Here is a 72089-nt window from a genome sequence, read left to right on the forward strand (position 1 = left end):
CACTCTGAACCTTTTCTCTCTCCTCTCCTCTCCTCCTCTCTCCTCCCCTCTCCTCCTCTCTCCTCCCCTCCTCTCTCCTCCAGGACCTGTTGAACTTCGATGACCCTTTGAATATCGATGCGGCGGAACATCATCTGAGAGACAAGGTGAGGCTTCACTGGCACAATCGGGGTGATCGTATCTATAATTCTGTTTCATTGCCGGACACAAATTCGGTGCCAAACGGTGACTGCAGTCATTGACAGGCAGACGGTTCACTTGCGAAGCCTCCCCATCGCGTCTCAGATATGGTTATAGTCTCCATAATCATATTCATACTAGGGTTGTCACGATACCAAAATTATGACTTCGATACGATACCTGCCATAAATATCACGATACCCGATACTTACGATACGATACCATAATTCGATACAATACCACAAATACGATACTGGTATATTTATCTATAATAGTAATAAATAAAACATCTGTACGGTTCCCTTTTTTACCAGCTTGTTCCTGCCCAGCTTTTTGAACACTTAACAAATGGCATTAATATTAATGTTTAACCTCTTCGCATCTTTCCGCTGGCTTTCAAACACAGCTGGAAGGTAACTCTGGCTCTGTGTTGCTGCTGACTCTGCTGGCATCTGTCTGTGGGAGTGGGTGGATAAACAATGCTTCATTTACTTGCATAGTGAGTTTGATATTTTCACTTCATATTTTATCTTAATTCATGGAATAATTATTTTTCCTTAACTAAAAATAAAAATAATTGGCTCAAGATCCACCAGCATGTAGCCATTGTGCATCAATTGTGTTTCATTTAGTACACTTTTGTGTGCATTGTGACCTCATGATCATATAGGCTTGTCGTCAAACTAGGCTAAGGCTACTCGTGTTAGCTGTCTATGGGTGAGTTTGGGGGTGTTCATGTTTATAATCACATTTGCTTACCTGTCGTTCTTTGAACTCTTTGAAAAGTTCGGGGTGTCTGTCTGAAAGGTGCTTTGCCATGTTAGACGTGTTGCCTCCCTTGGTCTGTGGCTTTGAAACAAGTTTTGCAGACGGGTCTCTGTATGTCAGTGGGGACCATACACGGACCTCCATTTCCGTTTTTGGTTTAGTTTTTCCGTTTTTGGTTTGAAACGAAAAACGAGAATACAATGGTATTTCCGTATAGTCGTTTTTTCGACTGAACGGTAAAACAGACTATCAAAACGTACACGGACCTTGATGCATGTCTCCCCTGCAGCACTCGCTGTGTGTGAGCGCTGCCTGTTGCTGTGTGAGTGCTGGGCAGCCCCGCCCCCTTGCAGTCAATGCCTGCAGGCAGCATGACAGGGAGCAGAACAGTGAGTGCGCTCTGATCGCGCTATTTTAATGAAGTATCGATACTAAAAATATGCAAAATCGTATCGTTTTTAACGTACGGGTGCCGTGGTACCTTTTTAGTATCGATACACCGTGCAACATTAATTCATACCTTCAGCCCGCATAGAAAATATATCGGGACAGGACGCACAGCTGCTGCTGAAGCTACACTACTTTCTTTTTTAGGTGGGATTATGTGATATTCACTTGAGAGTGCTTTAATCCGGTATAGTGGGCTGAAGAGCACACAGCAGCCTCTCAGCAGAGGATGGCTCTGACTGTGGTAGATATATATTTTTTAACATAAGTACTTTAATTCTGGGCCTCGACAGTAGACGGCAGACTCTACAATCTGTGAGTCGAATCAGCACACTCAAGCTGTTAGTTTGTGTGTGTGGTTTTTATGAACTGTAACTTTAGTTATACTTTCTCTTGCACTTATATAGCGCCTTTCTAGTCTTCCGACCACTCGAAGTGCTGTACACTACATGCAGGGCTGGACAATGTTTCAATATTATATTGATATTATCATATGAGGCTATACTGTATATGCGGTTCGATTTTGGATATGGTAATATATGGCATAACTGTTGTCTTTTCCTGCTTTTAAAGGCTGCATTACAGTAAAAAGATGTGATCATCTGTTCTATTATTTGCCTTTACCCACTTAGTCATTGTATCCACATGTCATTGTGTAAATATTGTGTAACAGCACCGATGGTCAACCCTATAAGATAGTAGCAATATTAATATCGAGGTATTTGATCTCCCCCCCCCCCCCCCCCCAAGCAAAGCAAACACACAAGATGTTTCAAAAAGATAAGCACCCCGGCTAATTGATACTGAACCTATTCCCTCTATGTCTCCCCATTTGCACTTCTCCGCTCTTCATCGGTGTCAGAAAGTGGGGAAACCGATGTTTTCAGTCTTTCTCTCAGTAATTGCTTTCCTGGATTGCCGACCGAACTAACGCGACTCTGCAGGGAGCCTGCTGACCGGAGTAATAGTTGTTAGTTAAGCCTGAGTTGAGGCGAGCTGAAAGCCTTTTTAAAAATGTACAGCGTTTGACCTTTGGCACTTTGCGCGTACCCTTTCCCGTGATGCATTGGGATGCACCCAGCAGTGCGTGATAATGGTCGCCATGTGACATTAGACGTGAAAGAGTTTTTGTGTTGTGAGAGGGAGCGAGTGCACAAGAAATCATTTCTGGTTTGAGGCCATGATTGTTTAGATGAGTCAATGGACCCAGATGAAGGAGGAGATTGTCAACTGGGAGCCTTTCATGGCGATTTTAGAAACCTATATTCATTTGTTAGTGAGCCAAAGCTTTTTACAAATTTCTCTGCGCTACAATAGTTTCCCTTTTTTTTTTCAATGCCTACAGAACTTTGCACCTACTTAGGATGCATCCATTCTTTCCTTTTCTCAGTTTGCCACCACCCCGATGAAAAGTGTGAGTTCCAGTTACCAAGAGCTACCGCCTTCTTTAAGCGCGCCTTAAGCTGTTCTGACCACGGCCGTGTGCAAAATCAGTCCTTATTTACTACACAGTGTACTATGTTCACAGCCCGCCGTTTTATTTGAGTGTGAAATGCATCCGCTGTGCAGTTTTTGTGAGTCTTTCAGCACGATGTCGTCACCGAAGTGAAGTAGCATTTTTCCTGAAAGTTAAAGTACCCATTTAATTCCTTACAGCATTCAAAGGCAACAGGGCAGGTATCTAGCTGCTAATTTAAACAGAAAAAAAGCTGCCTCGGTGTGCTGTTGTGGTTCTCCAGAGTCACAACAACTGAAAACACAAAGTCGGCTATCCGTGACCCACTCCCACTGAGTCGCCGCCTGCCGTAATCAACTTCAGCAGCGAGTGGGTGAAGCCGTGGGAGTGTGTGCGTGTCAGTGCGCACGAACTAATGCGGATGCTGGCGCTCGTGTGTGTTGAAGCTTTTGAAGTGGAACTCTGTGGCTCCTCTCTGAATACATCGGCTGGTTAAAGTGGCTGAAAGGAAGCAACTTCAAGGGCAATTTAGTGCGTGCGAGCGTGTGTGCGAGCGTGTGTGCGAGCGTGCGTGCGTGCGAGCGTGTGCGCAGACAGCTGTATTACAAACACAGTTGGTACAGCTGGCACTAGAATGGAACAGGCCAGTCGGCTTGAAAGAGTCTGCAGCTCCAGTATTAGCTGTGTTTAGGTGTTTCATAGAGAATCCTGAAATATCAATTGACATTGCAGACTGTCAGTTTGAGGTGAGAGCATGTCCTCTGTGTGGTGTCGAGGGATTCTTATTTGTCTGCTGACGAGTACTGAACTGTGAAACGTGCACACCCTGTGCCACTTTGAAATCCTTTAAAAAAAATAAAAAATCTATAAATGCTAATTAAGCTTCTCCGTAGCATAAGAAGAATGTGTGGAAGATATTGTTTGAAATTGACATGTTTTAACAAAATGAGCAGACCAGGAGGGATAAGTCTTTTTCATGTCTGTACATTCCATGCTACACACGCTCATTCTAAGCAGGTTTTGAGTGTGTGGTTTCACAATAAACCTTGTACAAACAGCTGCAAAACATTAAAAAAATGAATAGCGAATGGTGTTAATTCAACTTCAGAAAGACTTTGGAAAACAAAAAAAGTAAATATTAAACCGGCATTTTGCTTTCAAACAGCAGCAGTATGTATTAAGAAATACATATGTGAGGGGAGCAGGGTATTAGAAACACCACTCAATGGCAACAATGGCCCCAAAAAATACCATAGTATAATCATCGCACACCAACAGAAGTGTTAACGTTCACCAAGACAGGATAGAATATAGGACTTTATATTGGATTGCATGAGATCCTACAGGTGTACCAAATAAACTGTAACATATTGCATCAGTCATCTAGAGTGCATCACAATACCACATGTGTTACGTGGAAGAAAAAGAGGGAAACATGCCCTTAAAATGGTCAAAATATCCAAAAAATATGTAATATAAGATAAGACGATCCTGTATTGGTCCCACAGTTGGGAAATTTTGCACGTACAATATCGTAACCCTTGTGTTGTCTTAACTTTCTGTAAACACCACTTGTCCTAAGGGTCAAAAATCACCCGCCTTCACTAAACCCCTAAAATAAAACAGCTTGATTGCATTTTAAACCCCAAATCTATGGGGTCATTCATCACAAACTTTCCTCTTCACAGTGCAGAAAGACTGTGTTTAATCTGGAATCCACTTCTCCCAGACCCCTCTTATGGCCGCAAGTTTGTCTGTTACACGCCTTGCAGGTCTTGACTCATGATTATCAAATCGTATCGTTTTTGAGAAAATATGAAAGACTTTCAGTGACATCATTGCACGGAAAATCGCCCTTCCACTCTATCCATCCCAAAGACTAGATGCAGCCTCGCCTTGGGACCTATACATGCCTGCTAAGATTAGCAGTCCGATGTAGGCATGCAAGTCAATCTCATCCATCCATTTCCAGTTGTCTGGAAGTACTGTCATCTGCAGCACCCTTATAGCCTCTGACTGCATTCCCCATTAGTAAACAATGCTTTCAAGAAATGTTTATTCTCTCTGATCTTGTTTGTATTTTGTCTGTGAACTTCAGTCAGGTGTGGGGTCGTGGAGGGGAGATGCTGCATATTTGCGAGAAAGTTTTCGTTTTCCCTGAGTTCAATCAGTAGCACATGTAATCTCAATTTCTTGTGTGTGTGTTGTTGTGGTGTGTTTTTTATGGTTTCTGTAGTATGAAAATGATTTTATAACTGCCGGGTCAAAAATGACCCCTAAGACAAGATTTGTACCCTGTTGGTGTACAGCTTTTATGGAAATATGAACAAAGGCAATGTTTAACTTTTTCTCATGTTGGGGTCATTTTAGGAAAAGTCATTGAATTTAAAGTTGAAAAAAGACCATTAAGGGGGCTTCCTATGCTGCTAAACATGGTTGCAGGTCATTTTTGACCCCTAAGACAACACCAGGGTTAAATACATCCTGTGCACTGCAGAGACGGATACGGTGTGAAGTGCACTGAGCTCTTACCCTTCAATACAGCCACCCAGCGGCAAGAATACGCATCATTATTTAAATGTCGAAAGTCTATAAAATGGCACCAGGCTCATCTGCCAGAAAGCAGAAGAGTTCTGAAGTCGGCAGTATAGCGACATCATTTTGTTGGCAATGTATCCAAGATATATTGCATGAGATTTTTCTAATGTGATATTATACCTCCGTGATAACGGAGCACGGAGGCTGGGACTCCGAAGTTCAAACGATCCTCATCGCCGTCCTCCGCATGCTAAATTCTCTACATCTACATTGATTGTTGCTCATCAGTGTGAGTCTATCTTACATGCTCACGCTCTGGCTTCCTCGGGTACCTCCAGTGGCTTAGCCTCTTCGGTCAATAATCCATCATGTCAAGCGCAAGCACGCACAAATACAAAAACATGCACGCCATTTACTGGATCCTGATCTGATTTCTATCCCCGTTATTAGCTTTTCTGCTCTAAGCAATGATCCCTGTGGTGCTGTGGGGTCTCATTAGAGTACCAAAGGAGGAAGAGACATCAGGGCGGTTCCTCAGTCACATGAAAACAGGAACAACATTGTTCACTGATTATCAATATTGTTTTTCTTCTTGTTTTTTATTTTTATTTTACAGTTTGTAGCCTGATACCTGGGGCTAGCTGTTTTCGTCCTTGTTCGGTTTGAGTGTTTTTGTAAGAGGTGATGAAACATGTCTTCAAATGTATCTGTGTGTCTACCTTTTACATCCAGCTCTGTACCTAGTTGGTTATAAGCAGCAAAACTATGATAAAGTACGTGCTGAGGCAGCAGTTTGCAACGACCGCCAACTAGTTCGGTTACTGCCAAAGGACTCGATAGATTAAATCAAAACATTTTTGGGGGGGAAATTTACAAAGCTATTTATTGATGATATAAATATGGCCAAGAATTCTCATAAATACAAAAAAAAAGGTAATCTTTAAATGCATAAATTCAACGACCAGTTGCGTTTGAATATCACCACGTCAATCACATCGTGTTTTCACCGTTAACGTTCCCTCGGATGTCAGTTTTACATACCTCATCTCAATAATGTAACAAAACAAAGACAAACTACTTCATCATTATTTGTCTTATATGACGAAGTCAACATACAAGGTACAGTCATATGCAGCACCTCATTATGGAGCGTACCTGTTCTGTCAATTCAGTGTCGAAGTGGCAGCGAAGCAGTGAAAGACGGTGGTCTTCAGAGGACACGCTGACAAGGAAAGACGAGGAAAGACATTGCAGAGCAGTACGTACAACGTTCAAGTTGTGAAAGTAAAATCCTATGATAATCTATTTGGGTCGCTGCTTGTCATTAAGGAATGATGGTGGATCCCACAGCCAGACCAGCTGAGAACATTATATTTTCCTGAATTTAGGTTTTGCATTTTCTAAATGCTCTAGCATTATTCAAACGACTCGTACCGAACGGTTTAATACGAAGACGTACATAGTTACAGCCTTAAAAATGAATAATAGCTGTGGCGCCACAATGTGGTTATAAGGTGGTATTTCAGCTGCAGGACAGCAGTGAAGGCCCAGGTATAAAATGCACGGCCCGCCACTGCATGGTTGTACAGTACATCGGTGCGGTTCAGTTCCAGTAAGAGGTCCTTCTCGATTCATGGACGCCAGTGAAGACAGTATTGTATTTCCTGAATACGTTTTAATGCGTTTGAGGGCTGAAAATGTTTTGTTGACAATCAACAATATCGTCCCCATTTACTTAAACTGCAAAGGGATTCACTTGTAAGTCTGAGGGCATCGGGCCTCTCTTCTTACCTAGAGACACAGAGGTGAAATCTGATTGGATAAAAGCTCTACTTAAAACAAGCTGCGCTGGAAACAGAGCAACTGAGGAAGACGGTAGCTTTACAATGAGATAATAAGCTAATGGGAAAAATATTTAGAATACATGTAGTGTATGAAAAATTATAAAATAGCTATAATTTTGTGATTGTCTAGGCCAGCTGAGAAGGCTTTGCTGGCCCTGACGGCCCACCACTGGAGTTTACAGAAGAAGAAGAAAAACAGGAAGCTGGCATAAATATCAATTTACGGTGAGGAAACATTAGAGGTAGGATTTTAAATAAATGAAGCTCAGAAATACAGACTAAAGAGGTGTAATACAATAATTAAAAAGATTTAAAAATGAAAACTCAATTCAAAAGCCAAACTAATAAGTTAAAACAAAATAAGTAGCAAGAAATATACAGAAATAACACCCAATTCAAACCCAGACTGAAATGGTAAAAAACAATAAATAATAAAAAATATACATAAACAAAGCCCAATTAAAAGCCAGACTACAAAGATAACATACAATAAATAATAAGAATGATACATATTTAAAGCTCAATTAAAAACCAGACTAAAGAGGTAGGTCTTGAGTTTGCTTTTTAAAAATACCAACAACTTTAAAGAACACACTCGGTGCCAAAACGTACTTCCAACGAGTCATGTGGATTCATTCTTCAGAATAACTTCAAACTCACTTTTCATAAACGATAAGTTTTATGTACGCTTACACCTGCAAACCATATCCCTTTCCCAGCTCTCTCTCTCTCTTCAGTTTAGTTTATAAATACATTGAATAAACCAAACTTCCTACTACTTGTTATATATACAGGCAATCTAAAAAGAAATACTGAAACCTTCACAGGGATAATTCACCCACAATGGTTCATTTGTGAATCAATTACTCAACCTGTGTCGCCTTGAATTCTGAAAGAAAACATTTCTCCACAGTGAACCAAGAGTAGAAAAATAACGGCGAAAAGTCTCGAACTGAAACGAATAGGGGCCGAGTTCAACAACAGCAAAACTATATCAAAACATTTGTTTACAAACTGCAGTATAATCCAAGTCATATTTATCCAGTCCTATGCTGTCTACTTCCCAAACGCATGCATCTTTGCAAAAAAATGTACTATTAAAAACCCTTCAGACTCAAATTTGTACGAAAAGTGTGTTAAATAGTAAGGTTTTAGCGATGATGCGTGCATTTAGGAAGTAGTGTGCATAGGGCCGGATAAATGAGACAAAAGCACTTTTTATCCGCTTATTCGCAACAAGGTTTCTCTTCAAGAATTCAAGGTAACACGGGCGAGCGATTTATATACACATGGTCATTTTGTGGCTGAAGTATTCCTTTTAAAGAACACGTGGTGGGTCATTAAAGAAATGTTACTTGAGGAATTGTTCAGTATTAAACTGTGCCAGAGAGCTGATAACATTAGAGCTAAGGTTAGCACCACCGATCGATTCTTGTCCTCTTGATGAAGGCTTGTAAAGCAGCAAATACATGAAAACAATTTAAATACTTTCAATAAAAGAGGTCAACAGTCAAGACACCATCTAGCCTTTTTTTCCCTCAATGCCATCTGTGTTTTCATGAAATCTTAGTCCGTCATCAAACACAAGTATTCGGTGTGGATAATCTCAACACTTACACCTCTCTTTATACTTCATCCTCAGTGCTGCATAAAATTAAAAGAAAGTCGTGATGTGACACGCTCAGTCGACGCCATCATTCAACATTTGAGTGTGGAGCGCAAGGCTTTGACATCCCAGTAGACCACACTGGGAGTTCACTTACATGAAACCCACACCAGATGTGACGAGGGGGCTTTGACATTTTGACTAAAATCCTCAGCCAGCCGAAGTGTGAAAACACCCAGGACTGTTGAGTGTTCTCACACACCTCTGCATCCCTGGTCATCTCTCTCTATTCTCTATTCCCCGTTCACACCTCACCTTCATCTTTCCTCTTTTGCAGTCTGCTTACCTGATCCATGCGGGGGCTTTCCGTTGCTTATTTACCCACTTTTAGCAGATTTTAAAGTAACTGTTTGCACCCGCAGGGTTTAATTTGCATCCCCTCCCTTCAGATGACGGTACATATTTTGAGTACCTGCACAGATCGCTGGAGAGGAGAATTAATTGCCTTCTGCAGTGTGAAATAGAACCAAGAAAAAAAAAAGTAAGCTGTGCAAAGTTTGTAATCGACTGCAGGGTGTGCTTGGAGTCTTCAAACTAATGAACGCCAGAGTCATTTGCAGTCTCAGCCAGATTTCTGTTGTAAGATAGAAGGATGGGTGAGTAAGAAAGTAGTACAATCTGTAAATTTATCTTGTAAATTTGTGTGCGATGGCGTTAATAGGGTTGTGCACCCTGCAAACCTACTCCCTCATTTTATGTTTAAGTCTTCATTTATCGTGGATTTTCCCGCAAATGTTTGCAAAAGCTTGTTAGAAGACAGCTGGGTCGACAGAAGATGCCAGAGAGACAGACGGGTAGATGAGCGGTGACAAACATCCCATATTTACTCGTACTGTCCATTTTACACAGACAGATGGACAAAATGTGTCATTCCTTTGAAGCAGACCGTGTTTCTACTTATTATTACATCTGTATCGTATATATGTGGATAAAAACTGGTCTATATCCTCTCATCTTTGGACACTGATCTGTCCATTGAACATTGAATTGATCATCATGATGCCACACAGGTCAGTCTTGAGATATAGGATTATTTTCTGAGTTGCAAATACCTTATAGCTTATAGCTCATTCTGCTGATGTAAGTCAGAATGGATATCACATTTCTAAAATGGAAATATTACACCGTTCCTTTAACTGCATATTGCATATGGATGCAAGCTAGCTTGAATGAGTTATTCATATTGCAGAAAGTGCCATCAGGACTAACAACATGTGAAAGCATTAGAAGTGCAACAACTGTCAGATGGATTGCTGTGAAAGATTCATGGTGCCCAGAAGATGAATACTAGTGCCTTTGGTGATCCTTCTTGAGATCCTTACTACGAGAAAATGTAATTTTGTGTTGATTTCCGAGGTAGTGTTTTCTGAGCACCAGGCTCCCTTTTAGAAAACCTGACAGATTGTTCCGTTCTAGTCCTAGTCCTGGTTCTGGTTCTTGCGTACATCCCTTCCCTCCAGTGGGCCCATCAATACGGCCTGGGCCTCCAGCAACGTGGTGTCAGTGTTGGCTCCCAGCGGGGACCGACGCTGCAGCGAGGTGACACTCTGCTCCTGGCTGGAGGAGCTCCCGACTTCAGGTCGAAAGCGGTGGGCTTGTTGCTGCTGGAGGCCCCGGTAGAGTCTTAGCTGAAGGTATTTCTGGTGAACCTGTAGGATTTTGTTTGATTTAGACGGAATTGGACCGTGTAGCATTAATGACAAGCAATAACAATAAGTATGGACAAATAGCCAATCTTCTCACTAATGATCTTATTTAATTATGTAGGTCCCATAGAGGCCTCAGTATAAAATTTAGACTGTTTCAAAACTAATTAAAAGTTCCTCGTTGTAACTTCAACTCTCCGTATACTGCCATAATTGGTTCAACAATCACTGACCTCAAACTGCAACAAATCTGATTATTAGAAGCCTCAACATGAAGGGAGCATCTCTGAGCTCCCAGTTGCATAATAATAGCCAATTTCTGAATTTCCCTCATCATTTGTTAAGCCTAGTCGTCCCTCACATTGTTTTACCTGAATAAACCAACATAGCACGAGCACGTGGAGATCCCCACGCAGTCCGTGCACCCGTAAACCCCAACCGCTTTGCTCTGTTCGCTGCACTTGTGGCATTAATTAAAATAGGGCCTCGAGGGAGAGCTCCCTCAGCGTCAAAGGGGCCAATCCATCATCCTGCTGTGGACGGATACTCAAACTGCTGTCATCGCTGCTGGAGTTTTTGGCGCTGGCAGCTTTTCAGCATTCCTGTCTGTCATCTGTCATGCGTCTTTTCCCCCGTCTCTCTCTCTCTCCGACTCTCGGTTTTTCTCACGTCCTCTGAATCTCGCCTCAAGCCCCAGCAGTGTGTGCGTGACCACCCCGCCGGAGCTGTGGCATAAATCAGTGCACTGAAGTCGGTGTGGGACACTCGCATGTGAAATTTGACGCTGGACAGCGGGGACATGACGCGTCACGTTATGACCCAGACCGCTGCGCTGATGAAGGAGCGATGGGGCTAACAAGTTGAGAGAGAGAGAGAGAGAGAGAGAGAGAGAGAGAGAGAGAGAGAGAGAGAGAGAGAGAGAGAGGAGAGAGAGAGAGAGAGAGAGAGAGAGAGAGAGAGAGAGAGAGAGAGAGAGAGAGAGAGAGAGAGAGAGAGAGAGAGAGAGAGAGAGAGAGAGAGAGAGAGAGAGAGAGAGAGAGAGAGAGAGAGAGAGAGAGAGCGAGCGAGCGCTCAAAGGGAGGGATGGAAAGAAGCCAAGCACGACCAGCAGGGGCATGATTAATAGGAGAGGAAAACCTAGAAAGGGGGGTTGGAGAGGGCAGACACGACCAGAAGGAGAAAGTCAACTCGAATGACAGACACCATGAATAAGATGTAATGTGCTACTCTTTCACACCAGACACCTACACTAGATGAGCTGTTCTCTGAATGATCAAAATGCAATTACATTAAAAAGAACGTAGTCAAATATGCAAAAGTATTAGTGCTGGGCGAAATAAAGAGAGAAGCTGCACCAGCTGTTGCTCTCCCTGGAGACTACTGGATATCGCTGCGGTAAAGTCAGCAGACACTCAGATCTCCGTGGTCAACTCAGCAGACACTTACATGTTAGTGCACCTACAGGTATATGCTGAAATTCACGGTAAACTCATTTAAACGGCACAGATCGGGAGCGAGCGAAGGACTTTGAAAGTTAGCGGAAAGATTAACGTGAGACAACATCCGGTTTCTTCAGACAAACATCCGGTTTTCAGAATAAGATGCCAACAAAGTATGAATTATATTCACATTAAGTATAAAACATGCTACCTGCATCTCGTGAACCAAATGTTATTGCCCTTTTGTTCATATAGCAGTACTTTTAAAATAAAAGTGCGCAATACACTACTTTTGAATTCATTTTTGAACTTTGCCATAACAATGCGATTAATGCGATTAATCGCAAAAAATCCATGCGATCCACGCGATATTTTAATCGGGTGGATCGCATGGATCGCTTTTAATTAATTTAAAAGCATATATACTTTTTAGTGCTGGGCACGAAATCGTGCCCAGCACTAAAAAGTATATATGCTTTTAAAATTCTAAATTAAAGCAACAAAAAGCGTCATACACACTAATTGGGGAGTTGGCCAAAGATGAATCGCGCTGTGTGCCTATGTCGATGAATTATTGTCTTTTTTTTGTTTTTAACATGGTGGATTATATTAGTTTTTCCACTCTTGACTCTCATCCGCCTTCTATAAATATGTGGTATCTAGCTTCTCCATCTAACTCTCGTACTCTCTCTTTACCTTTCTCCAATCCAGGAGGACTTTCGGAGTAAGGTTCAAGATTACATCAAGCGCTACGCCAGATGATAGAAGCATGGGCTTCCTGAGTCAGCCTGCACCAACCAACCAAACTGCTCTACCTTGCCTCTGCTAATCTTGGCCAACTACCCCCCCCCCCCCCCCCCCCCCCACACACACACACACACACACACGCACACACACGTGTCAATCAACAGCTGACTCTTTGACCCTCCCCTTGCTGCCCTGCTGTTCACAAGATTGCAATAAACTCCACATTGCAAGAACATAATAAGAAACAGAAAAATAAGAAAATACAAAAACGATGCGTTTGAGTAAAGACTTGCATACATAAGAAAATGACGCTTTAATCATCCTAATAGATTGAGTGTCCCGCTCAATGTCCGGTCATTGTGGCGAAATCACTGAATGAAGCCGCTTCCCCTGAGCCGGAGACGAGCCACGGTAACGACTGGCAAGGGATGTGGGGATGAACCGTCGCTCAAAAAAAAATAAAGTTGCGTTCAGCTATTTGAAGAAAAGAAAATTGACCAATTTAAGAGAAAGAATATCTGTTGCTATCAGTTCACTGTTTCAGTGCCTGCTATGTTTGTGTCACTAAAGAGAAAAATGCATGAGTCCACATAAACACACAGCATCACATCCTGTAGTAAAAGGTAAACATACGTGTACACAGGCCTCCAGCTCCACTACACAGCATGTGAATGACCGCGTTGTCCGGTCTGTCATTCTCCTTGCATGTGCATACCCACGCACACCACTCGCATACACACTCTGTTTTGTGTTCAGCTCCAGTGGGATAAAGTACGACTACTAAAACCACAGCCAAATGTATTGTACTGTGTTCAGCTTCACCTCTCCTCACTGCCCTTTTGTTGTTTTTCCTCCCTCAGTCCCTCTTGTGTCACACACACACACACACACACACACACACACACACACACACACACAACCACATGTACCTCTCTCCGTTGAGGATGGAGAGGTTCATTCATACTACAGTGCAATCAGAAAGTACTATGACAATGGCACTATTTTTGGTGTGTGGTCGCTCTGTACTTCAATGGGTTTAATGTGAAACAATGACTGAGTTTAAAGTACTGATTCAGGTTTTTAAAATCCATAACAGATAACGGTGTAGGAATTGTACCTTTTTTTTGTACACAGTCCCAAAACTTTACTGTTTTGGTTTATTCTCACCTTTCACAGCAAACAGACACAGTTAGCAACTAGCTGGGGAGCATTTAGCAGCTAAAGAACAAGATATCATTGATCTGTATAATTACGATCATGGTCCTAAAATTAGGACTTGAATTCTTGAAGAAAACATTTTATTTCTCCTGATATACAAATGGTCATTTTGTGGGTGAAGTATTCCTTTAAAGCTGAAAGCCGGCACTTTTACCTCAGTTATTGTTTCATGTCATTGTCATCGTGCTGCAATATGGAATAAAAGACAACTTACTATCCCAAGACTGTTAGGACTGCATTGTACGCACCTTTTCACTCTGGTTGCTGTGGGAATTTCCCAAGCTAACGTGTAGAGTGTGTTCATCTGGAGGGACAGAACTGCGTTCTCCCTTTTTCTTTGTGTGTGTGTATCAACTATGTTTTAACTGTCATTGAATGTGAACCTCTAGATAATTGCAGAGGTTCATACAGTAAAAGCAGTAGGATAGCAAGCAGGCCAGTGAGGTAACACGCCAGCGAGTGAGCTTACTAGCTCACTCGCTCAGAGTCTTTCACTCGGCGCGAAGGACTCTGACTTTTCCTCAGTTATGCGTCGTTCTTGACGTCCATACAAAGTGTACGTACATTGGAGGTGTCACTCCGGACAGGTTCGGATGACTGAAGGTAAACAAGTCGCTCACTCGGTAGCCAGTTGGCATGCTTGCTTGCTACAATGCTTGCTAGCTCACTCGTTAGCTTGCTGGTGAACTTGAGTAGGTGCTGCTATTCTACTGCCATTGTGGCCACAAACTGCGTGTTCATTTTGTATGTGTGGTAGATAGAGAAAGCAAGAGAGGCTGTCACTGAGTTAGCCAGTGAGGGTGTGTTCTACGTATGCTAGGGTGTGTTCTATGTATACTAGGGTGTGTGTGTGTTTTACTTGGTCCTAGCTAGCATTGTGCCTCCAGTTTGAGTCGTATATCTGAACATCTACACTGTTCTCACTCTATTCAGCTTCGTGTTCACACGTCTGCATGAGGCAAAGTCTATGTGATCTGACCAGTGGTGCATTTACTAAGGATGTCAGAAATCTAGTTGTTGAAGATTTTATGTCAACGGTGTGTGTGTGCGCGTGTGTGCGTGTGTGTGTGTGTGTGTGTGTGTGTGTGTGTGTGTGTGCAATGACTGATATCATGTGCTTGTTGTGTGTGTGTGTGTGTTTGTGTTTGTGAGCGCTTGGTGTGTGGACAGTTAAAGTATGATGTGACTTGTTAGCATGCTCTGGTTCCCTCTTGCTCCTCCTTCTGTTATTCTGGCCCAGGGTTCAGCAGCTCAAATTGTTAGTTTTCTAGGTGAAAGTAAACCGAATAACAGGGAACACTGACTCTCTGCTGAAATAAAGGACCTCACAATATGACAAAATAACCTGGTCCGTTGAATGTGAATGTGGGGGTTGTGTGGTATTTTCCAGCATGGTGTTGGACCACTCAAACCTGGAAGGCTAATGTAACTGCCTATCGCCATGGCAGTTCATTGTCGTGGTAGCAGTTGCCTCCAGGATACGGCAGCCCTGTACTCTGTACTTAATGTTAGCCTTACTAATACTCTGACTTGTCATATGTCCTTTACTTTGGCAGTTAGCAGTGTTCATTTCTCCCAGGATGCTATTGCGACCATATCTCTGCTTGGGCTAATGCCATGTTTGGGCCAGAGGAGAAGATTAACAATTTGTTCTTCTTCATATCCTCAACCGTTTCTTTCTCAGATTGTATATCCATTTTTTTAAGATATATTAAAAGAGAATATAAATACAACAAATGCGTCTTGTGTGTTTCATTCACTTAAGTATTTTTGCGACCGATCTTTTGCAAGACAGAAGTTTCAGTTAACTTATAATTATTATTGCAAATAACGATTATTACCAACTAATGTGCCAATTATTTTCACCATCAATCATTAAGCGGATAAAACGTTTGTTACGCAACATTGTTACAAAGTGCTGTCGTTATTTACGATAGTTACATTGTTACAGTATTATTTTGACACAAACCATTCATTTTTTCCAACCAATGTTAACCACGTGTCAGTGTGTGTTACTGCAAACGTGATGCGAGGCTGATATGAAACTTAACTATGGAACATGCTTTTCCCATGGCTAAAAGCACCAGAAGAAATCTAGTAAGTGGACCTTGAGTTCTACATTTTTTTTGTCATTTATTTTATTATTTCGGTGGTCAGCTGATTGTTTTCAGTTAACTTTTGGGAAATTATAGATATACTTGTGTTGCCTACACTTATGCTGTACAGTAACAGTCCATCCCTCTGCTCTTCACTGACCTAGCAGTGAGGTATAATTAGCCAGGAGTGGGCTACATCCACATGCATGCACACAATGTTAAAGTCCATCCAATAATTTACAGCCATTCACCTATTTGACTTGGCTGAGGAAGACTCACACAGACACACACACACACACACACACACACACACACACACACACACACACACACACACACACACACTGCCAACATCTGCCAGTCACCCACACAGTCTGTTATACCTGGTTTTGGAGGAAACACAATCGAACTGCACAATCCCCCTGTAGCTATACTAATTTAGGAAGTGTGTGTGTGTGTGTGTGTGTGTGTGTGCGTGTGCGTGTGTGCGCACTGACAGCTGACAGCCAGGTAATGAGATGGTTGAATGCTATAAATCACATTTTCTGCAGCTCTTCGGCTGTCCTGGTCACAACACCTACCTGCTGATCCAAAACACATTCTGGACAGGTCCTCTTTAACTTGCCCCGATTAAACTAAAAGTACATATTTCCATTAACCATGCCTTGGGGAGGAGGTGAGAAAATAATGAGCAACACAAATCGTGTCCCCACAGAGCGCCTGTTGACAGCACACCTGCCAGCCACATTAAGGAAGAGATTAATGGGTGTAAATGATGGGTCATTTGTCACATAAATTGGCCGCAGTCGACACTTCTGCATAGGAGCTGTGTGCTTGGTTTAAATATGTGTCCTGTCTGTTTCTGTTACCTAGAAGATTTAACCTACAGCTGCTGTGGGACTGAAAATAGATTTCCCTTGGGACTGGAGTTTAAGGACAGATATCTTTTAAAAAAAATAAAATGCAATCCACAAGTTACATGCAGAACAAGAGTGTAACTTTTGAAAGCACATATAAAGAAAACTTCTTTATTCTAAGGTAATTTGGGGAGATTTCTGAGGTACAAAAGCTGATTTAATCAAATAAAATTGAATAAGACTCTTCTGCTGAAGATTGGAGTAATTGCCACCCATCTCACTGTGATTGACAGTACTTAAGCTCATCTATCTGGCCTACTCCCTTTTTTATCTCATAACTCATCTCCTGAGTCGTTTCCTCATGGGGCAATCAAAGGGAAATATATTCCTGGTATCTTTGTTGTAGTTCATTAAGGCAGGAAGTTTACAGGACTTAAACTTCATAATGCAAAGCAAAAATCATACTTGAGTGGATCCATATAACTTCAAAATGTGCACATATTTCATTAAAAAGTAGGTGTCAACTATTTTCTTAAATGTTACATACACTGTACTTTATTTTTAAATGAAGGAAGTCCACACCCCTACTTTCCACTCAGTGTACATGTAGTGAATCAAACCGCCACTGTCGTTTTATTATACAGCACAAGAAAACAAGTCAAACAACCGTGGTTTAGCTAATCCAGGATAACATGATGACAAACCTACTTGGCTAGGTTTAGGAAAATATTGTGGTTTGGGTTAAATTAATAACTGGTGAAGAAAGCCCAGCAGAGGCTCTTCTTTCTGAGGAAGCTAAAACAAGCTGGCCTGGCCCCTGCACTTCTGGTTAACTTCTACAGAAGTGTGATTGAAAGCATCCTCTGTCAGTGCTTTACTGTGTGGTATGCCAGCTGCACAGCAGAGAACAGGAGGGACCTGGCCCGGGTGGTTAAAACAGCACAGAGGATTGTGGGAGTTACCCTGCCTGACCTGGACACTGTGTATGCTGGCCGCCTCCAGAAGAAGGCCAGCAACATCTGTACAGACATCACACACCCGGGTCACTCTCTGTTTGTTCCACTACCATCAGGAAGGAGATACAGGACTATCAAAACCCGGACTAACAGGCTGAGGAACAGCTTCTTCCCCAGAGCGGTTTCCTCCATCACCCCCCCCCCCCCCCCCCCCCCCCCAACCCCACCCAGCTCACACCGGACAGTGCTGCGGTGAAACAAATATAGTCAATAACACGACACTTTAACTAAGCACATTTTTCACTTTGTAGCCATTGATGCCTGTGCTTTATCTTGTTTGATCTTGTATATATTTATTTAATGTCTTGTTTTAAATCGTCTTGTCTTAATGTTTTTATACACTTTTTAACTGTTGCTGCTGTACTGACTGATGAGTCGCCAACTTAATTTCGTTGTATGTTTTTACAATGACAATACTTATCCTTATCCTTATAAGGGAGCGACTCCTGCGTGCATGTTCCATCCTTCCATGATTTATTCTTTAAATCTGTTTTCGTTGCACTTTGTCGTTTTTGCTTTTATCAATAAACCAACTTTTCCACCTCACCTCGTTGACTAACATAGGTATTGTTTCCGAATTAAGATCTCACTGCGGTCCACCAGCAGGGGCGGGACTTCGCCTGCCGGGATGACAGTAAGTCAGTCATCCCTAAAGCCAGACATGGATCAGATGTCAAAGGTTCATCTTTGTTCCTTAATTCACTGCACATGTGCACACAGTAAGTGTGTGTGTGTGTGTGTGTGTGTGTGTGTGTGTGTGTGTGTGTGTGTGTGTGTGTGTGTGTGTATGTTTCCTCCGTCTGTCTGTGCGTTTGTTTTGCTGACCTGGTGGGCGTTCGGTGCCAGCTGCTTCTTCCTCTCCTGCCTCTCCTCTCCCATCGTTCGAGCTCATCTCATCCGCCACGCTGGCTGACCCTGGCTGTTTCCAAGCTGCACCTTATTTCTGCAGCTCTGAACATACCCTCTCTAAAACCTCTTTCTCTGTCATGAAGCCCTTTTCAGACATTAACTGCCTATAAATGTTCTCTACGGCTTCATTCAGACCCGACAGGATCTTCAGGGAAGGAGTGGTGGCACCGCTGGATCGCAGTAAGTTGGAGATATATATACACACTACTGTGAGCACTGCACAGCTTTATGCATATATAAACCATTATGCACACCCCCGACAACATTATGCACACAGAAAAGACCATTATCTGTGCCAAACAGCATTGTACACATCCGGCAGCATTATATACATTAACTCGAAATCATTTCGCTCACCATACGCCACTGTTCTTGGGATAGTCGGTACGATTATGAGCACGTAAAGACATTTGAAAAGCCTCCAAGTGTGTCACAATTCTTTGTGCATACAGGGTACTAGAAAGATAACGGAAAGTGTTTTTTCACTGTAAGCAGGGAACCTGAGTTTAAGATAAATACTTGAATCCATTTATTTTTTGTGGATTTATGTGTCTACAAGAAGTCATCATCATCAAGCCTTGAGTGCCTTAACGTTTTATTTTCTTGCAGATAACACACACAGTATGTAGTAAACTGCAGCAGTGCATGGCCCAGTCTGTCATGAGCCCCTTTCAGACCATGCTGGCTTCATCTAAGTGAAATAGCTTTGTGTCAGACAAAGGAGGCCGTTATGTAAATGTTCTTTATGGATTCATTCAGACCACTCAGGATCTGCATAGAAAGACTGGTAGCACCGCTGGATAACAGTAAAGAATTGGAAAATAATAATAATAATGCCAAGGAAGAAGACTGCCTTCTGTTCTCTTACAGTCTGCATCACGGTTAGATGATGTTTTCGGGTTGTCCGTCTCTCCCTCCCATTATTGTGAACACCATATCTTAGGACCACCCAGAGGGAATGTCTTTAAAGTTGCCACAAGCAACTTTGACTCAAGGATGAACTGATTAGATGTTGGTGGTCAAAGGTCACTGTGACCGAATAAAACAAGTTTTTTATGGCTGTAATTTAAAAAAGCATATGCTAATTTTGTCAATTTAACACAAATATGTAATAGGATAAAACAATGAGATGATGACATTTTGTACAGGACGTAAACTCCAACTTGACTAGTTGGCGTGAAGCACACAACCTCGAGACAGTAATGCTAGTGTATTTTGCAATTGAAGACTTGAATAATGATGATTGTGATCGTACAGTAAAGGAGATGGGTGGTAACATTGCCTAATAAGTAGGGGCCTTTCTACAAAAGTGACTATGTTGCTGTATCAGACACAAAACCAACATCCGCAATTGCCAAAACATTTATGTAATGAGGTGCATGTTGAAAAAGGGCTATAGTATTTGCTGCAAGATAGTTTTTACTGTGAAGCAGCTGCAAGTATGTGACATGCTGTTCAACACAAAAAGTTGAGTTAACCCAAGGGCGGCTTCTTCATCGAGTGATGAAAATGTGTATGCATCTATATTTACGCATGCTCTGTGCGCCTTTAAAATATGTTAGGGAAGAATGGACTTCATTATTAGTAGTATTAGTAGGAAATGTGCACATTTTAGAAACTTAACAACAGCAACTAGGCTTGATTTAACATGTTTCATCAACATTCATAAGGTGCTTTGATTAACCATGTATGGTTGAATGTGGGCGTGTAGAGGGCGGGATGTGAGGCTGAACCAGCTGTGCACATTTACAGGTTGATTTGGGATTTATAAAAGGAAATAGCTCACTGGCAGGCGTACGCAAAGTTTTATAAATCTGAATATTTTTTGGCGTGCGTGCATTTCCTTCTTTGAATGTACGCAAACATTTAGTTATGGATCCTACGCACTGTTTTATAAGTGAGACCCCTGGTGTGTGCAAATGAATGGGCAGATGTGTGCAGGCCCACGCGCGTCCGTGTGGCGTTGCACAGTTGTGCCTCTCAACAGAGAGCGCCGCTCCGTTTCCTGTGTTCCGCTTCAAACGCTGCCCACATGCTCCTGCCAGCCGTGGGAGGCATGTCATTGTTCTGTGAGATTAGCTTGGCAGGCTGCAAACAGTAATGCATTTAGTCATGCCCACTTTTACAGAAGCAGAAACAATGAGTACATTACTGTAATTAAACAAAGCCCCATCTCCACTTCTTATGGCTTTGTTGCATTGGAACAAAGCTAATGTCACACCGGCACGTATTTCTGACATTATTGTTAACTGTGGTTCTAGAGTCGGAGCCCTTGAGTGGTGGTGGTTGACATTGAATCCCACTGCAAGTCACAATACTTAAATGTTTTTCATATAAATGCAAATCAAAGTGCTTTACATGGTAATCGCAAATTAAATCGTTACATATGCTACACATACGAACAAGTCGAAAAAGGGACAAGTATGATTTTTTTCAACTTTCAAACACCATGGTGAGCACTGAAAAGCAATTATGCATATGTAACACATTATATACGCCCACATCAAAAGAGCATTATCGGTGCCAACCGGCACACATCCAGCAGAATTATGTACATGATTTTGCTCATCACCTGATGAAAAACACTGTCAGCTGTCATGTTGTTTGAAAACAAAGTCAAACAAACGAGATGGACTCGCCATATGTGGGGTGAACCACAGAACATTCTCTTTCCTCACCAGCGTGTGCAAGTCTGTATGTGACGAGAGCAGGCGGCAACCTCCGGTTCTGACGAGTGAAGCCATTGCGGATGTGTCTTAAAACCTGCATTCTCTGTACTGACCAGCAGGGGGCGAGTCCTCCGGTTGCAAAAAATATGTCTGATTGTATAGAAGTCTATGAGAAAGTGACCCTACTTCTCACTTGATGTATTCCCTCAGTAAACATTGTAAACATGAGTTTATGGTCTCAATCACTAGTTTCAAGTCTTCTTCAATTCAGCATGATGTTCATTTAGTAAATGATGGTCCATTTAGAGTCAAATAGACCATAAAGCAGAGTATGCTTTAGGGCGGGCTTACTGTGATTGACAGGTCGCTGCCGCTACCAGAGCCGTATATGGCGTCACTACTCTGCATTCCGACCTCCGTTCATTGGTTGCGGAAATAAAAAACGTGGCGAAGTATGAAATTCAAAATGGCAATGGAGAAATTGCCGAACTCTAGACTTTAAAACGACAGTCCACAAACCAATGAGTGACATCACGATAACTAGGTCCACTTCTTATATACGGTCTAGAGCAGGGGGTCACCAACCTTTTTGAAACAGAGAGCTACTTCAAGGGTACTGAGCAGTACGAAGGGCTACTTGTTTGATACAAACTTCATGAATAACAAAGTTGCACAGATCACCTTTTAATAATAATATGTGTGAAGACACTGATCACATGTCAATGTTAATTATTCCTCACAATAATTATTAACAATGATTGTGTATTTTGTTCAAAATCGCACCTGTTATATTTTTGTAAAAATGATCATTTCTAAAAAAATTAGGAAATGAACTGTCATATCTTCACATCATGACTCGTTTGTACTAACCACTACCTTCGTAACATTTTTGAACAAATCATGAACTCTGTCCGTTTATACAACTTATCAGTTATGTAGAATAAAAAAAGCAACTCTTTCACATGTTTAAATGAATCCTATTACATTAGTACTAATCACCACATTTTGGGAAATCTGGGTCAACTTTGCATTGCGCAATGAAGCCTGCAAGCCGGCCTGTCACCAGCTTTTTTTTTGGGTACCTTTTTCTCCACGTAGAAACTAGTAAAAAGTCTCGTCTATAGCCGAGGGGGGATCCAACCCTCCGAGGCACGCGAGCGTCTTTGGTCGCCTGCGTTCAAACCTCTAGTCTGGGCCTTTTCGATCGTACTGCGTTGCCTCGCCTCTACCCCCGCCACCTACGAGTTGTTGCCCCCGCGGCCTGTTCCGAGGACTGACGGACCTGACGACGGTGTGCGATCGCGGCGGGGGCGGTGCGTCCTGCGCCAACGGGAAGCGCCCGCCATTCGGAACCTGAAAACCTAGTGCGGTGCTGCGGCCTGTTCCTTTTAAAATCTACATTAATGCAAGCGTTTTTGATTAAAAAAGAACAGAAACTACAATTTTTAGATGGAGCTCCATGGGGACTAGTGCTATTTTTAGAACATGCCTTGCGGGCGACTCGCATGGTCCCTGCGGGCGACCAGGTGCCCGCGGGTACCGTGTTGGCTACCTCTGGTCTAGAGTCAGCCATTATTATGAAGCCCAAACTGAGAACACATTTATTTTCTCACAGATAACACATACCGTGCAGCACATCATTGAATCAGCAGTGCATGGCACAGTGAATGGATGTTATACAGTCAGGTTTGATATAAGAAAAGTGAAAAAAAAACACATAGAAAACAGTGCACTTACTTACTTAACGTAAATAGCAATGCTTCACTTCATCTGGGTCACTAAACGTAATTTCAAGGATGAACTCAAATCTCAAAAAAATATATAAGAAGTTTCCTTGCTCTGCACTGTTCTGTGAAATCTAAGAAGGATAGAAATATCTCCACACAGACACCTGTTTGTATGTTGCTGTCAGCCACATCCTACACCAATGACCTCATGAGCAATTCCTGACATTGCATTTGCTAATTAGTTTCAAAAGGCAAAGCAATCTCAATTGGCTCCCTCGAACAGCCTCCTACTGTACTGACTGTATGAACCTGGTTGAGGATACCGCAGTCCGTGGAGATGATGTTTTTGAGAGAGAATGAAATGGACTGTTAATAATTTCTGTTGTTTACTAAATGAGCAGTTTATGTTGGATGCCGGTGTTAACCTAGAATGCAGGAGATAGAGAACTGGCTTCGTTTCCAGTCCCATCCTAGAACTGTAGTCACTGTTCATTTTGTTCTTATACCTTTACTGAGATTTTGACTTCAACTTTATAGATAGAATAACAAAAAGAACATTGACATTCTTTTGCAAACATTTTCAAAGCAAAATTTAGTAAGCCTTTAAATAGTCTATAAAACAGTCTAAAACTCTTTCAGCTGATCTGACGACTTCCACGTTTTTCGGCTCAACCAATCAGATCTAGCCATGACCTCTGTGAGCAAATCATTTCTTGCCGTCAAACTTTAAAACCGTCGGCCACACTGAACCATACTGCAGTACAGGAATCTATGGGAGGGAGGGGTGATATTCCTGAACGCTGTCCCCCCTCCCTCCCCCCTCTCTGTCTCCTGAGACAGACCCCTGTCAGGGCTCTGAGTGCAGAGCGTGAGACTGCTCTGATGAAACTGCTTAATGTGACCGAGAAGATAAATTGGCGCTGCGGACATACCCATGCACCGTGCAATATGTGCTCGGTAATTTGCTTTTTTCCATATTGTTTTTCAAAACCACGGTGACATGGAAATGATAGAAGTGTGGAGAATGTCAAGAAACAGATTTGAAACCACAATTTCACAAGCAAGAGATTCTTCTTCTTCCTCCTCTTCTTCGTCTTATTATTATATCGAGTCACCAGAACACTCTTGACCAGTTTATTTTTACTTTTTTTTGTGCAGTTCTCGTCAGCGTCTCATCTCCCAGACTGCCTGTTGGCAGATTGAAATGTTGCTTGAGGTTCTGCTGGGAAAAACGCGTGCAAGTCTGAAATACACAAGAGGCACTTGGGAACTGGAGGAGTTCTGACACACACTCACACACAGCACTAAAATAACATGTAGCAACATTAACAGCGGACATCTGCGAAGGACATTACGCCGTTTGTTATTAACCTGCAGGGACTTCAGGGGGAGGAGAGTGGGATCACTTTATGACGTCAGACGCTTGGATCCGTCTTATGGGACAAAACCTGAACGCTGCAGTGACGATGATGATGACGTTCAGCAGAAAGCCTCACTAAACTGAACAAAGTCAAAACAAAGATAAATGGATTTCCTGGACCGGCAATGCCTCACAGAAGCTTAACAGCTTGATTTGTCATCCTCGGTTTGGCCGACCTTTTTAACGAGATGTTGTGACATCTTTGGACGGAAAGAGCTCGTAAAATAGTCCGTAAAACAGATCGTAAAGCTCTGGGTAGCCCAGCACTAAAACGATTAACTTCTCCATATATTTACTAAAGAAAAGATATCTGCCGGCTCTGATTGGTTGTTCCTTGTCACATGATCGGCAGCGTTCCAAATGTTGGAATATACAAAAAGAAAATCTTTATCTCTGGGCGCAGCCGTCGCAGCCTGAAAAATAGACGCTCGGGAACGCTTGCGCACGGTGCCGCTCTCACTTTTGAACGCGCGTCCTTCCGCATGTCAACATTGACAACAATGGATTTAAGAGCAAAAAAACCCAGTAAACCTCTTATCCCTTCACGCCTTCTGCCAAACTTTTTTTCTCCTTTCTTCTTCAGCATTCTCTTCATTTCCGACATCACAGCTGGCGACGGATGAACGATGACTGATGGACAACTTTCAAATTAAATGATATTCCACACCAGTCACAGTGATATATTATCTTATTGTCATCATGGAGGAACATTTTTTTTTACTGTTGGTTCACATTGGTGGTCCTAGATTGCACATGTGACACACATCCATTTGGAGCTTTTGTCACCACTGCCAAACAATGTGACTGCTGCAATGACCCACATCTACAAACCAACCAATCAGAACATGACAGGAAATGACACGGCATACATTGTTGCAATGTTGTAAAAAGCTAAGTGGGAAGAGGACACATGTGCACAGCCTCAAGCCAAAACCGTTGATGCGAAATGAAAGAGAAGTTTGGGTGGAAAAAATAAAGAAAACCTTGCCGAGCTGTGGCAGCGCAGGTGGATGACTTGATGACATTATTCTGCTCTCATATAGGCTTCTCTTTCTTTTTTGATGGCACGACTTGCCTTGTCCCAAATTGATATTCGGCAGTTGGACACAGATTGCGACCAAGACAGACCCATCTCACACAGTGCGACATTCACGAAACTTACACGATCGTCGCCATAGCACCATCTAAATGCTCCTTTCCGTAAAACTAGTTTGTGTCTATATATGAAAAGATTTATCAGTAAAACAAGACAACATCTCGTAAACGCACCTCGTGGTGAGGCTGTTTTGTCAACTGTGTCCTTTTGGACACCAACATGGATAAGTAGGACATTTTTTAAAACTTCGTTAAAGTCTGGCAACTCGATGTGCAGACGAAGAACAAGGGATAAAGTTGAAAGCTACAGAACGGCTGCTGAATGGGCCGCGTTGCGTCAAGTCTCAATATTTCAGACGGTATAAATAGCATACAATATTAACCAGAAGATTTAGAGCAGGATGACCTTTGAATGATGTTATACAAAGCAGACAGCATTTGAACTATCAAAGGACATCTTTCCTGCGCCTCTCTTGTCTTCGGGCCACTTATACATCATGAGGGCTGTAGAGTACTCCTCCAGAGAGGGAGCTTCCGTTTACTTCCTCCGCCCTGATATAAACAGACCTGCTCTTATGATTTGCAGCGGCGACAAACTTTGCAGTGGCAACAGAGCGACTGTGAGCGGGAGAGACACGTGCGTTAGTGAGTAAAGTGATCTTTGGATTATTATTCTTCAAAGACAAGAAGCAGTTAATCCTCATGATGAAAACAGAGCCGCACAATATATAGCCCGCGGTGTGTGCTTTCAGTGTGGTATCTGGTACGGCCCCGAGCGTTCTGTCTGCAGTAATGCGTAAACTAAATATGTCTGCGGAAGGATTTGTATTGTCATCCAATGTTGTAATTACGTTAATGCGTTGATTTCATTCATTTGTCTTCGTCTTGCTTCATCTCACATGCACCACCCTGCAGCCGAATCACTCTGCATGCCAATTTATCATTATATTTCTAAATTGTGCTGCCCGTGGCAAAGGGTTTAAAGGTTTTCTTTCTGTTTCTGTGAGCATGTGGTGGATGGCTACATTACCTTTTATAACCTCAATGTGTGTGTGTGTGTGTGTGTGTGGGGGGGGGGGGGGGGGGGGGGCGTTAAAGACATAATTGTCGCTTTAGTTTTCAGCTTAGAGATAAAGTTTCTGCGTGCATGACCTAGATAGACAGTGCTGATAAATTGTGTGCCTTCCTGTGTGGTAAAATGGGTCAACTCTGGAGTTTTCTGACACTTGGAAAAAACGGTGAGACCTAATATTACGATGTCAGATTTCTCTCAAGCGTCCTTTTGGATGCAAATGAATACTCTACCGGTAAGATTAAAGAACTCATTTCAATTGGAAGAGGTACATTTTCATACCCCTCTTGTTCTTCTGCAGCACATCCGTTAGTGACTGCTGAAAATGATCATGTAAAAAATGAAACTGCAGCTAATGGTGTGCAGCTATTTACAGCCTCTTCCTGATAAGGATTACCATACATCACCTATTAGAAATATGAACGAGGTGAAGCAATTTGCTGTAAAAACATTAGCTGCAACCGTAAGAACTGAGGATGGTGATTATGGGTTGTATAACATGAATAAATAAAATTACGAAATTAAAAGCTTAATTTTCTAAACCTACTTCTGATAAAATTAAAAAGTTTCATATACTGTGTTTTGCATATCTGTTTTTAATCTGTGCTGTTGGTTTAATTTTGTCTTGTTTTTTTAACACATTTAATTTTTGCCTTCCTTATAGAGGGGAGAAAGTAAAGGAGACGCTATTCAGCAGAGGTATTTAGATTTAATATCTGAACAACAAAACAAGCAAACAGACTTTGGGGCAAATATTTTTGACTTTTTGCATCTTTGAGCCTGCTCTCTCTCTCTCTCTCTCTCTGACCTCAACCCACTCACTGTCCTTGGCCATTATACAATAATTGACAGTGCGGTGCATCATTGCTGCTGTCAAAATGGCTGCTGCCCTTGCAGTCATGTGTGGCTTCAGCATCTGTATCTCCTCAGGTTGCCTTTCTGCTCCATAAATAATTCACCAGGGAGAGTCCAGTCTTTAATATGATGAGTTAGTGTGGGTGGAGAAAGGTCATGGCTGTCAGCAAGCCCTCTTAAACACATTGTTTTAAGAATTTGTATTATTGTAGCATATTTCTGTAGCACGTTTTTTTTAACATCATATCCTATACTAATGAAAAGATGTGACAGTCAGGAAATGTCAGTAACCAAAGCCGTGAGGTGACAGTACAGTCAGACTGTGAATAGATTTTCAATTTGTTATTTATTAATTATGTTCACCTGTCCAAAAAAACTTTTGAATTATGTCAATGTACTGCATGTTAACTATGCTAACTAAAACAGGAGCATCTAACTGACAGGCTTGTAGATGAATGGACAAAGTGTTCAAAGAGAGGCAAGACATGCTACAAAGAGCGCTGACTTGATTTGTAATGGCAGATGGAGATAAATATGGACAAGCTAGCAAGGGAGCCTGCCACTGTTTGTGGACGTTATGAACCACACATAGAGGAAACGATTCTCCCGTTGCAACTCAAAACCGATAGGTTGCAAATTAGCATGTAAGTGAGTTAGCCTTTGTCAACAAGATATAAGTTCGCTAACATTAGTGCCTCCATTAAATTACATCAAAAACTATGCTAGGTGCAGAGCAAATAACATGTTAGCATTAGGTTGTGGCATTCTAATGACCATTTCTATTTTGTTTTCATCCATTTTTTTCCATCCATCCATTTTCCTCCGCTTATCCGGGGTTGGGTCACGGTGGCAGCAGGCCAAGCAGGCTGACCCAGACTTCCCTTCCCCCGCAACATTTTCTAGCTCATTCCGAGGCGTTCCCAGGCCAGCTGGGAGATGTAATCCCTCCAGCGTGTTCTGGGTCTTCCCCGGGGTCTCCTACCAGTTTGGCGTGCCCGGAAAACCTCCAGTGGGAGGCGCCCAGGGGGTATCCTGATTAGATGCCCGAACCACCTCAGCTGACTCCTTTCGACGCGAAGGAGTAGCGCCTCAACTCCAAGTTCCCTCCTGATGTCCGAGCTCCTTACCCTATCTCTAAGGCTGAGCCCGGCGACCCTATGGAGGAAACTCATTTCGACTGCTTGTAGCCGCAACCTTGTCCTTTCGGTCACGACCCAGAGTTCGTGACCATAGGTGAGGGTCGGAACGTAGACCGACCGGTAAATCTTCATGAAGACGGTCCGGTGCAGCGCCTGCTTTACTGCTGCAGCCGCACCGATCCACCTGTCGATCTCCCCCTCCATCTTGCCCTCACTCGTGAACAAGATCCCAAGATACTTGAACTCCTTCGCTTGCGGTAGGTATTTTGCTTTCAGTTTCTAAGATTTAAGTCAGCTTATTGCGAAGCCAATAAAAATCAAGTTTGTGATTCTTTGAGTTAGACCGTAATGTACGAATGTGGCTAAGTGGAGAGCAGGGCCGTCCTTCAATCAGAGGATCGGCGGTTCGATTCCCGGCTCTGCTAGTTGCATGTCGATGTGTCCTTGAGCGAGACACATAACCCCAAAAATTGCTCCCGTAGTTATGCCTACGGTGTAGAAATGTGATAGAATCTGTATTGTAAGTCACTTTGGATTAAAAGCGTCTGCTAAATGACTGTCATGTATTGTAATGTACAGGCCCTGGTTGACTCCTGTCAATGTCAGAATACAACATGCTGTGTACACCATGATATCAAAAGTGCTGTGGGACAGCTGGGGATTAAGCTAACCAATTAACGTCAACATGTCTTCATGAACAGCTGCCGAATCTAAAAACACACACTCTCAAAGAGAGGAGTGTTGCTGCCACATAAAGAGGAATGTGGCTGTGTCACAGCATCAAGGGACATAGTGAGATATTATGATGCCGACGCCAATTATTATAATAAATAAGGGATTTTATTCTTTATCCTGAGCAAAAATAAATAGACAAACTGTTGCATGTATGAAAAGCATAGAAAATACCAAATTAGAAAGGGTGACAAATCAATCACCATCCATCCAACACATCCAATAGTGATAGAAGGACAAAAGCGTATTTTTTGTAAACAAAACACTTATTTTTTAACTTTCTGGGTTATCTGAATAACAGAACACACATCATATCACTGCTCTTCTACCTCTGTATAACAATGGTTACATGGTGAGACTAGAGGGAAAAGGGTGCCAACTGCTTTTTCATATATTATTATTTAATAGTGCAAGGACTAACGCGTTGACAAAGTGTGCATAGAACTACAGACTCAAGACTCACATGACTGAAATGAAAGCAAAAACATTCATGACATAACTGGTAAAATCCCAGAACACTAAAAAAAATGAATACAGCAGCGTACAGCAGGCCTTGCATAACCTTGAATATTTAATTGTTAGGCCTGTGCACTGAAAGGAGTCGTCAACTATATAAAATAAGGACTGGATTGACACAGGAATGTGAAATGTTCAACACCATCATTTTAAAAGTCAGAGTTCAAAATACTTACCCTGATGAACTTGAGACTTAATTTGAAATCGGGGCAACCTATTGGTCTGAAAAGTGCAATGTTGAAGTGCCTTTAACATGCATCCTTTCTCATGCCCACCAGGAGGCGACTCCTCTGGTTGCCATATGATCTATGAGAAAATTACAGTACTTCTCACTTGATCTATTACCTCAGTAAACATTGTAAACATGAGTTTATGGTTTCAATTGCTAGTTTCAAGTCTTCTCCAATACAGCATGATGTCCATTTAATAAATTAAGGTCCCATTTAGAGTAAAATAGACGATAAAGCAGGGTATGCTATAGGGCGGGGCTACCTTGTGATTGACATGTCGCTACCACGGTGTTGTCTGGTCCCGGAGTTGTTCGTGTTTTCGTCTTAGAACTTCAACCCTTTCACAGTGTGTTTTTGTTCATGGAAGTCAATTGTAACCTTTTTAGTAGCCTAAAAATATCATCATTATTCAGCGTTCGGTTGTACTTAGCTCCTGAATTCTTGTGTCTCTTCTGGTTGCAAAAAATCAAGATGGCTACGGCCAAAAACCAAGATGACGATCAAAACTGGACACTTCAAAACTGTACCAATGGTTGACGTCACGGCGACTACGTCCACTTCTCAAATACAGTCTATGGTTGAAACTTGGTTGGAAAGACGTCAAACTTGTCTTGGATGTGTCTCAAATGACTCAAGACTTTACTTCAACTTGTCTTGATTTACTTGAGACTTGCACTTGTCTCGAATGACTTGACGCTTGACTTAAACTTGTCTCAAATAACTTGAGACTTGTCTCATAAATGTTATAAATGTCTTGACCCTTGACTTATTAGACTTGTCTGAAATGTCTTGAGACTTGGATTTTCCCCAAAAACCTTAAGGACTCTGACTTTGAGAGGACAAGTTAGCCATTTTATCTAATAAATATCAATTAAGAAGAAGCTGTTTGCTCTAATTGACACCTGAGCTTAATTGACCCTTACTTTGTGATTTAACACTGACTTGTCCTCTGAGAGCACCAACACAAAGGCATTATAGTGCAAGATATAATGCTGTGTGACTGCACCTTCATTTATTCTTTCTCTGTTCAGGCAACAGTGCTATTCCCCAATGCATCTGTGTGAAAAGGGGAAAGTGTTAAGACTCGATTCCTCCATTTGCGGATAATTCTTCAGGTCACGAAGCTTCACGTATGAACAGGAGGCCTTTATTTTCTGTTCACTTTACTAAATATAGTTTTGCCTTTGTCATATTTTTCGCACTTCAGTGAATTACACGGGGGCTTGAACCTAGTGCATTCATGATGACTGACTGCACTAAGCCACGCATACATTATTGCAGAATTCGTCATTCATATTTAACACTTAGTTAACAAAAGCCTTTTGTACCATCCCACCCAACCCGTAAGAAACATAAGTGCTAATCCCCAGTGTATCAAACACATTAATCAGATGTTTTATTCAGCTTTTCCTCATGATCATATATTTTACAAGTCAGTCATTAGAAGTCACTCCAACAAATATTTGACATTTTACAGCAAACATTACCCTCTGTTTTCCAAGAGCTTTTGGCACAAAGTACAAATGGTGTTGGGGAAGTGTGGGCGTGCTTTCTGGTGTGTTTTTCTGACAGGCGGGTTACAGGTCAATAAATCTATAAAGGAAAGAGAGTGTTCAAAAATATCAATGAGGAAACAGTTCACACAGCGCACTCTACCACACTGGGAGATCATAAATCAATATAAACCTAAGGTCCATGATACACAAACTTTGCTTGAGGCAATGTTCAGCAGATATGTGCGTTGGCTAATCCATCGCTTTGTGTTCTCTCTGTAGTTAGATTTGTGATTCATCCACAGTGAATTTCCTACTCTTTGTTCTCTTTTTTCTTTATTCTTGTAACATTTCCACATAACTGTCTAAATTGGATGCAATCAATTTGGTAATTATTGGCTTAGTGTCTTTCTATATTGTGACCGAAATAGAGAAAAGAGGTGTTTGAGGGAGCAACATCAGAAAGAATGTGAGAATTTTTGGTTAATTAACTGTCGGCGGTCCCCAGACTTCTGTTCTCCTGTGGCCTTCAAAGTCTTTACTCAGCCACGTCCACCTGTGTGTCCGCTGGCATTTCTTCATTTTAGTTTCCTTGGTGATGGAGGATGGAAGCCGGAGAACACAACATCGTCAGAGCCCGTCCAAATTGGGGCCTCGGCCCTTGCGTAATGTCCTTCCTCTCTGTACCGTGCTATCTCTCTCACCTTTACTGCACATCTGCCAATCTTTAGAATGTGACATTTTGTGAAATGCTCTGGTTCAGATCGTATTATGGTATGGACACATACCATAATAATAATAATGGTCTTTGTTTCCCATTCAGAGGGGAGTTTGAACTGCAGGTATGGTGAGGAGCTTGAGAACATGAGGCCAGGGTGTCTGATATGAGCAGAGGAAAATAAATGAAAACTAAAAACAGACAGATTCCACTCCCACTATAGCTTGACTGTGTGAACATAAGCCAACTGCATGATTCAGAGTATATTTAAAATATAATACACACCTGTGAAAATGTGTTTCTTTGCATAACATGGACACGTTTGCATCAGAGAGAAATTAATTTAGTTTTTCTGTTTTAAAAAAAAAATCTTGATTATGTCATCCTGACAGATACATCTCATATTGTAAATATTGTGTATATTTACAGTATATGTATATACACATCAAATCTGATATACCTGGGTTCCCCGACAGATGTCGGGAGTTTCCTTTTGTAGCTTGCCAATAGTGTAAAGAAGGCCTCCTGGGAAAGTTCAGCACTTCGTTTTATTCCTGTGTTTCTGTAGAAGGTCCGTTATTTTCATGGACTCCACAAATTGTGTTAAATTCCTGTATGAGTTGAAGAATTTTCACCACATCCAACATTCTTTGAAGCAGCTGTGTATAATTTATATATTTTGTATTATCAATATTTTCCCACCAGTCACTCTCCTGATCAACATCAGATTCAGGTGTGCAGTTCAGCGCTCTGTAAATCAAAGAAATGATTTTAAATCCATGTCAGAGTATTGGGGTTACAACAGATGGGAGTTGTAAAGCCTTCGTATTGGTGTCAGTGCATTCAGGCATCACTGAAGTAGGATCTGGTTTTAACGTGTATCTTGTACAGCTCCTCTTCCAGGTCCATATTAAAGTGATTCTAGTCCAAATGTACCCCTTTCCTCGAACACTAACTCTCAGAAAGACAGATCCTTTGGTCGCTGATGATATGATGCAACCATAGGGACAAAAAGTACCACTTGACCTGAAATTTGTGACCACCCGCTCCCTTTCACTACACCATCCCCTCGCTGCGTTTGCTCCTCCACACCACCAGGGCCGTCATGAGGAGAGTGACCAGGATGGGAACCACAATGAAGGGACCCAGGATGCGATTGGGTGGGTCCTTCAGAAGCCGTCCAGACAGCGAGCAGTCGTGGAAGTAGTGTTGGTGGACTCGGATGAAGAATTCATCCACCAGCCTGTTGGGCCAGAAGCAGTCCATCTTCCATGCCACCAGGAACGTGCAGTTTGTCAGCTCGCCATAGAGTCTGTATGTTGGTGACACAAGAGGAAGAAAAACACGGTGAAAACACTTCCCCTTTGTTACTGTTGTCATGCCCGCCCAACTCTTTGTTCTCACACAGCACATGTGCAGGTGCCACTTGAAACTTTTGGTAATTCCTGAAACAATGGGTCCTTAATTTCAGCTTCTAATGTATTGCCAGTGACTGCGGATTTTGCCAGCTGTCACTGGCAGATTTGATCACCTATGGCTGTCTAACCAATGAAGCTAACACCTCCATGAGAGAATGATGCCTCTGGCTGACTTTTTAATGCTAGAAACATATCAAATCTGACAGTTATTTTGTTCTGCTTAGCTTACAGACTTGTTCATATTTTCACAGGGAAAATATTTTTACATTTAACGTTACAGAAGAGAAGGCTTTTAGTATGACCGATGTGTTTGAAAAAAGGTAAGACTATCTTGGTTAAAGTCAATGTTGGTCCAAAGCAAATCCAATAAAGATCCTAAAGCTAATGGTTTGCTAATTCTTGGGCTTGGAGGCAATGCTACTGTAGTTTACTACTCTAGAGAGTAAGCTAGTTTCTGAGACAACGTCAGAGCAAATAAACATTTAGTCCATTCCTTATACTTTTTCTCATTATTTTTTGTTTTGGAGAGGCTAAACAAAGCCATTAACCCTCCAAAGTCTTTAAGTGTTGAGTATCTCTCTAGCTACAGGGCTGTTTTTACCACTTTGGCATGTGGAGGAAGTCAATGCTTTACATGGCTTGCCATGCTTAGTTAGGGTTGCTGAGCTGTTCGGGGGAGGGGTTTAGTGAACGGTCAATAACAAGATTCACTGTAAAAACAACTCTTCTTTTATTTTATCTGTTGCTACATGGTCTTTTACTGTATGTGTTGACAAAATCTAGTCTACTACCCTTGATTGTATAAAAAGCCTTTTAAGCCCTATTGGGTGATCTTTAAAATGCATAGTGATCAATGCAATGCATAAGCCTGTTTCCTTTCTAATTAAAAATGACAGTGAACAGATTTACGGGTTTCACCTTGTACAACAATATGAGAATTTATTGCTTTTTAAAAATATTTTATAGGATAATCATGTATAGTAACATAATTACATCCCCTTGGGTTGGATGGAAGACAGGACAAACACATTACCAGATTGTCCAGGTGGCTCAGATGCAAAACACTTGTCCTTCACTGTTAGAGACTATTATGGAAAAAAACAGAGGGAGGGGTCGTACTCATAGTCTATTGTTTATACCTAGTGCGTGTGTGTGTGTTGCTTCTCCATGGTGAGGTGATTCCAATCATAATTGAGTTAATGACCCATGATTATGACACACGGAGCACACAGAGGATACTGTGAATGCACAAATTAAGGTCGTAACACATATGGGCCTATAAGCTTCAGGCAGCATCTACACATCTAGCAGACTCAGAGGAAAATTGGCTTTACATTTGGAGTTGAGTTTTTGGCCATTTGAAGTCCAATATTCACTCTCCTCTTAGCTCTGTTTTGGTCTCCATCACTTTCTGAGGGAAATATGTTTAGCCACTAAATGCTCCACAATGTTCACCAACTAGTCGCAAACTTCGATTGCCGGCCATTTGGCGCTGGGCAGGTAGCATGCAGCGGAAAAAAGTGTAGTGAGTGCAGTGAAAATGAATCAGTAAAGTTGCAGACCATAAAACCAGAAATATTCTAAAATGCACTATAAACTTGAGGGGAACTGCAGAGACCGGTGATAATTCTCTAACCTGCAAGTGGCCCCTTTCACATTACATATAGTAAACTGACCCAGTGTTAACTTAAAAGTATCAATTAGTGTGATATATAATACAATGAAACATATTTAATATCCAAACCTTGTCCCTAGTGTAGAACATCTGCTTTGCTCGTCCTCTCTGATCTGCACAGCTCAGATTTAATATTTTCGTTTACTAATCTAACAGTCTTTGATGATTCATCCCAATATGGAGTCTTTCTTCGTGGAAGTTTTGTAGATATAAACAGCTCAGGGCTTGTTGGCATGAGACCAGCGGTGCAGAGCATTCTGGTTGCTCCGTGTAGCAACTTCACTCTGTGTGAGTGTGTACTTTCTCCCTCTGCTTTTTCCTTGACATTTTTACAAATCAGTCGCAGAGGAGAATAAAATAATTCTGGTCTCGCTGCCGGTCCAGTGAGCACCCAGGTTTCCAGGGATGTTTATGAGTCAGCGACTGAAATAAGTCGCACCAGTCAGGGCAGGGCGGTGGATATAGTTACTAGTTCACCCCAGCTAAGGTTAGATTAAACCTGATGGTGTGCAGTTTTTGCAGGAGAGAGAGTGTGTACGTTTGTGTGTGCTGAATACAGTTTATATGTAATTTCTCTTAGTAGACATTTCATTTTTCAGAAAGTCATGGCAGTAATACAAGGTTAAACTAATGGTAATTATTTAAGAAATGTCACATAGCATTCAGCTCTATCTTTCTGCTCTGACTAAAACAGTCACTAGATGTGTGCTAATGTCTTTCTAACTTTTCATCCAGAGTGACATTAACCAACATTATCTCTCTGTGAGGCCACAGGGCAAGTGTGTGTGGGAGTATTTTCCAGGCCGGAATAACATGCCTGTATGTATTATGTATGTATTGCCCGTGACGTATTTATACATTTTCTTCCAGTTAATGAGAAAGAAAGAGAGGGGTAAGACACAGTAACAAAAAGTAAGGGAGTCAGGAAGAGTGTGTAAAATTGAATTCCCATCTTATTTCTTTATTTCTATCTGAAGTGCTGGCATCCGGAGCTGATCTCCATCCTAAAATTAAGCGCCATGACCACAGATAGTCTGGCCTTAATTGTATACTAAAGGAGTGCAACCTGAGGATTAGACGTGTCAGCAGTTTTGGTACTGAGACACTGAGACCATTATTATGATATTATCTTAATTATGAGATAAAAAGTCAAAATTATGAGATAAGAAGTACGCATGCGCTTCAGTGACGATGTCCTCACAGGTCGACTTTATATCTTTCTTTTTTCTTGTAAATTTTTTTTTTTTTTGGGATGCCGGAAATGGGCTTCCATAATAAACAGCACCAACTTCAGTGTGGTAAAAAGATTACTACTGGCTACTGGTGCAGTAACATTCCAGATGAGCATTTGCAGAAATCAATTTAAATTAAAGCTGCGAGCAGCGATGAACGGGCCCTCGCATCTTCCAGCGTGTCGGAGGTGGCGGCGGGACTCCGGCCTGCGCGGCCGAGAACGTCCGCGACCGTCGGACTGCGCGTCCGCGAGTGAGAAGTTTTTAATCCCGTGTGGACTGCCTGATGCTGGAAATGATGCTTTGCAAATAGTCCGATGCTTCCTGTATCCGCTGCCTGGTGCTACAGAACACGTGCAAACATGTGTCAAGTGTAAACCACATTCTGTAAAAGTCATGTAAATCGGAGGTGTTTATCACAAAATGCAGATTTCCTTTCGCCAGCAGGTGGCGCTGTGAGCATTAGTGAAAATTAGGTTGTGGACATCCTCAGGGCATGAGAAGCATGTGAAGTTTGGGACCGTTTGGAAGAAGTCCCAAACACACATTAGCTTTTGTCATGGGGAATCACGTAAAGTAGCCGGCCGCTACGGCTAAACGATTCCATCAAACGTAAAGCTTTTGATAACTTTTAATCACAATGGTCTTAAAATTGTACTGACAAAATTTGAAGAGGATCAGACAAATACCCTAGGAGGAGTTAGTATAGCGACTAGAAATAGGCCAAATTCTATGGAAAAATGACATAAAAATGAAGGTTGCCGACTTCCTGTAGGGTTCAGAGCATGGTCCCAAGAGACTTATTTTTAAGTCTCCATGTACCTCTCAAGTTTCATACATGTAGCTGAAACGTAGCGCTGGGGCTGCTCTTTTGAAATATTGTAGGGGGCGCTATAGAGCCAATTTAAAACGGACGATTAAACAAATCATATAACATATTTCTTCCAATGACCTTTGACACATGTACAAAGTTGCATGAGTTTTTGAGCATCCCAAGTCACTAAACCATCAGCTTCCTTTTTCATGGCGAACGATGCGTCGCCACGGCAACAGCGTTGTACGAAAATGCTCAATATTCATTGCGATTTATCATCAATGTCTTAAGGCTATCCTTACCAAATTTGAGACTCATCAGGTCACCTGGCTAGGAGGAATAAAGAAAAGTATAAAATATGACATTTCCTTTAGCCAGTAGGCGGCGCTATGAGTTATTGCATTTTTTTCAATTGGAGTGTGACAAAGACCCTCTCCATTGCAGGTATTTGTGGACTGTTCAAGACAATGAGAGACTCACACACTGAGTTGAATGTTTATTGTACAGTTCTGATATGGTCTCAGGAGTGATTATTGAAGGTCGGGCCTGTCGACACAAACATGTTATTAGTTTGGTTATCTGTAACTTAAATGATTGAATATATTAATGGTGCTGTCAAATAACATGCATGTTCAAGCACTTACCTCTGCTGTGTCTCCTCTCCAGGGTGTTCGTCTTAAAAGAGTCCCCAGGGTACAAGACCACCATTTTATAGTTCCGGGAAGGTACCATGTGGGAATTACTAGAGGGGTTGTAGGAAAATTGAATCCTCTGTTTGGGCCAGATATGATCTCTCTGGCGAAGTTTTACCATAATAGAGATGATATAGAGAATTGACCTTTAGCACATTAGGCATCTACTTTAATGTGTTGTTGTAGATTAGGGGATTGTGGGGTAGAGTGAGGGGCAGAGTCGCCTATCTTGCAGTAATGTGGAGGTCCTCGTTAGTTTCAGACTATATAAGGCTGCCATAATTACATCGAGTCTGTCGCTGCCAGGACCACATGCTGCCCGTGGTCCCTGAAGAGTTATGCCATGTATTTGTTTTGTTTTTTTGTCGGTGAAATAAACACCTGGTTGGGTTACACGTACTCTCTGTGTCCGTCCTCCTGCTTCCGAAGTCCGGCCACTGCGTGCCAGCCTAACATGGAGTATGTTCAAACTTGAAGTAGCATCATGCATAAGAAGTTTTGTGCGAATTGGATAATGTACCTTGGAGTTATAACAACTTCTTTTTTCATAAACAATGAGGCAAAATGGCCGCCACGTCAAGGTTGTTTGATGAAAACTCTCGATTTTGATAACTTTTAATCACAAAGGTCTTAAGAGCATCCTGACCAAAGGAGAAGTTGATCGCATAAATTCTCTAGGAGGAGTTCGTTAAAGTACGAAGGCTGAAAAATGCAAAAACTGACAAAAAGCACAACTTCGCGGGTTTACTGTAGTGGTTGAATGCAAAACAAATCTCAGGGTATGTTACAGCATGCGATGTGCACATATGCTGCAAATGTTGTAATTTTAGGACAAACGGTTGAGAAGTTATGTGTATTGATATTAAGCCATGCCTCTATTAAGTTTATTGGTCCATATATTGTAAACCCTAAGGGCTATCAAAAAGCTTTTGCTAAGTTTTGATGATCTAGATCCAATAATTATCGACAGCAAATTTGGTAGCAATCGGAGCCAGCATGTAGGAGGAGGTGGCAAAAATGTGTTTTTCACTAAATTCAATATGGCGGAAAATCTAAGTAGGCGGAGCTTAGGGGTCTGAGAGGCTTTTTTGTAGATCTAGCGGAGTCGGACATGTGTGTCGAATTTTAAGAAAATCAGATATACTGGCCGAGGGGCGTCACCGGTCCGATTTGTAGGGGGGCGCTAGAGAGCCATTTTTTTACACAGAAAGATGCATCCTTTTTCAGATGGCTATTTTCACCAGGCCTGACAAGTCCCCAAAATTTGGTGAGTTTTCATGCATGGCAAGTCCTCCAACCATGCGTACGTTTACCTAAACGGGTACAATTTCCATAGGGCCTTCGCTGGCCCGACGTTGCCGGTTGCTCGGGCCCTAATTAAAGCTGCGAGCAGCATTGATCGGGCCATCGCAACTTCACGCACGTCGAGGGTACTGGCAGGACTCTGGCCATGCATTTCTGTGACCGTCATACACTGCGTGCACAAGTTAAACGGTATTTCCTGGTACTGGCAGGACTCTGGGCTATGGATTTCTGTGACCATCACACTCTGCGTGCATGAGTGAGATATTTCCTGCGTAGACCAGCAGTGTAGCAAGATCATGTTGCCAGGTCTTAAGCCTACAAATGTTTTGAGTGTACATCCGATACAATCATGAATGTAAGCCTTTAAAGATCATTAAGAAAATGAATGTGTGTGAATGTGCTTCAGTGTTTGTAACATAACAGACTGTCAGTTTACTGGGATGGGGTTCAACTCCCTGCAGTGTCCTGCTGATTGTATTTGGACTTACATGAAAGTTAACAAAACAGTAGTGCCATTTGCTGTTACTTGAACACTTTAATTTAACACTGTTTTCATTTTAAGTTCTTCTGCAACTTTAGATTGTAGTGTGAAGCATTCATTATAACGTTTAACCTGATTCTCATGTAGAAGCTCTGGACAGATCATTTATGCTAATGCCCACCGACAGTGGCTTGACAACCACTTTTATCTAATTTCTGCTCTCCAAGCATCTTACTATGCACATATTTAGTTCAGAGAAGTCATTCTTTTCTCTTTTCTCATCTGCTTACCAAATTTTATAGATCTAGGTGAAACGTACTGCGAGGGCTGCATCGTCGAAATATTGTAGGGGGCGCTATCGAGCCGATTTGCCACTCTGAAGTATTAAAATCACATTAGATAACTACATTCAGGATTTTAAATGTGTGTGACAAGTTTGATTATATTTTGAGCATTTTTAGCCCCTCAAAAACACCTTCGTTTTTCATGACGAAGAATCCGTCGCCACGGCAACGGACTTTCACGAAACAACAAGCTTTGAGTAACTTTTCATCACAAAGTTCTTTAGATTGTACTGACCAAATTTGAAGTTGATTCGATTATTTCCCTAGGAGGAGTTTGTTAGAGTACAGCGCCTGGAAACGACAAAAACGACACTAGAAATTCATACAAAATTCAAAATGGTTGACTTCCGGTTGGGTTTAGAGCATGGTCCCAAGAGACTTTATTTTAAGTCCACATGTGATACATGTGCCTACCAAATTTTGTAAATCTATGTGAAACGTACAGCGAGGGCTGCTTCGTCGAAATTTTGTAGGGGGCGCTATTGAGCCGATTTGCCACTCTGAACCAATAAAATCATATTCTATAACTACATTTCGGGCTTGTAATCTGCTTGCCAAGTTTGCTTATGTTTCGAGCATTTTTAGCCTCTCAAAATTACCTTCGTTGTTAACGGCGAAGACTGCATCGCCACGGCAACGGCATTCGACGAAACATCAAAAGCTTCTTGAACTGGCATTATGAACTTCTTATATTTGTGTGGAACTAATTTGATATTGATTTGATTTACCTACTAAGAGAAACAAGCCAAAGTATAAAGACTTTAACTTCCTGTTACCAGTAGGTGGCGCTATGACTATGATTCAAAATTGGCCTGCAGATGTCTTCAGGACTGGAGTCTAATCAAACATGTGAAATCTGGTAAAGATCTGATGATGTGGAGTCGAGTTACATCAGTTTATTCGTTCATGGTGAAGGATCGAAATTCGCCGAGCCGCCACGTCGCCGCCCTTGAATAACTTCTTACAATCTTCACAATGAAGCATTATCAAGGTCTTAAGGCTTTTCTGACAACATTTGAGAGGGATCTGATTAATCTGTGAGGAGCAGGATGTCAAAGTACACAACTTACAACTTCCGGTTGCCACTAGGTGGCGCTATTACTATGATTCTAAATTGTCATATAGATGTGTTCCGGGTCAGGATGTAATGACATATGAGAGATTTGGAGCAGATTAGACAATCTATGGCCGAGTTACAACAACTTCCTGTTTCGCGGCGAATGGTGTTTTTTTGATGCCCCGCCATGGATACATAGTTCGATAACTTTTTGATTTTTGAGTAACTTCCGACTTCCTGTTTGGTTTAATGAAAAACTCCAAGAGGATTTTTTGTGTGTCTCATCACGATCCACATACCTACCAAATTTCATACAGCTAGGTGAAACCCGGTGTTGGGGCTACTCAATAGGGGGCGCTATCGAGCCAATATTTCATACTGCAATTTTCGCAAATTCTGGCTTGCGTGCCAAATTTAAAAAGTTTTCCAGTATCCCAAGTACCTCCTTTTTGCGACGAAACACTAAAAATAAGAATAAGAAAAAACATTCGAAAAACAATAGGTCCTCCGCTCCGACTACGTCGGTGCTCGGGCCCTAATAAATGCTCCAATTTAAAAGTAAAAAAAATTGAATTCATTAATTAATGTTTAATCTAAATGGACCATAATTTATTAAATGAACATCATGATGTATTGAAGAAGACTTGAAACTAGAGCTTGAGACCATAAACTCATGTTTACAATGTTTACTGAGGTAATAAATCAAGTGAGAAGTTTTCATTTTCTCATAGACTTTTATACAATCAGACTTCTTTTTCGCCTCCTCCTGGCCAGTAGAGAGAATGCAAGTTTAAGACACACTCTGGAAGATCTCCGTTTCATTTTCTTTGGCGGCACCTATGGCGAATAGCTGTAACTGCAGGTGTGTTTTGGGATCTGACTTCCCAGAGAGCGCTGATCAATCACCTAACAGACATTTAGTTGAAGGAAAATCCAGTTCATCCAGTTGCACACTGGATGCTGATGATACTGATCTGTTGAGATCTTTCTCAAACTAGTCTGCTCATATGAGCACAAGCTGCATTGCTTGACTTTTCTCTTCCTGAACAGATTTGCCATCTCAGTTCAAACCTCGGGACGAAGAAGAGAAGGTTTACATAGAATGGCTCATCTTATTTAGACAAAGACACAAGGGTTTGCTATAGTAAACAGTAACAGAGTGTCATGCGCTGGCTCCTATTTAAAATCACTTTAGATCTCCCGATAATCATAGGCTGGTCTTCCACAGTACATTTCTGTTTAAAGGTTAGAGCATTCTCGAAAGTCAAAAGCAGGGAGGTGGATCAGAGAGGAAATGAAGTTCACTGCAACAAAACGAAGAGAGCGAGAGTGGCCATATTTTGTTTGGTTTATTGGAGATAAGCTATGTTTACTCTTGTGCCAAAGGCCTCAACAGAGATGACATTTCTGCGAGACAACATTCAAATCACAGTTGCAAGATGACAGTCCTCGTGGGGGGCCTGGATTCTGATTGTGACACTGCATCCTTTGCCAAGTCTTGTGCAACTTTGATTCACTCCTTCCTAAAGCCTGATGCACACTCAAGCCTGTTATGGACAGGACTACACATACACAAGGGGTTTACAAGAAACAGAATAATTATTCGGCGAACCGTTCTCATTTCCATCTCGTCAAAATACCGCAGATTGGCCAGGCCCCCCCCCCCCCCCCTCGGCGTCTGATAACGATGCACAGACTAATTCTAACGCCCGCGTCATTATTAGATGCTCAGAGCAACTGACGTAGGATGAAGTGCCAAAATAGGCCACATGGGTTAGACGGGAAGGGGAGGTGGATGGGTCAAATAAAGGAGATGATTATCATTTAGGAGAGTTTGTGTCCCGTGTGAAAATATAAGTAAACGCTGACATTTTCTCATGTGAGTAGTCATGTGTCATAAAAGTAGTAAGTCACGTTAACGTCAACCACGCTCTTTTCCTAAAACCTAACTAAGTGGTTTTGTCGCCTAAACCTAACTTCCTGTGAAGACAGAACTTTATTTTGAAAAGACGCTATGCAGTGGAAACTGACACAACATCCCCTCATAGTTTGAAGTTTAGGAGCACCGACCAAGCATGAGTATTAGACACATCGGGAGAGAATGTGTTGTTTATAGCTGTCTGGTTCAGTACTCATCTACTGTTGCAGTTTTGTTCAGTTCATCACTTTGCCAGCAGAGTTGTCAGTTTGCATGCATGGCCAAGGCTGTATGCGTGACTGTGCGCCCACTCTCACTCTCATGAAGCTAGATTGGACAGGGGGGGGGGTTGTTATTAATTTTTCTATTGCAAAATACACGACACAAGTAATGATTTTTATGTAGCATGCAACAAGGAAGTTATGTTTTCATCGGAAAGTTAGGATGTGGCCAAGGAACAAGAGAGTTTTTGGTGCAGATCTGTTGTCAAAATAACAATATTCACTTACACACACACACACACACACATTACTGACAAAACCTCCTCCCAGCCTCAAAGCTTGAGCTAAAGTGGAGTGATATTTCCTGCAAAAAGCTTTCACTCAGTTTGAAATAACGTTTTTTAAAACAAACTGATAACATGCTTTCACCTTTTCCTCTGCCATCTTTTAAGTTGTCATATTTGTCTGTAATAAAAATCTGAAAGAGGAAAATGTCATTTGGGGAACCCACTTAAAGTGTAACATTGACATTATGTTTGCTATTGCCCTTCTGACAACCTCTGAGTCGTATTATATTTAGGAGCAGTGCACATTTAGCCGCGTTAAACCTCGCTTTGAGTGGCAAACATCTCTGGGGTGATGCCGTGCTGTTCAGATCGAGTGAGGGAGGGGGGCAACAGAGGGGGGTTCCGGCAAAAAAAAAAAATACATAATACAGTCATCTGGCAAAAAAAGTTGAACAAGGCTCAACTTTTACTGCAAATACCTGCAAGGTCACATTCCTGGTGGATTACTTACTTTATAACAGGAACAGAATATTTCTGCAGTTTACAGCTAACGTTGAAAATAAACACCTGTAAACTGGTGAAAGTAACTCCAGTCCTCTATGGTATCCAGACTATTTTTCCAGCTACATATGGAATACATAACGGAGTGGAGAGCTGCCCTCCTCACTCAGAGAACCAAGGTTACAATACTGACAGAAACGGTAAACAGAAAACAATATTTCTCAGGCAAAGGCCTCGTCTGAATTATTATTCCTATCTGGCCCCGCTGGAGTGTCTCATAAATACTGTGTATCTATTTATTGTAAATTAGGCGTGTGATGATAACGAAGCCTGATGCTGACCACCGTTTTAATATGAACAATTTGTTGCATTACATTCTGATGTTGCAACATCTCTCTGTTCAGTTTTTCCGCAGCTGCATTCATGAGTTTGTTGAGAGGTAATTTTCTTTTTTAATCTGGTGGTATTAGTAATTTATCTCTTCTCCTTGTTTAATAACTTGCCTGAAGAACAGACCGATTGCTTACCATAGACCTCCTTTTAAAATTCACTTTTGTTTTTTGCCGCACCGTCTGATGCCGACACACAAGCCACCCTTTAGCGTCTGTATGACACACACCCGGCTTTCAGGTAACGTTATACGTAGTATAAAGAAAACCACACATGGTGAGAGGAGAGGAAGGTGGATGGGTCAAACAAACACTGGACTTTCAACCTGGGGACTGGAGTTCATGTCCCAAAGTGTTGTTGAGATGTTTTGAAGTTCCATTAGAGATGTTTGTGACGCGTTTTCTGTACTTATGCTACATTGTTTACGTTTCACTAAGTTAATGTAGTTATTTTAAGCACATGCTTGATGTTTGTCCTAAACCTAACTAAGCTGTTGCCTAGACCTAAGCAAGTGTTTTTGTTTGAATTCCTAATGTTTACTGCGCCTGTAGTAAACAGTCATAGTTTGACGCTGCGTTAGAGAGGAACGTCCAGTGACGAGTTGGGATGGGAACCTGTTGAAAGTGAAGATCATGCTTTACTGAAGAAGACCTGAGACCATAAACTCATGTTTATAGTGCTTACTGAGCTAATAAATCCAGTGAGAAGTAGGGTCATCTTCTCATAGACTTCTATACAGTTGGAATTCTCTTTGCAACCAGAGGAGTCACCCCCTGCTGGTCAGTAGAGAGAATGGAAGTTTAAGCTTCACTTTTCAGAACCGGAGGATGCTGCCTGGTGTTTACAACAAAACATTGAATACTGAGTCCTGACAATAACATCGACAGTATTAGTTTTCAAAGACCAAATTAAAACAATGTTGCATTCTTTGAGGAAGCTAGATGTCAGCTTGTGACAAATTCAGCAATCTATTCATACAGTGCAGATAAGGTACAGAACACTGCAGATAGTCTTGATCAACAGTGATGCTGTCATTATGCTTTTGTTCATTTGAACTGAGGAGAACATCTGATAACATAATATAGAGTTCACTGAGAAAAATGGGTCACGAAGCATCAAAGAACTGCAGCTGAAGCTGAAAACAGGAAAAACCCGAAGAGATAAAAAGAAGAAAAAAAAGATCAAAGACTATTGTCACATAACACAAAGATACATATCTATGCTGATTCTGTTCCAGTTCTAAATCTCTAAACATGACCTAGTGTCATCTCCCGTGTCCTGTTATATGCAACCACGTGTCACCCCTTATTCTCACTTTTTTAAAACTTTGGGCCAGAAAAGCCCCCTCTTCATCACTTGCATTTACAGTTGAACAATTTTCTGTCTTGCTGCTGGGCGAGATTACCTCGAAGCAGAAAGGGAGAGATTCCTCCCTTGAAAAACAAAGAAATATATATAAAAAAGAAACATGACAAACTGTCACTACTGAGCTCAGACAAAATGTTCTTTTTTTCTCTGCTTTGTTATTCTGCTAACCTCCTGCTCTTCCTTTCTTCTGGGGGGAGATTGAACATCTGAATTTGTGTGCGTGCAACACTTTCTCTTACATGAGAAAAAAAACACATTTTAGAGTTTGAAAGATTTCCGGCCCCCCAAATACACACACACACACACAGTCAATATCAGGATGTGACCAGATGGATGTGTTGACGTTTGTCTTTGACATGGGTGTGCGTTTGTTTGTGTGAATAACTGCATGTATGTGTATTTGTGTGTTGAGTGCTTTGTGTGTTTATACCGGGGTATACATTTGCTTATGTGACTGTTTATGTGTGTGTGTCGATGTTTGTTCTGTCTGTCCTGAAGTATCCCTGATTGACCTGGACACTTGACTCAGATGCTCCAGCACGGTTCTTTAAGACCAAGTATGTACTGACCTGCTGGTGCTGCCGTCCAAAACACAGAAAGAATGTCAAACACAAAGTCAAGTAGGGTGATGATCGTCTGGATATGCTGCAATGCAGGATGGGAGGACAGCAGAATAGTTTGCCCAATAAATCCATAGAGTGAATATCATGCTTTTGATTAATCCTAATTACAGTCTAATTATCTCCCTTTGCCCTTACCCTTCATACCACAGGCTCTTAGTTTAAAAATAGCTCTGTTTCTTGGGCTTTTTTTCTTCTTCTTTTTTTTGCATGTGATTGTTGGAGAGTATTTTGGTCAGTCAGTCATGCAGTCTGTATCTAAAAACCATTTTGTGAGTGAGCTCACATCTGAGTTACGTACGATGCTCAGGCCAGGAAAGCTGCAGTGAGCAGGGTGGAAAGCTAATTAAAGTCCCCCTTCCGTGGACCTCAGTGATTAAACGGCCGATTAGTCGCTGATTAGGAACGGATTGCTGTATGTTTTACCTCTGCATTTGTTCTCGTTGCTTCTAGGGAATAATCTCCTCATCTCTAGCTTTGTTGCTGTATAAAAGCCCACTTCTTTATGATCTTCCTCCTGCTGTGTTATTAGCTTTTAGTAAATTGGCATTGGCACACTGCGTCGTCTTTGAGAATACCTCCCATTTGATGTGGAACCGAGTTAATATACACTGGAGCACACAACAAAAGGTGTTCCCCTGCTCTAATTGAGCCGTCTCCTTGTTCTGAGCCTTTGCATCAATACTGCAAACATGCACTTTGACGACTCATTGGTCCCGCTGGGTTTCACCAGAAGCAGGAGAGGAATTCAAGAGGAGTTTTCTGCCCCTCTTTATGCACCGTTGCACCAAACAGAAGTGTTCACAGGTTTCAACTGCAGTGTTCTGCTTTTCTTTTCTTTCTTTAAATGCCGTGTGACAGTTCCCTTCTAAAGTAAGACGCATTCATCGTATTCAATCATGATAACATTTAAGTGATTTATGATGTTATTATTGTAAACATGAATAAATTACATTTTATAAAAAAAAAATTCAAAGGAAAATATTCAAACTTGCGTCCTATTGTTCTTTGCGGTTCAAGTTGCAAACACAAAAACAGATGAAACTGTTCAAACGATGTTGTCTATAACTAAAGATACCGTAAGACAAAGGAAAGCAAGGGACATATTTACCACTACTTTTGTGCTGACGTGTCAAACTCGTTTCATTCCTCATAAAACATCTGCAAAGAAGATTGTATTCTAAGTATTTGGATTCCAACATTGTTTGCATCCTTGTGTACTTGCTAGCACTCTTCTTCTTACTGGTCAAAAACCCCATAGGGAAGCTTTAATGTGCAGTAAACAGTCTTCTGTCATACCCTCAGCTTCATCCTCGCCAGGAGCTTCTCTCTCTCGGTTCGTCTGTGTGTGGGTGTGCTGGATCACAGGTGTATCGGTGTCGTAGCACGCTGCTTATCCTCTTCAATCGATTCTGCTTGAAAGACCGGCCTTCAATTCCACCATCGTCAGATCGCAGGTTCAACTACTGGGTTAGTTAAGTTCCAGCAGGCCGTTGTGTGTTTATGCGTCGCTTTGGCAAATATTTGTCTCTTGTGCCTGCGGCCTTCTTAAACCCGCCTCATGCCTCTGTCCCACTTCTGTGTTCCTCCCAATCTTGCTTTTGGACTCACTCTGCCTGGCTTCCCTGCCTACACTATAGATCTGCTCATTCCTCCGACTCACAGCTCTGTCCCTGCACTCCTCTGACCAAGAGACTCTCTGCCCTCCTTTTACGTTTACAATGATGTGTAAAAGATTATATTTTACAATTAACTTTCATGAACTATAAAACACACTGCGAAAGTTCTAAGACGAAAACACAGACAACTCCAAGACCGGACAACGCTGTAGTAGCAACCTGCCAATCACAAGGTTGTCCCGCCCTAAAGCATACCCTGCTTTATGGTTTAGTTTATTACTAAATGACCATAATGCTGTATTGAAGAAGACTTGAAACTGGCGATTGAGACCATAAATTCATGTTTACAATGTTTACTGAGGTAATAAATCAAGTGAGAAGTAGAATCATTTACTTATATAAAATCAGACTTCTTTTAACAACCTAAAAGGTTTTAAGTTATTTTAGCAACTCAAAAGAAGCTTCAAGATGTTCTTATTCGAGATGTTCTTATGCTTCCACGCCAGGCATACATTGGGGAGACTGTGGCTACCCTGATGGGTAGGGTAAAGTCGTTCTTCAATCAGAAGATCGGTGGTTTGATCCCCGGCTCTTCTAGTCCATGTCAATGTGTCGTTGGGCAAGACACTTATCCCCAAATGTCACCCGAAGGCTCTGCGGTGTGTGAGCGGGTATGATGTTTAGATAGTCCTGATAGGCAGGTGGCACCTTGCATGGTAGCCCCTGCCATCAGTGCGTGAATGTGTGTGAATGGGTGAATGATGCGCGGCGGCTCTCTGCAAGCTCTGCAAACCATCTCTTAGAGGAAGCTCCACAGAATCTTTTCCGCAGAAGTATGAATAAGGCATTAGCCTCCTGATGGGTAGGAGGAATCTATTCATCTTCAGTTATTATGCTTTTGGGCAACACCTCTTCAGCTTAAGAAGATTTGTAAAATAGATTTCTACGAACATCTTAACCTGAAGATGCTTCTGGCCTCTGGACAGCGCTGCTTTTTAGAGCTGGAAACGAGCCAGTGACACAACAGTAAAGTCACCTCAGCTAGGTACTGAGAAAAAAGAGCTGCTGCTGAAGAATCACTTAGTTTACAGCAATATATACAATAGCTCCTTTTCTGAACATTAACACAGTGTGTGAATGGAGCAGAGCATTTTGTGCTGTGAAAGTGAGAAAAATAAGACTTGTAATGAGCATATCTAAAATACAGGGATTAATAAGCAGAACAAAATAATACATTTTTGGAACAATTTTGTTTTTGCTAAAAAATATCTTCTTCAAGAATTTGCATATAATGCTGGAGGAGTTGTTTGTGTGTGTGTGTGTCTGTGTGTGTGTTGGAGGCTACGCTAGCCACGCTGAGCAGAGTAATGTGCCACAATCACCCGACTAACCCAACAGACAGAACGGACAGATGAGTATATATATAGCCTACAGGGTCTTGTGCTGGTGGTTAGCAGATGGATTGACTAAAGCATACTTAATAGACCCCATACATATTCATGGACAGCGGATTATCTCAAGTTGTTGATGTTAAAGTTGAGACAGAGATGAAGGGCATTTCAACTTTTTATTCCCCATCAAATGCAGATTAGTGTTGCTGTGGCGCTCCACATTTCTGTATTCATTTCTCCTCATATTTCAAACAGAGATCACAATTGAATCAATTCATCTCAGGAGTACGGTCATATTTATAGTTTCAGTTTATTCTGTTTGCTGACAGTTCCTGGAAAATGATTTTCTACAAAGGGGAGATTTTTGTAAAACATCTATCTTAATGCTTTACAAAATGCTCAAAATGTTCCCGACCATGACCATAAGTACTGCACTGCACATGACAGGGAAATTTCAGCTCAAATAATATTGAACCACATTGAAAATGTTCCCATTTTTAAACTCTCATGAATAAATAATATAAATAAGTTTGCTGAAATATTCAATGCAATCCTCTTCAGTATGACCATGACCAAGTCAAAATCCAGGACATTTCACTGTGCATTTTTTTTTTTGTGAAGTTAGCTCAAATTAAATCATAATTTCCTCATATTTGAATTGTAATTAATAAATCCTTAATAGGGGTTTGCTGAAACCTATTATGTCAGTATGACCCTCACTGTGACCCTTTCTTTTTCTTTTCTTTTTATTTGAATTAGTGAAAAATAACCTCAAATTACATTGTAACCTTAAGAAAATTCCCTCATGTTAAATTCCTAAAATCTTTTCCTTCAGAGGTTTTCTGACATTTTTCATGTAACCTGTTCAGAATGACCCTGTAAAATCTGACCTAATTCTACTTTCTCACTACAGACTAAATTAAAAGGCCTTGATGCTGTTCCAGAACAAGTCAGTGTGTTGAATTGAGCAAAGGTGTGTTGTATTGCTTTTGAATTAGACTTTATATAGGACGAATGTGCTATTTCCTCTTTTAAAAGTTGCATATTATTTATTTTTTATTTTTTAAGCATCGTGACATATTAAAATACTTTACATGCTTTCAATCATGTGGTTTCGCTGAAGACACGGAGTAACTCTCAAGCTAGAGTAGACAGATAAGTGTGGTCAGACTGTCACAGTGAAGTTCAAGAGGGAAGCGACTTCCTAAAACCAAAACTGAAGATATGTATGGTCCTTTTTTTGGTTCCGTGACTCCTCGCCCTGTGTGTCCATTTACAAGCCAGAACGCTATTGTTTCTCTGTCTATGTAGACAGGAAGAGTAGTGTCTACCCAGGAAGAGTGCTGAAGCAAATTCGACATATTGGCCAAACTGTATAATTATGTCATGTGATGCCATTGGTCCAGAAAAATACTTTTTCCCACAGAAAAATATTGGGAAAGAGACGTATCTTAGTATCTCATTGGGAAGGAGACGTATCTAAAATTTTTGGGAATTCCCAGTATGAACACTAAATGTCTCTATATAAACCATTACAGCATTGTAAAATGCTAACTATAGCTGAATCCAGATTTATTTTACTTCCTCCGTTCATATGAATGAGCCTGGGACCAAGGGCTGGGAGGCGGGGTTAGAGGAAACGCTTGTGCATTTGCTCTATTGGCCCATTGATACGGAGGCCCTGCGAAAAATCTCGGATTTGCTTCACGCGTTACTGAGCAACTTTCATAGGAATGAACGGCGCCCCGCTTCCGCTTCCAAAACTGTATCCATATCCATCTGTCCTTGTAAGCTACGGTTATCTGCAAACTTTGTCTCGATGCCCCTTCCTGCTCAGCTGTCAATCAAACGCATACACCTGCCCGTCCACTCACAGGCTTATGTAGAATAAAGTAGAGATTCTAATTCCTCTCCAAAGGCCCTTTAAAACAATAAATTCAACATTTGGATATGATTTTGGACAAAACAAGGGAATAACTACTAGCGATATCAGCTGGATGTTAATATCCATTTGATGTTCTGCTAATGATCATATGAGGGTGAACAACCACGATAAAGTTGTGTTTTATAATCACTGTGGTCATTGGATTAAAACAAAGATTATCCCCCTAATTGTTAGCCAGAGGACATTTTCTGTTATGATGGCTGCAGAAAAGATCAAAGTCACCTAATAATCGGAGTTGTGCCCATCGGTTGGAAGCAATTAAACTGTTACTTTCTTTGTTCAGAGATGCCGTCGGCACCGAGTTATTGGACACGACAGCTGAGTGCCGAATCCTTTATCATTCTCTATTTTTCTCCCCAGCTGTTCTATAATTATTTTATGTCATCCATTTCACCGTTTCTTTAAAACTGCAGCGCGTACACTTTCTCTGGCCAAAACGGAGCCTTTACAAACCGTCAGCTTGATGAACGCAGACTAAATCACTGCAATGTGGGCAGTCACAGAGGTAACACGTGTATTATTGAGGAGTCTGTGGCACTCTGACCTCATATAAAGCGGCTCCGAGGCACCAAAAGCTATGAAAACTTTAGTGAGACGTTTAATGGCTGAAAGAGAAAAAGAAAAAGATGGAAAGCGAAATGAAGAGAGGAGGAAACAATTTATGGTTAAGGCTGTGATGAACTCCTGGCTGGTCGACACTTGTGTCGTTGGGCACTGTGTATCAAAGCTAAATAAATGGCCATACATCAGTTAACTGAGCAAACGGTTTCATAGCTGCCTCCTCGCCACAACTCAGCTTTTTCCGAGTAACGCTGCTTCTGTCAACTTATCTGATAGAAAAGGTGTGTGCTGAAGGTGACTGATTAATCACAAAGTGAACCTCGTAGACCTAGAAAGTGAGCGGTTTGAAACATAACAGTAGAGAATGCAAAAACAGAGACCCTGAGAGCTTCAATTCTTACAGCGTGCTGGAAAAAGTTGAAATTGAACCTAAATGGTGACATGTTATTATTCCTGTCTCCAGCTGGACGTCTACGTCCTTCCATCTGCCTTCCATCTGCATTAGCAGACTCGTCATTTTTTTTCTTCCATCCGCTAAGTGTCTTGTACATACCTGAGTGCATTGCAAACCGAAATGACGAACTGCTACACCGTTCTTCGACTTATCCTACAACTGAACTCACCATCAAATCCACCCACCCAGTGGGTTTATTAGCAAACCCTGCTTGTTTTTCACAGCAGGGCCGGCATCAAAATAATTTTATTAGTCTCAATTAAAGATCACCTTGTAAACAGATTGACTGTGCCCCAAACATGTCCTGTTCCCAGAGACAGTTGTGGGAATATTAAAAATGCTCTATTGTGTCTAGCTGAGTTTCTCCCTTTTCCGGCTGCACTATTGCATATAAATATAATTATAATATATAAATAATTAATAATTATAAGTATATAAATATGAATATAAATATAAATATATACAGTTGTGTGAAAAAGTGTTTGCCCCCTTCCTGATTTCTTATTTTTTTTGCATGTTTGTCACACTTAAATGTTTCAGATCATCAAACAAATTTAAATATTAGACAAAGATAACACAAGTAAACACAAAATGCAGTTTTTAAATGAAGGTTTTTATTATTAAGGGGAAAAAAAAATCCAAACCTACATGGCCCTGTGTGAAAAAGTGATTGCCCCCCCCTGTTAAAACAGAAATTAACTGTGGTTTATCACATCTTTGGAAAGCTGAGTTCAATTTCTCTAGCCACACCCAGGCCTGATTACTGCCACACCTGTTCTCAATCAAGAAATCACTTAAATAGGACCTGCCTGACAAAGTGAGGTAGACCAAAAGATCCTCAAAAGCTAGACATCATGCTGCGATCCAAAGAAATTCAGGAACAAATGAGAAACAAAGTAATTGAGATCTATCAGTCTGGAAAAGGTTACAAAGCCATTTCTAAAGCTTTGGGACTCCAGCGAACCACAGTGAGAGCCATTATCCACAAATGGCGAAAACATGGAACAGTGCTGAACCTTCCCAGGAGTGGCCGGCCGACCAAAATTACCCCAAGAGCGCAGCGACGACTCATCCAAGAGGTCACAAAAGACCCCAGAACAACATCCAAAGAACTGCAGGCCTCACTTGCCTCAATTAAGGTCAGTGTTCATGACCCCACCATAAGAAAGAGACTGGGCAAAAATGGCCTGCATGGCAGAGTTCCAAGACGAAAACCACTGCTGAGCAAAAAGAACATAAAGGTTCGTCTCAGTTTTGCCAGAAAACATCTTGATGATCCCCAAGACTTTTGGGAAAATACTCTGTGGACTGACGAGACAAAAGTTGAACTTTTTGGAAGGTGTATGTCCCATTACATCTGGCGTAAAAGTAACACGGCATTTCAGAAAAGGAACATCATACCAACAGTAAAATATGGTGGTGGTAGTGTGATGGTCTGGGGCTGTTTTGCTGCTTCAGGACCTGGAAGACTTGCTGTGGTAAATGGAACCATGAATTCTGCTGTCTACCAAAAAATCCTGAAGGAGAATGTCCGGCCATCTGTTCGTGACCTCAAGCTGAAGCGCACTTGGGTTCTGCAGCAGGACAATGATCCAAAACACACCAGCAAGTCCACCTCTGAATGGCTTAAGAAAAACAAAATGAAGACTTTGGAGTGGCCTAGTCAAAGTCCCGACCTGAATCCGATTGAGATGCTGTGGCATGACCTTAAAAAGGCGGTTCATGCTCGAAAACCCTCCAATGTGGCTGAATTACAACAATTCTGCAAAGATGAGTGGGCCAAAATTCCTCTACAGCGCTGTAAAAGACTCATTGCCAGTTATCGCAAACGCTTGATTGCAGTTGTTGCTGCTAAGGGTGGCCCAACCAGTTATTAGGTTTAGGGGGCAATCACTTTTTCACACAGGGCCATGTAGGTTTGGATTTTTTTTCCACCTTAATAATGAAAACCTTCATTTAAAAACTGCATTTTGTGTTTACTTGTGTTATCTTTGTCTAATATTTAAATTTGTTTGATGATCTGAAACATTTAAGTGTGACAAACATGCAAAAAAATAAGAAATCAGGAAGGGGGCAAACACTTTTTCACACAACTGTATATATAAATATATATATATATATATATTAAATATATATATATATATATAAATATTAAATATATATATATATATATATATATATATATTAAATATATATATATATATATATATATATATATATATAAATATGTCAGATAAGGAACTATTTTATTTTTTCAATAATTGCTCATTTATCCCTCTGACAGTACTTAATTATATTGATTCATTGCACTGCACATCCAACGGTAAACACTCAAACATGAATTTGTATACATGGTGTCTAAGCTGAAACCTTGTGATTTTGAGTTATGAATATTGCATGTAAGCAACTGTGTTAGGGTAAGCAGCAGAGTGCTTTCACAACCGCTGGAGTGAAATATCTAAATGCAGTGATACTTTTCTTAAAAAAACATTCCACTGATTTTGCATGTTTTAATCCATTTACTTCCTCACAGGGGAGCTAACCATATAAGATCGTATAACTTTGAATGCGTCTTGCTTTACTGAATGCATTTTTTTCCTCCTTCCGGGGAAACCGTTGATTTCCATACATTTCCAGAGGTTAAAGGTTAGAGACTATATGAAGGTGTTAATATAGTAGCACAATCACATGTATTGTATATGCCACTGTTTCATGCAGTACCTGAACATTAGCGTCCGTGAGACCAACGCATTCTCACGCCCAATTCGTCAAATACGGCAGCTCGGTGAGTCGCCCTTCACTTTAAACTATGACGCTCAAGTGTCAATCTTTCAGTTACGCCTACAGTATACAGTACACTGTTACTGTTATCGAATATTCTGCTTATGATTTCTGCTTCAGCAAAAAAGAAATGAGAGATATTTCAGGGAGAAAAGAAGAAATTAGGACCCAGGTTAGAACTGACACTTACTGTGTACAACTGTCCTAACACACACACACACACTCACACACACACACACACACACACACACACACACATACGCCATATGCCGTTTGAACAAAATTAGAAATCCCCAGTGACATCTTGGCCAAGTGTCATCTTGGCAGATGGGGGATCAACTGTCCTGATATTTTACCCTCTCTACTCAGTGAACCATTTTTGACATTTTAATTTTCCATTCACCAGTTGTTGTTTTTTGTTTTGTTTGTTCTTTTCCTGCTTTCTGTCTTGTCACTTTAGGAAGGAGTGATCAGAGGTTTGTCAGTAAGTCAAACTCCTCAGATATTCTGTGACAATATATTTTGAAGTAAATGTATTTGGCAGGCACTTTAAAAATAAAAAAAAACAATAAACTTTAATCTCAAGCAATAAGAGGAGATGATTTTGGTGAGCAAGCTGCAGTACTTTTGATCTGCAGTCCCTGGCCACACAGACACAAACACTGCAAAGTACACTAGAAGCAGAATATAATGTTCCAAACTTATGATATTACTCTACAACACTAGAAATGAGAAAACTTTGTTGCACTCTTGGATGTCCCAGCTGTGAATGAGCTTCAAGAAAGCCTGAAGCTATATTTCATCTTCTTCATATGCTTCTTGAGTTACAACTTTTAGCCATCAATTGTATTGGTTTTGACTTTCTACTCAAGATATTTGCTGAGACTTTCGTTCAGACAGAACACTGAAGCCATGCTGGTATTAGCTGATTGAGATCATCTGTTTTATTCATGCTTCGAAATCATGAACAGCATTGTGGCAATGCTGTGACCGACTTTGCTGTCGTGATATTGTTGAAATGCGAGATCACAACAATCAATTTAGTTTGGTGAGTACGTCGTTAAAGCCAACAGATATGATGGTCAAAATCACGAAAATAACACACACGTTGTAATATATCAGAATTGTATTTTTTAAGAGATTATGTTTAATAATAAGCCACTTATCCGTACCTGTCACTTCAGCGTATATGACATTTCGACATGGATGGAAGATGCACACGCTGAATGACAAAAATACAGCCTTGTGGCATTCCTAATTCATTAATTATCGAAACACAAAGGGTGCAGTGTGTCAGGTAAGATTCAATACTATGATTTAGTAATGATAGACTATCTAAATTAAGATTAATTAGTGCAAAGTTTTGGCGGAATGATGACCAAAGGCTTTACGTAGATCAAGAAACACTGTTCCTTTACCTAAATTAACCTTGCAGCTTGTTTTCTATTTTTCCAAACCTACTATGACATAGTTGGCTCTGGCCCGAGGCCGTATGAAAGGACTTCACAAGCAACAGTTCTCATGCGAACAGAAACAATGCTGCGCATGAGACTAGGTCAACTGTCAGGCCTATTGGAAACTTCCTTAATTGGGTTCCCCTTCCAAGGTTGCCTATAGTGGGGGGCAGTGGCGGCTGGTGGAAAATTTGCTAGGTAGGGCCATCCAATCAATTTCAGCAAACATCCCAGTATGATTTAATGCAAACAATTAAGGTATCAAACACGCATTACTACTTTGCAGTTAAATATTTAGCATCTATTCCAACACGAAAAAAAGCAGTAAATAACACTTTGATAAACACGTCAGGAGATCATATTTTTGTCACCCTCACAGGGAATTCAGTATAATATATACAGTATATATATATATATATATATATATATATATATATATCATATAATAATTTTCAGTATAATATAAAACACACATACATATATATATATATACAATATGTATATATACGGTATATATATATACAATATGTATATATATATATAAAATATAATATATGTTTATTTATTGAGATGCCCCTATGGACCTTGTTATAGGGAGATAAACATCAGGAGAAGTAAACATGAAGTGTAATTAGGAATAATGATGTTAAATTAAGCTATGATGAGTTTTCACTGTTAATTTACCATCTCAATTAAATGATGCCTCCATGACCAAGTTAAGCAGATGAGACTGAGGACAACTATGTACAAGAAAAGATGTTCACTTTGCCTAATATGTAGCTTGACAGAGTTCTCCATGTGTGCCCTGGTGTTCTCATGTTTCCTTATTTCCTTGGACAGGTGCTTCATATCCCTCACTCCCGTAACTGTCCTTGCTGGATCTGTCCCCGTTGTTTTAAAAAGCTAATTAAGTTATTAACATGACTGCATCCAGCTAGCCTAACCTTTCTGGTGTACTAGAGAAGCTTCGCATGTACTGCTTCCCTTTCCTGCTAGTCTGCTGTCTGATTGTGAGGTCAGGCTGATCTGGGATCAACTCTTTGGCCTGCAGAATCTCCGCCAAAGTTCTCCTCTCAAACGGGTCTTGGAGGAGTAGTGCTAGCGCTGGCGCTCGCCTGTAGAGACTTCTCCTGACGAGAACGCGCAGCTCGGGGCCAAATTCTAATTTGGCCCCGAGCTGAATCTATTTGAGGACGCTGATTGGCTAAATTGTATGTCACTCATTTATGTCTTTAATCAGCAATTGGCTAAACTGCTTCATAGACCCGCCTCTCGTGGGCCATTTCTCGATGGCCCCAGCGCTGCTGAGACATGCAGACAGGCGGAGAGGACGTGCAGAGAGGACGTGCAGAGAGGCGGTGAGGACGTGCAGGAAAAGCATATATTTTGCGCAGATATCATAATTTACAAATATTACTGGGTACATTCCATATTTCAAAAACACAAATATTGACAATTTGTCAAATTTATTATAATTGTTTTATTTTTTGGCTCAAGGAGGGGCGCTCAAGGTGGGACCACGCCCCATGGCTTTCTATTGGCCAGCCGCCACTGGTGGGGGGGAGCTATGACTTTACAGGGGGACCTCAGGGTCAGCATGATATTACACCCAGGTAATTCAGGATAGGGGTTTTATTGTTTGAATACAAAACAGTGTGACACACAATTTTAAATTGACAGTCAAGTGGACGGCACGTAATTGTTTAATTGGACCAAATGATTCCAATAACTGGCACTCAAATCCTGAGAGCAACTGTGAAATCCTGTGGCGCCAGACGTCTCTTACAGTAAGTGCAAAGATAATATTTGTACATGGACGAAAGATCCCTGTTCATGCCACAGGCTTACAGCTTTTGTTCCCCGCACTGACTATGTTCACCCACTCTTTTTCTCTGTTGTCTCTCACCCAGTATCTAATCAGCTGTTGGAAGGTGACCAAAACGTTGGACGATTTTATAGATCCTCAGCCAGGAACGAACACACTCCTTTTTGTTGTTGAAAACAACGCGTCTTAGTGTGGAGTTAACTTACATTCCGTTGACTTAGAGTGGATCAGAGACAATGAATAAATCTAATATTTGAGATGTGTGAAGATCATTGTGCCATAGGCTTAATGGGTAACGCGCCACCATCGCATTGAGGCGTTTTAATGCTCTTACTGCATTACAACGAACAAATAGAATGAAACTGCTGATTCAATGCCTTGTGCAAATTTAAAATGGAAAGCTCATAATGCTGTTTGCATTTGTGTGGAAAGTTAATCTGTTTGCATTTGTGTTTGGACGTCTCTCTCTCTCTCTTTGTGTGTGTGTATGTTGATTCTACTCACTCGACTGTATCCTCCCAGCTACACCAGTGTTTCTGGTCCAGCTCTTGCATGTCCAGTCTGAATTTGGCCAGGCAGAACTCCTCAATGGCGAATTCATAGTGGGGTCCACACCCCAGTGCTGACACACACTGAGACACTGTTGAGAGAAGGGGGGAGGGGGGGACAGAGAAATGTGGATGAGTGAAGAGAAATAGAAAACTGAAAGATGCTCCGTATACAAAAATGGGGATGTGAGCTTAGTACTTGCACATTTTATTTGTTCCATTGTTAATCTGTGTACAATAAGTGTGTGTGTGTGTGTGTGTGTGTGTGTGTGTGTGTGTGTGTGTGTGTGTGTGTGTGTGTGTGTGTGTGTGTGTGTGTGTGTGTGTGTGTCAATGCATGCAGCCTACAACAGCTTGTTTGAAGGCCATAGCAGAGCGAAAGCACAGGACTGCACTGACGACTGAAAGCAGCTACGACCTTAAATGTTGTCGTCTCTTTTTGGGTCAGTGCAAACTGTTTCCCCATCTGTTGGACATGACACTGAAACACCATCTGCCATCACAGTGATAGGTACCATTGCCAAGGCCCTCAAAACAACAACACACACACAGTAGAAATGACGTGCTGAATAATATAGTACAGTGAATTCTTGCTGGATTTTTTCTCCATGTTGTAAATGAGCAGGAGAGTGCTTTAGATGTCGAAAAGGACGCTTCGGACTATTAACTCGACTGTGTGTGCTGGTTAAGAGAAGAGCTAAGAATGACTGATGCCTCATGGACGTTAAAACACGATGATAAACTAATCAACTTATCACTGATCAACCTAATATCTATCGACTAATATCTGATGGAAGGTTTTTATAAAAATGTTGGATCAGGTTTGTCATTTAGGGAGCTAAAATGTGCTTTCTTCCTGAGAGTTAGATAAGATTATACACACCAATTCAATGTGTTTTAGCAATTTATGAAGTCAGAACATGCAGCCAATAAGCTTAGCTTAGCATAAAGACTCTAGTCAGAAGGAAACCGTTAGCCTGGCTCCATTCTAAGTTTAAAGAATCCACTTACCTTATCTTAAGCATTTTGATAAATAAAAGCTATAATCACACAATTTTAAGAAATCATAACCCTAATAGGACTCTCTTGTTTGGCCAACAAGAAGGGAGCTTGTTTTTGAGATAATTTCTTGCTTTCATAGGAAATTAGTTTCAAATTACAGCTCGCTCGAAAACATTCATTTCGATGGTACACATTTGCAAAACAAAAGCATAAGATCCTGATGTGATTTAGCTGGAAGTGCAAAAACAATATTGAAATATTTTTCTGACACAGCTGTCACATTAATATACTTCACTACCCTGTCACATCTCAACCTCCCTCATCATCCTTCTTTCATGACTTTTTCCTAATTCTCCACCTCCTCCTTCCCTGCAGCCTCCACTCCTTTTCAATGCCTCGCCTTGTTTGTCTCCCTTTCTCCCACAACACTCCCTCTCTCTCTGTCTCTTGTTTTCTTTATAACCTGCTGTGTCTCAGTGAATCTGCATACATTTATTTACATCTCTATTCATCCCTCCTGTGGCAGCGTCCTTCTTGATCTCTTGCAAATCCCCCCCCCCCCCTCTCTCTCTCTCTCTCTCTCTCTCTCTCTCCCTCTCTCCTACTAGCGCCCTGAGAGTTTTGCGTAGAAGTGGACGGATCAGTTTGTGTCTTTGAGAATCTCTTGCTCGTTCAGAATCATTAATGTTCACAGTCACATGTGCAAATTAGTTAATGCATGCATGTTATGGCGCAGAGCAGAAGGGAGATGGAAACAGAGATATAACGGAGGATACAGATGGTGTTGTTTTGAAGATAGGAAAAAAAACTGTAAAAACATATGAAGGTTAAAACATAAATAAATAGCTTGTTTACATTCCTACAAAGAACCCGGCTCATGCTGTGAAGAGAGCGGATGAAAAGGTTCATCTACACAACTCCGATCAAATACTGCGATCAGAGATCACGATCCGGGGATTATGTGTGTGACAGACACAATAAAGGAAGAGAGAGAGAGAGAGAGAGAGAGAGAGAGAGAGTTGCAATTATTTTCTGCAGATCAGATTTTTGTCATGCCAACAATCTCTTTCAAATAAATGGTCCAATCGATATGACAAAAAAGAACACGGCCATGGTCAGGAGAAGCAGAGAAAAAAAAGAAGTGAACAGCGGTCACCGGTGTCAAAGTGGGCCACTTTGTACCGTGTGACTGTCTGGAAAATGTATCACTTGATCTATTTAAATTTACACCAAAAAAGTAACAAAACAAAGGTTTTAAACAACACATATACAGACCTTAGTACTGTACATATGGAACTAAGGAACCTGTATGTTAGGTGATATCTAAGACCTTTGATAAGTAAATTAACAATGACGACTAATCATTCCTGACAATACAAAAAAGCGCTGATGGAACAAGTCTACATACTCATTTTGAGTATGTAGACTTGCTTAAAGATGACCACATGCATGTTTTACTCTTCAACACTTTGTGGAGTGAATGTGCAGAAGAACGATCATTGCACACATTCAATGAAAGAAAATAATAAAGCAAACAGTGAAAAAATAACCCAAATCCCTGACGGCTGCAGGACCCTCAGGCCGGCTCTGAATATTCACATGACGAAACCATTCCACGATTGGGGGCTAGTTGAACCGTGCTCATGACGGCTCGGTTGCATGCATGTTGATATGTCAGAAAGCCTTGAGGACCCAAAATATAAACATGGTAAGATCAATGAATCAATTCTGCCCCAAAACTAAAGAAATAGTGGTAGATAGTGTTTAGTGATAGTGAACGTATTTTACTTGATGGGAAAACCCCTGACTAAAACAACAAAGTAAAATATTACGTTTCAGTTGACATAAAGAAAAATGTGCATATTATTATTAGACATGTTTATAGATCAACAATCTGCAGGATAGACACAAAGAAAGCCCTGCCTTTTTAGCTGAACATTTTCTTACAAAATATGGAGCAGTGTTGCCAACATTCTAAACAGTTTAACTTTACTTTGCCAGTTTTCTCATAGCACGTGTAAATAAAGGCATCGTAGCCAAAAACTTTCCATTAGGGTGTCTTCAAACTAAATCCAAGTGGTTCAGTAAGTGAAGATGTCTGTGGCTCCCGGTCGTGCGGAAACTGTACATTTATCCATCAGTTGTCGAATGGAAAACACATTTTGTGTTACAGACAAAAACACCTGTACACCTAATCTTTCTTCCCGTAACTTGACAAAAAAAAGGTTCAAATGAAATACCGCAGCCTGAAACAAAATGTTTTTTCCCTCCACCCTTGAACTGTCACTCCTTGTCAAATCAACATTTTGTACCAGACCTCCCTTTCCAGACTCACGGTACATGATAAATCCGGAGGAAAGGTCATCATTGACAGAAGACTTTCTCATTTCCTCCTGCAATATATCGATTTGGAGCTGTAGCTAAATATAATACAGTGAGGCCGCCTTTCAACCTGACATTAACTCAGGGAGCATGTGCTGTCTGCGCTGTGCTACCTCCTCCCCCCTCAACCTTGTTCCTGCACATTTTCCCTCTGCAAACCCCACTCATCTCCACTCACCTGCCGGCAATCCGCTCATCACCCCTCACATACTTATACTCCCCTGCTTGCCCTGTTCCAGTGCCGGATTATCATTTGTTCTTTTTTCCTCCCCGTGGACTTGTCTCATCTCCAGTGGTTACCCCTCGTGTTGACCCTCTGACTCCCACGGTTTGTGTCTTTGCCTTTTGTGACCAAGCCCCTTTTGTGACTTTGCTTTTTATTTTCAGTTCAAAAACTGAAACCAAAAACAGCTCCCGGTTGGAGCTGTTTTTGGTTTCAGTTTTTGACTGCTTAAATGCCCAGTAAAGAACATTGGATTTCACCTCACCTTGTGTCTTGTGTCTAAGTCTGCACCTGAGTCTCTGCTCCACTCCTAAACCCACACGGTAAACTGTGAACCGTCACAGTTACTACAAGGATATATTGTTGGAAAACATTTGAAATCTGTTGTCACTGAACATTTTCCTGCTATGGTCAATCATTTTGGTATTAAGATTAGGGTTGGGTTCCGATAACGGATTCCATTTTGGATCCGGTCAACAAAATACCGCATTGGTTAAGATCTGGTCAAATTAGTAGGCTTCTTCTTTATAGTACTAGTCATCACTTTTATTTCCAGGTTGATTGTACAGGTAGTGATATGAATTAGGCTAGCTTAATGTTAATGTTAATCAATTTAGTAGCTACCACTAAAAGCTATTGTATTTGAAGCTTCTCAGCCAACAGGTGACTAAGTTTCACTTATTTATAATTATTAAAAAGAATGAAAGTGATTGGATACTGTGTGAGATACTGTATACCAATTAACAAAGTGTCATCATTATGTTGATAAATGTAATTCCGGTGGCATTATATGTACTTTAAAGCACATTTGTTGTTACAAACTAGTAGTACTAGTAGACATATTTTCTTTGATTCTCTGCCCCAAACCAATTGGGCGCGACAAGACATGGCAATTTACGGTGTTTTTTAAAGCAGACTTAGTCTGTGATATGTACAGTATATGTCAGTTTTTGGGCTGGCACATGTCTGTTACTGCAAAGAAAATACTTTAGTTGACTAAAACTTTTAATACCATTAAAATTAAAAAATGTGTTTCTAACCGGGCTCTGCCTAAAACTGCTGCTGTGGTTCAGGCTCGTGTCAGGCTTGGACAGAAACTATGAAGGATCTGGCCCTACCCTTCATAGCTCTAATCTGAACCGGTGACCAATTTCTGATAATTTAAGGAGCATTAATAATGATTATTATTCGAGGGTTGCGACCATAGACCGCGAGCGCAGCTAATCCAGTTGATATGGCAATATAGCCTCACTCAATTGAGCCAATTATTTACCCCGCGTAGACAGTTCACGAGAGAGAACAGCCTAACATCAGTTATGCGTACTGCATGGTACGGCACGGCTCTACTCAACTTGACCACATCTTTTTGGTTTTCCATTAGCAAAAGTTGAGCTGAGCCGATACTAAATAGAAGGCGGAGTTAAAACACTATAGACCACTTGTTGGGAATAACATAGCCTGACACGGGTTATCAGCAATATGTTGGGAACGTAAAGGAGCGTGTTTGGGTTATCAGCATCTAAGAAAGTAAATTCTTGACATCAATAGAATTATTAATGTCAGTAACAATTATTAATGATTATTAATAATAACGGGGCACCACCCTGCGAACAGGGACCAATAACCAAACGATAAACTAAGTCTCATAATTAGTGTTCACTCACAATGTCAACAGTCTGAGTACTATTACACATTCAGAGTGAAAGTGAAGGTTTAAGTTCGAGCACAGACCACATATACAGCTATTATCACAATACACATGCACAAAGTAATCACAGACAGCTGCTCTTTATAATATAATAGAGTTTATTACGTTCTAATACTAATGATCTAGTCAACTAATATCTAAACTAACAACAACTATACATTTATGAGCACGCTATCTAAAATCAACAGACGATTGAAAAGGGGGGGAGTGTGTGTGTGTGTGTGTGTGTGTGTGTGTGTGTGTGTGTGTGTGTGTGTGTAAGGAGGAGGAGCGAGGGAACAGCTCAGCGACGTATGACGTAGTTGGGACGTGGTGACGTCTCTCATGCGCGAGACTCAAAATGGCGGATAGCCAACAGGAGACCCGGCGTCTAGTGCCGGTAGCCGTTTAGCACGTAGCTACATTAGCTCAAAGCTATATGTGTGTGTGTGTGTGGATTAGTAAAAGAGAAGGGAAAGGAACAAAACAAAATGAAATAAAACAAAAGATTAAGATCCTCTGCGCCGCGCGGGAGTACGGAAGATTGCTCTCTCAGCCAGGGGAGCAAGAACCGCGACTCTTTGTCTCAGCCGGCGGTTCTGACCTCCTGAACTGATGAGAAGCAACTTCGACCTCACTAGGCGGCTAGCTCAACACAGATCACGGTAGTATGAAATACACTAGCTTCTCCACCACCCCAACGATCTCAGCGACCGTTAGTGTTGGCGATTATTAAGCATACACGACGTTATAAAAATGAACAGTACTTTAAGCACACAAACAAGATAAAATAAACACAAATGAACTCTCTCAAACTCTGCCCAGACTCTATTTCGCCTTAGGTACGATGCAATCGTGGTGATTGAGGGGGGGTTCTTCTGAGCTTCGTTGGGCCCAGGCAGCGCGGCTGCGGGCCGCGGGAGGTGTTCTCTCGGTAGGAGAGAATCGCTGTCGTCTGGATAAGGGATTTTCGCGTCCTTATGTCCGGAGCAAACGAGGCGCTTGGTGGAGAGTGGAAGTTCTCTCTCTCTCTTTCTAAAATCAACAGACAATTGAAAAGGGGGGGAGTGTGTGTGTACATGTGGTGTGTGTGTGTGTGTGTGTGTGTGTGTGTAAGGAGGAGGAGCGAGGGAACAGCTCAGCGACGTATGACGTAGTTGGGACGTGGTGACGTCTCTCATGCGGGAGACTCAAAATGGCGGATAGCCAACAGGAGACCCGGCGTCTAGTGCCGGTAGCCGTTTAGCACGTAGCTAGATTAGCTCAAAGCTATATGTGTGTGTGTGTGTGTGTGTGGATTAGTAAAAGAGAAGGGAAAGGAACAAAACAAAATGAAATAAAACAAAAGATTAAGATCCTCCGCGCCGCGCTGGAGTTCGGTAAACTGTTCTCCCAGCCAGAGGAGCAAGAACCGGGCTCTTTGTCACAGACGCGGTTCCGACCTCACTGCGGCTGTCTCGACACGAATCACAGTAGCATGGAATACACTTTATTAAGTAACTTTAAGTTTCCATAACCGTTAGAACGTGTCAATTTTATCATAAATCATAGTTATTATGGTTAGTCGTTGTGTCTTTCTTGCCAAACAGCCACCGTGGTGCTGGAGTCCAGACACTGGTGGTGGTGGTGAAAGGAGCTAGATGGCTCATGGTAACCAGCTGTGGCCGTGCTCGACCTAGCGATTGGCGGGTGTGTGGGAGGGAACTTGATACCGTGGGTACAACCCCCCCCTCCCCGGTCACAACTGCGCAGACTCTGGCACCAAAAGGCGTCAAAGGGCCCCCGAGGGCCCCAAAAAAAATGGTTTCACTCCATCTCGGTTGACTGTACATCATTTTCTAAGGAATCTGCTCCATTAAAATGTAATATCAACAAAGACCTTGATCTTATAGGGGACTCTCTAACTCTTCACTAAAAAGCTATTTAGCAAAAGCTTTTAGCTTATTGCCCAAAATGTCAAACTATTCCTTTAATACCTAATTATGTTAGTTTATATTTGACTCATATGCATATATTTATAAACCTTAGTGTATTTTATTAAATTGCTTCAATATAAAGTGCATCATTCATTTTGTATAGATGACGTAAATAGGTTTATTTGTGAAACGTTTAAGCAATAGGCTACATTGTTTCCCATGATGCACTAGCTTTACTTTATATGGAAACCAATGGCCTACACAAAACTGCCGGGCCCTAATCACATTTCAGTTACAATGACTTAAATGACTTTAAATGATTTATATGCGGTTTCAAGTTCCCCTTTTCTTCCTTTTAGATAACACTGTGTGACTATCACATAATAATATACTTGTCCCTTCTGATTTGGAGCAGTGGAGTAAACTTTTTTTCAGGGGAAACAAAAATTAATTTGTGCCTGCGCTCAAACCACTTTGAAGCCACAGACCCAAAGACCTTTGCTCTTTCATAAAGCGCGTGATCAGGTTTTTGTATGTGTCTTCATAAAGTACTTTTCTTTTGATAGCTTGCAGTGTAGGCAGACTGCCGGACATTTTATCAAGTGGAGGAGGAAGAAAGTATTCTTAATGCTCTCTAAGTGCACAATGATTCTGAGGGAACATGCCACAATTGAAGGAGACCCATTTCCCACAGACATTCAAAGGAACATTACATTCTGCTGATTTATTTAGCTCTACTTGGGAGGAGAGATGAGGACCATGAGAGACAGACGATATTAGCAGCGAGAAAAGGTGTTCCAAGAGAACAAACAGGAGAGACAAGTAATCAAACAGGGTCCGGGTTTAGTGATATTTCTGACCTGAGTGTTGAAGCAATTAGCTGATTCATTTAAGATTAGCACACCTTAGTTATTATAGCTGTTCAATGAGAACTGCAATCAAAGACTTTATGGTCAGTGAGTTGACTTGGTATTAACATATGTTGATGTACAATTAGCCATGTGAACCATTTATGTTTATATTTATTTACTTTAGATCAAGGTTTGATATTAATCTTAACTTAATGACTTTCTGGAAATCCTTACTATTACTGACACCTGGGGCCATTCAGTCAACTGCTGTCGGCATCCTGTTGCTCACACTCTGTAGGTGCGAGCGAGCCTCCTGGCCATAACAGTGACGTGACATTACATTATATTTCAATCAGGAGAGACTTGTTTTATAATTTAACAATGATTTATTATACAAGCGTCAAATATGAAAAGTGCAAAGTCTTTGGCGATTGGACTCCATCCTGAAGTAGTATCACCGAGGGTAGGGATACTGAGGTCCAATAGGCCTAATCCCCCCTGGAGTCCAGACACTGGTGGTGGTGGTGAAAGGAGTTGTTGCCATCTGATGATGAATCAGGAGCATGGCTGTGATGCTGACTGGAGGTGACTGGGGTGGAGGCGGGTCGCATCTGCTTAATGCTGAAATGACAACTGACAGCAGCAGAGAGGAGAACACTTTAAAGTTTGACAGCAACGATCTGATTGGCTGAAGGAAACTGTGTGACGAATCTGGTTGGTTACTTAAAAGTGCACGCCCCCAAACAGCTGATAGAGTAATTACAAGGAGAGGAAAGACAGAGATTACTAGTGAGTGTCTTCCTATCTGAACTTGCGCTTGAGCTACATATAGTAAAATCATATATCATATAGCGTTACTATTTGCAATGTTCCTTTATTTTATTGGGACCATTGGCTCCATGGTACTTATTAGCTTGCCGCATGCAAATAACTTAGTTACGAAGCCACTAACCATGCTGCGTAGCGAAGTTACAGCTAGCCGGCTAACCTAATCTTAGCTTGGTTGCAGTTAGCCAGTTTGTCGCTTCTGCCTTGCATTGCTCTTGGCTAGTAGAAAGCAATTGTAAGTTATTTACCTTTGCTTTGTATCACCACACGGTGTTCATTTTGTCGACCAAAATGTCAACGATAAGTTTTCGTCAAAATCTCTGTTCATTATGCCTTGACGGGTAAAGACGCGACAAAATAGTTAGCTCTGTGTTGTGCTGGCAAGGGATGCTATATATTAGAGGTTTTCTGACAGGCAGCCAATTAAAAACAATTGATAGGCAGGCTGTATTTCCTTTCTGCTCGAGCGGAGCAGAGAAGAAAAGTGAAGATAAAGTTGTCTGTACCTGTTCCAGGCTCCATTTCTATCTGACAAAAATTTGCGCTTCAATCCATATTTGTTGGCATTTTCAAAAACAACATTTTTGAAAATGCCGGCCGCAGTTCAGCACTGCGCTGGTATGTTTTCATGTAACCTGTGTAACAACTGATGTCAGGGCGATCTGGGATCAGACCCCCAGCATAAACACCACATCCGTTTAAACATTGGCAATCAAAGCAATCAAATTGCTACATATACTAACTTTAATTTTCTAAATCGGAGCACAAAAATGTCATCTTTATGTTACATTTAAAATTTGGCAAGCAGAGTTGCTTTAGCTATAAGACCAACAGCACTCTGATTTACTGTGGTGCTCCGAATACCCCTATGCCATTTTATAAACCTAAAAAAAAGATTGACTTGCAGTATACACAGTATCAAGAGAGGAGGACAACTCATTTTTGTTTTCATGGAGTTTGACTGCTTCCTGTCTCAGGATAAAGCTGCTGTTCTACACAAATAAAAAACACAAGTAGCATTATTCTAAGTACACTTGATACAAGAGGGAAGTTGCTCAACTTTCTGGAGGAAATTGATAGTTTGAAAGAGAAAAAAAAGAAGCACTGGACTTAAGCCGCCGGTGGTTCCACCACACAGAATTAACAATGCATAAACAGCAAGCATGCCCTGATTTTCTTGTGTACCACTTGGAAAGACTGAGATGCAAAGTTAAGTGCTAGAAAGACTCACCCAAACTTTCGTGAGTGTGAACTTCAAATAGACAAAGTTTGCACAGGAAGACCTGAAATGTGTGGGTTTTTATGAATATGCATAAAACATGTGTAACTTTGCAGAATCTAAACCGAGCTGTCAGATCGGTGGGAAGGAAAGCAGATCTCTCTTTTTCTCTTGCTCCTCTACTACTCCATGAACTGAGATGATTCATGACTAAAAAGGCGTTTAAAAGTCAAGGAAGTGGGCGTTTTGATGTGGCGATCGGGCGATGGGGTCAGCATTGGTCAAAAATAATTCAGATCAAAAGCTAAGAGATGAAGACTTCCTTCTCTGTGAATCATCTGTGAGACGATGACGAAAGCGAGAGAGACCGGCGGCGGAGTGGGGTGACGGTTCATTGGTGAGTGTCTGATCTGGCCGCCTAATTAGCCTTAGCCTTTCACAGAAAAGCCTCTGCCAGCTTCCGTCGTCTGTTTGTCACTTTCAAACTGGCTGCAACGTGTGAACAATTTCAGGAGGCTGGGTCATCCATGACTCAACAGTCTGCCACGACTCTGAGACTGAGTCGAATGTCTGTCCTCGGTGGATCTGATGCCAGAACAGCTGCTACTGACAGTACACAGGGATAGTTAATTATTCATGAGTTGATCTGCAAAGCATTCACTGCTTAATTGATGACAAAGGGCTTCCTCTTTTAAATTAATTTGGCTAAACCGGAGCTGTGTCTGTTTGTCAGTGCAGTGTTAGCAGTGTGTCCCAGATTCTGGCCATTAACATGTTGATTAGAATGTTAACATGATCTATAGAAATTGTCGTGTAAATATATAAATGGTTGTAATAAATATGAGAATTACATGTAATTAGTCCAAGTTGGAAATGGAATGGTAAATGGACTTTTATAGCACCTTTCTAGTCTTCTGACCACTCAAAGCACTTTTACACTACACGTCATTCACACATTCACACACCGATGGAAGGGGCTACAATGCAAGGTGCACCATTCGCACCACACCTTCGGGAGCAATTTGGGCTTAAGTGTCTCTCCCAAGGACACATCGGATCGAACGCCAACCTTCTGATTGGAAGACGACCCGCTCTACCGCTGAGCCACAGCCGCCCCGTTGGAATAAAACAGAATATGTTAGATGGAAACTGATGTTGACATGTAGCTGGTGCTTGGAATGTCAACAATTTAAATTACAGTCTGAACTTATTCAGATCCTGTTTCTTAACTGGTACAAACACCAGAAGAGCAAGGACATGGACATGTTACTTTAATCATTTAATCACTTGATGGCATACTGTATTCCCAGAACTGATGAACAAGCTCTCATGCCAACATGGGAGGTATTGTTACATTGTGTTGTTGTGAATCAGGATGGAACTGGAAATCCATGCCTTGTAAAGCAGTAAGAAGGGATTAGATAACATTTATCATTGATTGTTATTTATGCTGTTGTTACACATTGACATATGTTTTACAAAGTGGAGCTAAAGTATCACAAGTAGGTGAGGTTCAGTGTGGAAGCCTCAACATATTGAAATCGTGGTCTCTCTCTCAAGTTCTTTGGGTAGAATCTGTGTAATAGGCAGCAGGGGAAATAATTACTCAAGGTTGGAATGGGATTTGGTGTGAAAGAAAAAGGCTTGTCGGTGACAAAATTGACAGGATGGAGATGGGAAGGAATTCAAAACTGGTCAAGAGGGGAATAGTGGGGAACGTTTCCCCAGAGGACCTGTCTGTTGTCTGCTGTAGAGGCCACGACTGAAACATTTCCAAATGTCCCCCAATCTGCTTCATCAAGGCATCATGAAGCAGTACACTGAAATTAGCATTTTTTTTCTCTTAGGGAGCTTGCTTGCTGCCAACTGCTGCCGCTGTGCGTATTACAGTGGGATGCTGCTGTGGGAAAATGTTAGAGATTCATGAGAAAAACAACTTGTGATTTAACTGAATAACATACGTTTTTATTTATGCATATTTGTCATTGCTGTTTTCCGTTCGGGATTGTATCTACTCTGGTTTGAAATTAAACCATTTCCATTGCAAATACATGCTGCAACTAGAGTCGGATCATAAGAGTCGGATCATAGTCCCTAACCTAACTTGTGATTTGTAAGGGGATTAAACAGTTGGCAAATAGCCTGTTCCCAGCTGGATCTGTAATTTTAGTATTTGCCCACAACCTTAAAAATACACCAATTTGAAAGAAATTCTTGACTAGTACAGTGCCAATTGCTTTGCTCACGTTATTGCTGCTTGCAGGTTTCTCGCTTCATTGGGTCCTGAGCAAGACACCTGCCATGAAATAGTTGCAGCCCCTCATCGGAGAGCCAGCTGTACCGAGCATGCCGTTCGGCGGCGGCAAAGTTAATATTGCTGCAGGGTTGGAAATTAACTAATTTGTGTGCAGCTAACTTTTGTCTCACTTTGAAAAAAAAAGTTGGTTATCCAGTTTTAATTCTCTCTCTCTCCCTCACACACATTGACCGATGTCGGGTGCGTGTAGCGAGCTAGGGAGAGCAAGCTGTACCCAGCATGCACATGTACATAACACACTACTATTAAATAAGTCCCATAGATCTCAAG

At 41.4% G+C, this 72089-nt stretch overlaps 2 protein-coding genes and 1 long non-coding RNA gene across 6 annotated transcripts in view; 1 reads left to right on the top strand and 2 right to left on the bottom strand.

The window, feature by feature from the left end:
* The window catches only part of ube2f (ubiquitin-conjugating enzyme E2F (putative)), a 51249-nt gene extending 35563 nt beyond the window's left edge, over positions 1-15686 (top strand). For 2 of the 3 annotated variants that reach the window (XR_012949674.1, XM_076081941.1), the window contains 2 exons: positions 84-146; positions 12696-15686. Coding sequence is in view for 1 of the 3 variants with exons in the window: in XM_076081941.1 (XP_075938056.1) it covers positions 84-146; positions 12696-12746 (114 nt within the window). In the remaining 2 variants the exon portion in view is untranslated. The remainder of the gene's footprint in view (positions 1-83; positions 147-12695) is intronic. The other variant, XR_012949673.1, reaches the window with a different exon arrangement.
* Positions 15687-33549: 17863 nt separating this feature from the next.
* ramp1 (receptor activity modifying protein 1) lies at positions 33550-60419 on the bottom strand. The gene is made up of 3 exons (XM_076081794.1): positions 60406-60419; positions 59351-59548; positions 33550-33805 (listed from the first exon to the last, which is right to left on the bottom strand). Exons 1-3 carry the CDS (start codon positions 60417-60419, stop codon positions 33550-33552), a joined length of 468 nt encoding a protein of 155 aa, XP_075937909.1.
* Positions 38116-38778, bottom strand: LOC142938656 (uncharacterized). 2 transcript variants are annotated; one of them, XR_012949677.1, is made up of 3 exons: positions 38725-38778; positions 38277-38374; positions 38116-38178 (listed from the first exon to the last, which is right to left on the bottom strand). It is a non-coding gene; the product is annotated as an uncharacterized LOC142938656 (long non-coding RNA). The 2 variants fall into 2 exon arrangements; XR_012949678.1 differs by having other exon boundaries at positions 38706-38772.
* Positions 60420-72089: the final 11670 nt, after the last annotated feature.

The sequence above is a fragment of the Anarhichas minor genome, unplaced genomic scaffold (genome assembly GCF_050575085.1).
Source record: "Anarhichas minor isolate MPS153535 unplaced genomic scaffold, ASM5057508v1 ptg000087l, whole genome shotgun sequence".
Classification (NCBI taxonomy): Eukaryota; Metazoa; Chordata; class Actinopteri; order Perciformes; family Anarhichadidae; genus Anarhichas; species Anarhichas minor.

Coding starts and splice junctions, on each gene's coding strand:
- ramp1 (XM_076081794.1), bottom strand. Junction 33,806..59,350: donor AGCTGGGAGGATACAGTCGA/GTGAGTAGAATC, acceptor ACCAACATACAG/ACTCTATGGCGAGCTGACAA.